The following is a 72,089-nucleotide window of genomic DNA, read 5'->3' on the forward strand; positions in this document are numbered from 1 at the left end:
GACCTATGGTAAAGCCTTCTGAGCTCATAATAGTCTGATCAGACACAGCAGGATATATTGTACCTTGACCCAACATAGTGGTGCCATTTTGGTCCTTTTCTATCATTAAAGGTTACAACCACTAAGTTTGGCTGAAGTGTTTACTCTTTTAAATTTTTGTTATAAGAGATGGCTTTTGGGGAGTAGACTGGAGGATCTGTAGAGAAAGGCAGGTGATGTAAAAACAAAAAATATCAATAAAAATCTATTTGAAAAATACCGTGGTTCTAAAGCTCTTTCCACATTTTATGTACACAGGTGAAAACTGCCCTGTGCTTCCTACTGTTGGCATGGCTGCTGGATCTAACGCTGCCCCTTTCCTCTGGTGGACCACAGCGTGCTTTTGCAGAGAGAGAGAGAGACGCAACACTTTTGTCAGCTAAATGCCAGGTGAGTCTTCCTGCTGCTCATGGTTTTCAGCATTCCACAACTGTTGCTGCTTGACTTGAGCTTGGCTTCACTGTGTGTTTATGATATTTATTCTACTTCATCTCCTTGGAGTTACTCCTCCTGAGCTCACCATATAGCAGCTGCAAGGGCATCCTGCTGTTTTGTATTGTACGCACCTGCCCAGCACATGGGAGAAGGTGCCACACACCAGAAACAGAGCTTGAAACTATCGAAAACAATGAAATGGGATGAGCTGCATGCTATTTCAGATGAAGAAATAATAGCATAGGGCAGTTAATCGACAGGACATCTATTTTATTAGAATCTTTTAGAAAGAATTAGGGAAGCTTTCCTAATACAGATTCAGAATGATATTATGAATATTCCAAAAATCGATGAGTAAGTTGTGACTATAAGTTGCTTAAGGAGAGGCCCTCTCCTTAAGGGCCTAACTTGTCTTTTGTCTTTGTAGAGGAGTGTCTGGTACAGAGTAGGCACTTGATAAATGTTTGTTAAATTGGATTGAAAGGCATGTTGGAATGAATACTCTGCCACAGAATTTCACTATGCATAAGAATAAAGGAGGTATAAAACATTTTCTTTTCTTTTTTTTCTCCCCCTCTCTTCCTCCTTCCTTCCTTCTCTTCCCCCTCCATCATTTACTTCCTCCCTCTTTCCTTCTTTCCTTCCTTTCTCCTTCTTTCCTTCCTTCCTTCCTTCCTTCCTTCCTTCTTTCCTTCCTTCCTTCCTTCCTTCCTTCCTTCCTCCTTCCTTCTTTCTCTTCCCCCTCCATCATTCACTTCCTCCCTCTTTCCTTCTTCCTTCCTTCCTTCCTTCCTTCCTTCCTTCCTTCCTTCCTTCCTTCCTTTTTTCTTTCCTTCCTTCCTCCTTTCTCCCCTCCTTCCCTCCTTCCCTTCCTCCCTTCCTTCCATTCCTTCCTTCCTTCCTTCCTTCCTTCCTTCCTTCCTTCCTTCCTTCCTTCCTTCCTTCCTTCCTTCCTTCCTTCCTTCCTTCTTTCCTTCCTTCTTATCTGCGTATAGCTATATCTACTTATTTTACTGTGGGACTGTGCCAAACACAATATAAATGTTATTTCATTTGATCCTGACAACAACCCTGCAAGGTATTATTATTACCTCCATTTTATAGTTGAGGAAATTGAGACAAACAGAATTTGTGTGACTTAAAACACAAGTATCTGAGATTATTAAACTGGTAAGTATCTAAGATTAAATTTGAACTCAGGTCTGACTCCAGGCTTAATATTATAGCCAACATACAATCTAGATGCCTTTACAATTTTGAAAACATTACCATAAGGAAATGAAGGAACACATTTTTTCCCTTACTCTGAACATTTGATTGCATTTGGTATAGGGCAGGGGTTCTTAACCTGGAATCTATGATATATTTTTCAATATGTAGGTAAGTGTATTTCAGTGAAATTGGTTTACTCTGTAATCCTATATATTTTATTTTTACATCCTTTAAAAATTGAATTTTGAAAAAGGGGTCCATAAGCTTCATCAGATTTCCTAGGGAGTTCAGAACATTCAAGAAGGTTAAGGATCCCTCATGAAGGGAAATTCCTGGCATGTAAATTCCCTCTACCAATAGAGATCAACACCTATTTAGCCTGGGGAATAGGAGTCTTAAGTCTTATTTGCTTAGGGTTACACAGTCCAAAGATCAATAAAAGTTATAAATTGAACAGAATCTAAATTTTGCACCTGGAATCCTCTGCATGAAATCTGACAAAAGCTGCTGGATATCATAATTGAAGAATACTTTGATAGGTCAGGGAAAAATGAGCATTATCTGTGAATAACTGCTTATATTCTATCAGTATTATATAGGGGGTCATAGAATAATTTGTGTAGTTTTAACCTATTAAAATTTAAAACTAAACTGAGACTTTTGGGGGGAAAGGACATTGTTAATATACTTCAAATGAATTGTCAGAATTAGGCTAATGATGTTGCTGAATATTAGAAGTGGCAGGGACCTTAGAGATCATTTCATGTAACCCCTTTATTTGGCACATGAAGCAACTGAGATTTGCAGAGGTAAAGTCATATTTTAAAAGTCACAAAGTTATAAGTAGTTGCTTGGTACATAGTAGACACTTGATAAATGCTTGTTAAATTGAATTGAAAGGTATGTTGGAATGAATACTAAGACTAGAACACATGACTAAATCTCAATCATTTGTTCATTCTTAATTAGTAACCAAAGAATAAAGAATATAGAGAATTATATGTTATATAAAATAATTATAAATTATATAATTATGTGAATTATATCAAAGGATCTTGATGGTCATCATCACCTTTAATCAGAGCCTGAACAATGTATTACCAGTACAATATTCCTGAGAAATAGTCCCCCAACCTTTACTTTAAAGTTCTTTATTCAAGGCAAACAATTGATCTTCCAAGGCAGCCCATTGTAATTTGGGGTGGTTCTGACTATTAGAAAGTATTTCCTACCATCGAAGTGAAATTTGCTTCTCTATAATTCATTGTTCAGTTTGAGACTAAGATGACTAATTGTGATCTTTACAGATACTGAAAGATAACTCTTGCATCCCTCAGTCCTTTAACTGGTGTAGCTTTTTAACCACTTCCTTTCCATTTGGTTATGTCTCACAGACTTCCTTGTGTTGGCAATTCCTAAAATGTGTTGCTCTGGTTTAGACACAATATTCTAGATGTTTTCTAATCAGCATAGTCAAATTAAGACTTCATTATATTTAGACATACTATGTTTTTGTCAACGTAATATAAGATGGAATTAGCTGGGTTTGGTTGGTAGCCTTATTACACTGTTGGCTTATAATGAACTTCGAAAGAATTCTCCTGGTCTTTTTCTTTTTAATTTAAATTTTATATATCTATATATATTCTTATATATTTAATTTAACAAATTTATAATATTTTAATTATATTATGTTATTATATAATATAATGATATACTATTTTCAATAATATCATCTACATTTTCAAATGTCATCCTCTATTATATTCCCTCTTGGAAAGCTATTATAACAAAGAAAAATAAAGGGGGAAAACTACAATTCATCAAAACTGACCAATATGCTGAAAAAGTCAGACATTAGCTTGTTTCAAATCCATAGTTCTCTATCTCTACAAAGAAATGAGAGGAGATGCCTTTTCATATTTGTACTCATATCTTTCTGACTACAGACCTAGAACCTATCTATTACACTACACAGCTGCCTATTTTCTTTGTCTCATTGTTGTAATTTGCTAAAATATTTTTTAGAACCCATCTCCTGTCATTCAGACATTAGCTATTCCTTCTGGTTTTGTGTCATATGCATATTTAATAAGCATATTAAACGTACCTTTTTTTAATTCATTGATAAAATTATTCAGCAGACCAGAGCAAAGTACTGAGTGCTCTGACACATTAATGCAATGTTTTTCCAAGTTGACATAAGTCCTCTGACTACCAGTCTTTGATTTAGCCAATCTGTTAGTTAGAAACTTACCCAACCATTGCACAATTCAATCCATAATTTTATAACATATGGAATAGTTTGTCATACAGTTAGATTTAAAAATGGATATCTTTCTTTTCCTTATGAACTGCCTATTCATAACCTTAGACCACTTATCAATCAGTAAATAATTTTTATTCTCATAAATTTGAATCAGTTCTTACATACCTTGGAAACAAATCTTTTATACATTTATTTGCATGAACATACTGAGACAGTATTAATTGGCTTGCCAAAAACCATTCTGTTATGATAATGGGCATTTCTCTGATCTATCAGTCTAATAATCGTATTAAATGGGGAAATGTTGTTAATATAGCTTGACTTCATCTTTGTTGAATCCATTCAGGCTTGTGAACAACATTTCTCTTTTTCAACACTCAAAGCAATCCCTTCAATAATGTCATAGAATTTTGTGAGAAACTGACAGTTTGGATAAATTTTTGAGAGCTTGCTCATTTATTATTTAGCTATATATACATCTCAAGTAATATCTTTTTTCTACCTTTTCTGACCCTTTCATTCTTCCAATAAAAACAAACAAAAAATTGCAGTAGGCAGAAGACTTAGTCATTTCCTTGTGAATGATCAGAGCATATTTTTCCTAAAGTCTTTTGGTTTAACTTTTGCGGGCACACAGTAAGGAAAGAAGGTATTGAGGCCCCTAGATTCAAAATGTAATGCAGATGAGTCTTGCATTAGAGTGTGATAAGATTTTTCAAGTATTTAAAAGGCTATCATATGAAAGAAGGATAAAATTTGTTCTTTTTGACCTTAGAAGGCAAAGCCATATGGAAATTGTAAGGAAGAAAATTTAGACTTCAAATCAAGGAAACAATTAAACAAATTCCTAGCTACTGATAAATGGAATGGACTACACTAAAGGAACCAATGTGTTCCCCTCTTCCTATTCTCCCACCAGCATGAACAGTTTTTAAGTGACGACTAGAAGACAATTCTGGAAAAGACTTTGACAGCTCATGCAAATACATACCTTCAAAGGAAATGAAATGAAACTATGGATAAGGCTCTAGGCCTGGGTTAAAGAAATTGGAGCAAGCCTCTTAAGTCCTTTTAACCTTGATTTCTTCATCTGTAAAATAGGAAGCAGGCATTTATTAAATGCCTGCCATGTGCCAGGCACTGTGCTAAGCCTTTTATAAATATTGCTTTATAATGACATCTACCTCACAGCTCCCAGAGTTATTGTGAGGCTTAAATTACTTACATGTATATGTGTGTGTGTGTGTGTGTGTGTGTGTGTATACCCTATGTTATTATTATCATTATTACCATTTATTGTTAAGGATGTAGAGATAAATCTGAATAAGGTATTGTTAGGGCCGGTAGACATCTGGAGTTCTTGCAGATCTTACCTTCTATGAGCATTCCCCTCACCTTCTCCTCTTTCCCCACATACTACAAACAGAACAGTATCAGAACCTAAATATGGAAGATTATAATTTACATTAATGGTGAGTTTATTTCCTTGCTCTGTGATGCAAATAACATGGGAAGGAGAAAAAGACCAACCTGGAGTGAAAGTAATCAGAACACATATTCAAGCTGTGGATAATGCATTGGAGAGGTTAATTGCCCAAGGTAATTTACTGTTCTTCATAATTTCCCCAAGTTGAGTCTGAAAGTCACATGTTGCTATTTTACTAAGGTATTGCTGTTGTAGACCTCGTTAGCTGACCTGAAGGATATTTCTTCTTGACATTAGACAGTTAATATTCATCACTACCAACTCTAGTAAGCACCAGAAGCCCTTTGGAAAACATTTCTTAAGGAGAATTATGTATTTATATGTAAAATGCCAGCAAACATCCCCATAGTCATAACTTTTGGGTGTTTTCAAACTGGATTACAATAAGACAATGTATTTTATTCAGCAGATTTGTTTTAATCTAATTATGTAGGTGAATAAAAATTACTGCATGCTGGTGCATCTAATGTAAGTTATCTATTATTCACACCACATTTACTTTTAATATTCATGCAGATTCCCTTTGACATAACCTACTGTGTCACAGTTAATCCAATAAAGATAAAATATAGCTCAGCAAAACACCAGTCGATTCCAGCTTTCTGGTAATTATTAAAGACTGTTTCACACTGGTTCCTTCAATCAATGCATTTCCCCTTGGATGTGATAGTGTTCCTCTTTGAAGCTTTCAATCCTCCCAGTGGATTCAGAGGAACATTCAGGGCCTTTTTTAGTCTCTGGGCCTCAGAGGCAGTTCAAAAAGGCACAACAAGCCATCACAGGTTTATCCTCAAAGGCTGACACTGTCTGTTTGATGTATGGTGACTTAAAAAGTCATCTCTAGCAAAGCATGTGTTTGCTACCAGTCTATCGAATCAGCCATTTATCAGCTTATCTGTATGCACCCAGCACACCTGCTAACAGCTCAAAGGAGAAAACACACTGTCTCCTGCTGGACCGACTATTGATTTAATTCCCTGCTCTAATTTCATATTGTTTTGCTGCCCCTTGAATGAAGCAGCCCTTTTACTGAAAGAAATGAACACTGAGACAGTGAATTGGTGGCCTCCAGTTATGACCTCTGAGTGGCCAGGAGGCAAAAGGGACTGTTGTCAGAGGCAGATTTTGACAGAGGTGGGAGAGTGCCATGTGTGGGAGCTGCCTGCTCAGCTTCAACATCTCACAGGACAGACATTTCATTTTGAAAACTAAGTTAAAGGACTACAGGGGAGATGAGAGAGGGACTTGGTACTTAAATGATTGTCCCACAATCAGTTGCAGGGAATAGACATAATTACTGATGGATGCAAAAAGAATGCTGAGTTAGAGATGGGGAAAGTCTTCTGATTCATGAATCAAATGCTCCTCCTTGCTGAAGATGAGGATTCCTATGCTATTAAATCTCATGCTCAGAGGGCAGCTTTCTTCTTTTGTGACCTTAGTTTCTGTGTTTTATGCATTTACACCTCTGGCTATATTTGTCTATAATTAAAATAAGGCTACCTTTCCATGTCATGATATAACTAGAATTTGTGGTGAGATGATTTTACTAGCTTGTTTATTTATGAAATTATTGTAGCTGACTTCCCACCAATGATTTGTAGGTAGATTTGGCTATTTCTATTTTAGAATAGTGGGAAAGAATATAAATACTTGGATCTGAATCCTGCTATTAATATTTACTAACTATGTGACCTTAGGGGAACCATTTAACCTTTTTGATTCTTAGATTCTTAATAAAATGGAGATAGTAATTATACTGGTAACATTTACCTCATGGGGTTGTTGTGAAGATCAATCAGGTAATTTATAAAAAGTGCTTTATCAATTTGGAATTATGTCCAAAGAACTATAAAACTGCATAACCTTTAATCCAGCACTGTTTCTACTTGGTATATATGCCAGAGAATTCATAAAAGAGGGAAAAAGATCCACACATGCAAGAATATTTGTAGCAGCCCTTTTGTAGTGGCAAGTAATGAAATTGAATGGTTGCTCATCAGGGGAATGGCTGAGTCAGTTATGGTTTATGAATGTGGTGGAATATTATTGTTTTATAAGAAATGATAACGAGGCTGATTTCAGAAAAAGTTTGGACAGACTTACACAAACTGATGCTGAGTGAACTGAGAAGAACTGAGAACATTACACACAGTACCAGCAAGATTATGTGATGTTTAACTCTGATGGACTTGGTTCTTTTTGACAATTAGATAATTTAAGGCAATTCCAATAGATTCTGATGGAAAATATCATCCATATCCAGAGAACTATGTAGACTGAAAGTGGATCATAGTATAGTATTTTTACTTTTTTGTTATTGTTTGCTTGTTTTTTCTTTTGATATGATTTTTCTCGTGCAGCATGACGAATATGAAATTATGGTTAGAAAAAACAATTTTATAACTTAAAAAGTGCTTTACTTTTATAATTTATATAAATTTATAAAATGCTATGTAAAAGATCAGTGATCGTCATAATTGTTGGTTCTCCTATCTGTCTGGGCCCACTCCTCAGTTCTCCTTTGCTTGTTTTTATGTTTTATTCCTTACTCTTGTATATTGTCCAAGGCTTGGTCCTTTTTGAAGTGATGGGCTTAGAGTCTGGAAGACCTAAGACCTATCTAAGATACTTATTAGCTGTTTCAGCAAACATTTGGCCACTTGACACAGGGCAAATCACTTAACTGCTCTCTGCCTCAGTTTACTCTACTCTTAAATGGAGGTGAAAATAGCACTTACCTCCCAACATTTTTGTGTTTTGCATAATATAATATTTCTATAGTGCTTATCACAGTGCCTGGACATAGGTGCTTAATAAATGCTTATTCCTTCCCTTCCTCTCTGTGCTCACAGTGATCATATCTATGCAGATAAATCTCTGATCTATTTATTCATATCTAGTCTCTCTCTTCAGTCCGAATCTTGAATCACCAATTACCTTTTGGATGTCTTCAGCTAGATATCCCATAGTTATCTCAATCTTTATATATCCAAACATATCCAGACATTCTCCTTCCTTTCCCCAACTCTCCTTCTAAGCTTCTCTATTATTATCAAGGACACCAACAGTATTCCAGTCACCCAAGCTTGCAACCTCTCTATCTTTCTTGATTTTTTCCTCTTATTTACTCTACATATCAAATTCATTGCCAAATCTTGTCATTTCTACTTTTATAACATTCCTTCAATCTTCACTGACATAGTTACTACTATATTTCAGCCATTCATTATTCTATTATTGCAATAGTGTCTTTCTTTACTTTAATCCATCTATTCTCACTCCAATTAACCCTCCAATCAGCATCCAAAGTGATTTTTCTAAAGCAACATTTTGATCATATCATTCCATGCTCAATGAATAATAGTAGTTTCCTTTTACCTTAGATTATATATAAAATCCCTTTAGCTATTTAAAACTCTTTATAACCTGCTCTCTTTCTACCTTTCAAGTCTTATTACACTTTACATATTTCCATAAATACCATGATTCAGCTACTTTGTCTCATTCTAGCTTCTTGAATATGACACTCTATCTACTTCTACATACACTTGTATTGGCTATCTGTTCTATCATCATCTCATTTGCCAAAATCTTTCATTTTTAAATGATCTCTATCATTTTATATCATTTTTAACCTGATTAGTTATATTTTGTCTTCTTCATTAGATTGCAAATTTCTTGGAGAAAGGAGTATGCTTTTGCCTTTTATTGAATGACCTCTGTTTTTTACCTTGATTGATTTCAAGTTCATCTATGGTGCCCCTGAGAGAGTATGAAGACATTATACATAAATTTACAATTGTGGGCTTAAAAATAAGTTATCCAGGGGAAAAATAAGTTAGTCAATAATTCCCTGATCAAAATTTGTAACCAAAAATATAATCCATAGTGGTTTGGTGCATTTATCTGTCTGTCTGCCTGTCTATTTCTTTTTGAGATTGGATCTCCCTATCTTGCCCAGGCAGGAAACATATAGAATCTTTTATTTATTCTGGGTATGATTTGGTTCTCCCCTCATCAGAACATGACTGTTCTTCTCTTCTGGGTGATCTTCACATTGGTGCTTACAGCATGATAATCCAATGAACTTAAACTGTCCAGAACTCAAAATTCCTGAGTCTTCCCCGGGAACAGGGATTATAGGTTGGACCACTATACTTAGTTATAGAATGTTTTCATTCAGGTCTTATTTTCTTCAGTCTTCCATTGTAAATTAGACTGGTCTTCAGAGAAGATTTCCAAGTGCTTAATAACGAGTTTGAGGGCATTTATCTAATTTGGTTATTTAGAAAATAAACATGTGTTTGCTAGGACAAAGTAAAATAAAAAGATATTTTATTGAACCAAGAACACTTTTGTATGATCAATTAATGAATAAATGTTTATTGTTTAGTAAGTGTAGTAAGTGGCTACTGTGTGCCAAATATTCTACTAAGCATGAACTCCACCATATGAAAGTAGAAAATATCATGATTCTCTATGGATTATTTGAAATCATATGTTAAGCCAATGTAGAAATTGTTTTTAAAAGTATTTAAAAGGCTGGCTTTTATTTCTTCCTATTCCTTTTTGTTTTGTGAAGTTGTCTTGGTCTATTTGGTAGGTTTTTTTTTAATTGTATTTTTCTTAGCTTAGGGAATTGACCAGAATTCACCTTTTCTCTTTTTCTTTCCAAGGGCTAAGATCCTTGGAAAGTCTTGTTATTTCCTGTCTAGGAAAAGAATGCCATATACCCCAGAGATACTATTCATTCACTAACCTAGGAAAGTAATATTTATTGCCATCCTATCTTCCCAGAGGTACTTTCACTGATAGTCGCTCCTTCTATTTCTGTCCAGTAATCTCTCTGGGATTGTGTGTCTTTTCTCCCTTGTTATGAACCTATTCATCTCCCTTCTGTATGTGTTTTTTTTAATGCCCAACTGGGGAGTGTGGGTTTTACTCTTAGGAATTGTTAAAGCTAAGTTCTTAATATAAAGTTGTTCTTTGATGGAGCTAATTCCTATTTGATGAACAATTGTATATTTGCCTGCCAGCTAAATTTCCATATATGACTAATGTCTACTTTAGTTCTTTTTTTTTTCTTAACTTTGTCTGTGATTTCTTCACTGTAGGGGGTTTCAAGTGAGAAATTTCCTCTACCACTATAGATAGATACTTGCCCTGCATTTCACAGTCTTACAGGATTTCCTGGAGAGCTAAGAATTTAAGTGACTTATTTAGTGACTTAATAGAGCCAGATAGAACACACAAACCCAAGTCTTTCTCACTTTTAAGATTAGTACTCAGGGTACTATATCATGTTGTTTTGCATAGGGTAAGTGCACTACCTTCAGTGGACCTGGTCTTGTATACTTATTATTCCTCTGGCATGAGCCAAATTGGCTCAGCTCTCTGGGCCTTAATTCTCTCAGCATAAAAATTAACAGTTTGAACTAGTTGGCCTTCCAATTCTATAGCTGTGTCCATTGATCTTTCCTGGATATTCATGTTTCTTAAATCAATGAATAATCAAGGCCTGAGTTCACATGTTGTTGGAATATTGTGATTTTAATTCTATATACTTAATAAATATAATCTCTTCCCCAATTGATAAGTGGTCAAAAGATATGAACAGACAATTTTTAGATAATGAAATTAAAGCCATTTATAGTCATATAAAAATGCTCCAAATCACTATTGATTACATGTAAATTAAAATAACTTTCAGGCACCATCTCACATTTGTCAGATTGGCTAAGATGACATGAAAAGGTAATGATAAATATTGGAGGGGATGTGGGAAAACTGGACCACTAATGCATTGTTGGTGGAATTGGGAACTATACTCTGGAGAGCAATTTGGAACTATGCCTAGAGGGCCATACAACTGTGCATACTTTGAAATCCAGCAGTGCCATTACTGGGTCTGTATCCCAAGGAAATTATAAAGGAGAGAAAAAGACCCACAGGTGCAAAAATGTTTGTAGCAGCTCTTTTTGTGGTGGCAAAAAAATGGAAAATGAGTAAATGCTCAGCAGCTGGGAAATAACTGAATAAGATATGGTATATGAAGATAGTGGAATATTATTTTTATATAAAAATGATGAACAAGTTGATTGTAGAAAAGCCTGGGAAGATTTACATGAACTGATGCTGAGTGAAAAAAGCAGAGCCAAGAATATATCATATACAATAACAGCAAGATTGTGTGATGATGATCAGCTGTGAAAGACTTCTCAGTGGTTCAGTGATTCAAAGCAAACCCAATAGACTGATGCCATCTGCATCCAGAAAAAGAACTATAAGGAGATTGAATGTAAATCAACACATGCTATGTTCACTTCTTTTTCTTTGTTTTTTTCCCTCTCTTATGTTTTTTCTCTTTGTTCTGATTTTTCTCTCCCAACATGATTCATAAAGAAATATGTATTTAAAAACTTAATATACATATGTAACCAGAAAAATAAAATATTTAATAAAGAAAAAATAAATATAACTTCACAATTTAAAAGTCCCATGAGAAATGAACAGTTATATATGGTATATATATTCAGCCTTGGTAAGGCTGAATCTGAAGTTCATAAGATTCTTGGAATATGTAAAAAAAAAAGAGTAAATATAAGAAAATTCACAATAATGATTCTTTCAGAGAAAGGATTTTGTTACTGAGAGTTCTATTGGATCTCATTATATTATTGTCTCATCTATAACATAATTACCTGTGATAGCCTGAGGGTAGTATTATAAGGAGGCTCTAGTTTCTAAGTGCAACAAATAGCTGGCAATAACATTGTCTAGGCATGTAAAATGAGGGGGTAATGTATAATGGGGACAGTGTGCTTCTCTGCCTTCAGCTTGGGGAAAGCCAAGGGGCAGAAATTCTTCTTTGAACATCCTCTCCTATGCAGACAAAAAACAAAAGATAATTGATTTGTATGAATGAGCAAAATGTTAAATTCAGCCTGAGGGTCACCTGTGGCCTACAAAATCTCTTGAATATGGCCTAAACCAGAGTAAAATGTAATTGAGAAATAAACAAATACACACACACACACACACACACACACACACACATACAATATAACACAGATAACATTAATTTGTAATTTTCTGTGTCAATATAGGTGGCCCACAGGGATCTGTTTCTATTTGATTTTTATATCACTGCATTAAAGAATAGAGGGAGTTTGCAAAAAGGGCTCAATGGCATCATTTTATTTTTCTAACTTCATGGAAAGATAGCTTTCAACATTCATTTTTGTAAGATTTTGAGCTCCAATTTTTTTCATTCTCTTTCTCTCTTCCTTCCCTCTTCCCCAAGACAAGCAATCTGATAGAGATTATGCATGTATAATCATTTAAAACCTATTTCCATATTAGTCTTGTTGTGAAAGAAAAATCAGAACAAAAAGGGAAATCCATGAGATAGAAAAAGCAAGCAAACAAAAAGGCTCATTGACCTACTTCATGGCTGCACGTAGCTCAATATTTGAAAAATACAAATAAACTGGAAAACATAAAATATCTGAGATCAAACTCTTTATTTGATAAAAATTGCCGGGAAAACTGGGACACAGTCTGTTAGAAGTTATGGTTAAACCAATACCTTATATAATTTTCTATAATACATTCTAAATGGATATAAAATTTTAATATTAAAGACCATATTATTAAAAAATACAGCATGTATCCCTCATAATTATAGAAAAGACATATCTTAACCAAACAAAGAGATAAAAGCAATTATAAAAGAAGAAAACAGGTACCTTTGATTACTTGTAACTTCAAAGTTTATTAAGCAAAATTAATGTACCTAGGGTAAGGAAGAAAAAGAATGAATGAGAAAAATACCTTTGTATCAAACATCTCTGATAAGATTTTGGTACTAAAAATAAATAAACAATTAATAAATAGATATCTGACTAATAGTCATTCCTCAAGATGTAAGCATTTATAGAAGATGAAGAAATCCAAGAAGAATTCTCAGAATTGCAAAATATTCACAATTCACAATGAAAGAAGGCTCCAAATCACCAATCATAAGAGAAATAAAAATCAACATAACTCTAAGGTTTATCTCACATTCTAGAATTTGGCAATATAGATTTTTTAAAAATTTTGCTTTACTATGTATATTTGCTATGAAGATTAGCTTTTATTTCATTTTTTTCCTGAAGATGGATTGTGAAAGTAAGAAGGAACTGAAATAGACTTTAATTGAAAAAGAATGTATTTTTAAAAAGAAAAAAACAAAAATAAGTCCAAAATACAAAAAATGGAATGTTAATTTACCAAAACAAGTTCAATACTTTAATAGATTCAACCATAATATGATATTTAAAGAAATCATGAAAAACATAAATAGAGGAATATTTAGGGGTCATGGTTGGTCTGTGTCAATATAATAAAACAGAAAATACTACAAAAGTTACTTTGTAGATTTAATGCTACTCCTATCAAATTACAAGGAGAAACTTTACAGAGTTAGGTAAAGTAATAAAATTATTTTGGAGGGAAAAGAGAGAGAATATTAAGGAAAATAATTTTTAAGAGGCAGAAATAAATGAGAAATAACATTTTCAGATCTTAAGTCATAATAAAACAGCAATAATCCAAACCATTTGGTACTCATTAGAAATAGAAAAATTAACCTATAGCACAAACTAGAAAATGGAGAATAATAAATAAGAAAATGAAATAGTACAGTATTTAATAAATCTGAAAACATAAATTAATTTAAAAAGAACTACCTATCTTACAAGAAATATTGGAGAAAGTGGAAAACTCTGCCAGAAATTAGGCTTAGATCAACATCCCATAGCACATTCCATAGTTAAGTATTGCAGCATGGATAGAGGTTTGGCCTGAAATCAGGAATAAATGGGTTCAAATTTGACCTTACATACTAGCTGCATCATCTTAGGCAGTCACATATTTGTCTCAGTTTTTTCACCTAGAAAATGAGAATAATAATAGGTTGTTATGATGATCAAATAATATATTTGTAAAGTGTTTAACAGTGCCTGGCCCATAGTAACTGCTAAATAAATATTTCCTTCCTTTCTTTCTTCATTCTTCCTTCCGTCTTCTCTCTCCCTCTATCCTTTCCTTCTTCCTTCCTTTCATCCATTCTTTCTTTCCACAATAAAATCAAAATGGATATGTAACCTACACATTAAAACAATTAGAAGAGAAACAGACCATATATATATATATATATATATATATATTTTTTTTTTACCTTTGAGTAGGAGCTTAATTCTTAGCTAAGTAAGCAATAGAGGCAACAATAACAACAAAAAAGATAAAATACATACTTTTGATTCTGAGATTGAAAATCATTCATACAAAATAATCCATTTCAAAAATGAAGAGGTCATCAATTTGCCTGTGGAAGAATCTTCACATAAAACTCTCCTAAGTATTTGATATGCACTAACAAAAATATATAAGATCAAAAGCCATTGTTCTATAGAGAAGTAGTCAAAGGATATGAACAAAAAGTTTTCAAAATAGAATTGCCAACTCTGAATCATATGAAATAACACTGCAAATAACTTTTAAGAAAAATGCACATATTAAGTTGGCAAAGAAGACAAAATAAGAGAATAATTTATGCTGGAAGAGTTGTAGAAAGGCAGGCACATTAATCAGTTATTGGTGAAACTTTGAATTACTATAATTTTTGTGGAAAGCTATTTGAAATTATACAAATAAAGTGGGAAGGATATTGGTGGGTATCTAGGTGAGAAAAAGAGAATAAAATCTATTTAAAACAATCATATGAAAGACATCATGAAATGTTCATCTAAAGTTTAATTAAATTATGCCTATATATTTTTCCTGGCCTAACAGTTAAATGTTCATCTAAAGTATAGTTAAATTATGCCTATATATTTCTCCTGGTCTAACATTTTAGTATCCTTTTCAAAAAAGGAATTGAAGTTAGTCTGGTATAATTTGTACTTGAAGCTAAACTGGTACACTTAGAACATTGTTTCCTTTTATTCCTTAGGTGATTACATCTTTTTATCAATATAGTGCAGAATTTTAACAGGGATTGAATTCAATATCACCCATATGGTCTGTCATTTCTCAATTCAACCAGTTTTTTAGTTAATTCTCTAGTATTCTCCAAGTATGCCATCATATTGTCTGCAAAGAGTGATAATTTTGTTTCTTCATTGACTATTCTCATTCTTTCAATTTTCCTCCTATTTTTTTCTTTTACTGCTATAACTTGTTTTTACAATACTGAATAATAGTGCTGACAGGAGACATCCTTGTTTCACCCCTGATTTCATTGGGAAGACTGTAATGGGCTGAGACTTGAGTTGATGCACTGAGGTCCCAAGCACGTGAGGCTAAATAGTAATTGGACCATACTCTATTAATATATAAGCTTGGAGAAAGAATGGCCCCCGCCCACTCTTTGTGCAAGTCCTGATGTGTTGTATAGGAAATGACGATTTTGGTGGGTGGAGGCAGGGGAGTGGAAAAGGAAGGGGAAGGAGAGACTGCTTGCATTTGCCATTGCGACGGCCCTTTTAGCTCAGATCTCCCTCTGTTAGCTGGCTTCCTGTCGCAGCTGCCCATATTGCTATTGTAATCTTTCTTGCCCATATTGCTATCGCAATCCTTATTCACCTCTTCACTTCAATAAAGATTGAAGATTTTTCCCTTAACCTGAATTCCTGACTCTGGCTGATTTTAAATATGCGGTCATTACAGAAGACAACACATTTATTTCTATGACATAATTTTTGCTCTTGCTTTTGGTTGGATACTATTATTTTAAGGAAAATTTCACTTATTCCTATGCTCTCTAGTGGTTTTTACTAGGAATGAATGTTGTGTTTTGTCTAAAACTTTGTTATTATATGACCAATTATGCTGATAGTTTTCCTAATATAGAACCTAGTCCCCAACCTAGTGATTGTAGATGATTTTTATGATATATTGCTGTAATCTCCTGGTAGTGATTTATTTAAAAATGTTGTACCATTAAACATTAGGGAAATTAAAGTTTTCTTTTTCTATTTTTATTTTCCAAGATTTAGGTATTAAAACCATATTTGATTCATAAATGGAACTTTGTTGTATTCCTCTTTACCTATTTACCCCCCCCCCAATAATTTATATAGTATTGGAATGATTTTTTAAAAATAATTTGTAGAATTCACTTACAAATTCATCTAGTCCTAGAGTATTTTTCTTAGTGAGCTCATATATATTCCTCAATATATTTTTTCTAAGATAAGTTTATTTAAATATTTTATTTTCTCTTCTATTAATTTGGGCAATTTATATGTCTTAGAATATTCATCAATTTCACTTATTGTCAAATTTATCTTCATTTGAGTTGTCAGATTACCATTCATTGATTTATTCAGCAAATGATTATCAACAATTACTATATATTAAGAGCTGAATAAAGAAAAAATTCAAAGTTTAGACAAAATGTAGAAACCATCTTCTTTAATTTTATTGTTTAATGAGTAGTATGACACAGAGATAACTTTAACAGACAATATTTTATGTATATTAGAAAGGTGAAAAGAGCTCCAATTGAGGTCTAAATTTGATAACCATTAGGAGGATCTGAGGTGTGTGTGTGTGTGTGTGTGTGTGTGTGTGTGTGTGTGTGTGTTCTTTAAGTTGTACTTAAAAGTACAACTAGATAGTTCAGTGTCAGACCTGGAATCAGGAAGACCTAAGTTTAAATCCAACTTCAGACACTTATTATCTGAATGATCCTGAGCGACTCATTTAACCATGTTTGCCTCAGTTTCTTCATCTATAAAATTATCTGGAGAAGGAAATGGTAAACTACTCACTTATCTCTGCCAAGAAAACCCCAAATGGGATCATAAAAAGTTGGATACATTTGAAAAATGATGAACAACTTATGTCTTATTGTTGTGTGCGTTTGTATTTAAAGGACAGAAAGGTGTTACAGTGGATAGAGTGCTGGGCCTGCAACCAGGAAGACTCATCAGACTTCACCTAGTTTGAATCAGTTTATATTCTGATCTACATCTTTTACCTACTAGGCAACTCAAATAGGATATTCTCTAGGCATATCAAGCTAGTCATTTTCATAACTATGCTAATTGTTTTTCTTCTTAAACTGGTCTTCTATCCTGATTTCCATATTTCCATGAACATTACCTTCATTTTTCTTGTCACTAGCTTTAAGTCTTGGAGTGATTTTTTTTTTTCACTTATCCTAGTCTTTGATATCTCACAGCCAATCACCTGCTGGGTCTTCTATCAGGTCTCTTTCATTTATCTTTTTCTTTTCATTCTATTAATATCAGCTTAGTTCATAACCTTAGGCCAGCACTAATACTAGGGAGCCCTCGCTATTCTTTTCCCTACAGTATTTTTTTTCTCCAATTTATTACATACAGCCAATAATAACAGATTTGAAATTTTAAGTCACTGCATTCATTATATCACAATTCAGAAATTATGATGATTCTTTATTTTTGCTCATAAGTTATGGCCCTTGCCCAGTCTGAATTCATGGCCTTCCATAATCTGGTCCTAAATAAACTTCTATTTCCAACATATTTCCACTGTTTAAACCAAGTAGTTAAACCCATTGTTTTTTTCTTCTACAAATATGATTATATTGTTTTTCTTAGCACTAATATATGCTCCTGAAACTTTTCTGTCCATTTAAAATCTATTTATTCAAGGACCTACTCAACCCTCAATATTTCAATGAAATATTCCCTGTCTACATTGATCTGACCTCCTTCCTCTAAATTCATATAAAGGATTCATCTGCTATTGCCTTATGACTATTAATTCATTTCTCATGTGCATATATGTGGAGATATCCTCAATTAAGTGAAAATCTTTTTGAGGGTAAAGACTGTCTTATATTTGATTAATTGATTCATCATTCCACATAAATGACTAGGTTTTAGATGCTTCATCTTCTTTCCACAAATTCTACAGAGAAGAATGACATTTTCAATCAAAGCTATATAAATAAGCCTCATTTCGATCTTATCTAGGATTAATATTGTGACAGTAAGGAGGAATGCCTATAATAAATTTAGTCAAACATTTCAGACATTCAGAGAAATTTTCTAGTCAACTATCAACTATGTTTATAAGTGATACATACATATACGGTACATATATACATATATTATGAGGGGTATAGTTCTGTGATCTTGTTAGTTTGGGAAGATTTCCTTCTCTCAGGGAGTAAAATCTTTCTAATAATGTATATCAATAAATTGCAACTTCTGATTCTAATAATATATTACAAATCATAATTTCTAATTCTAAGAATGTATATCAACAAATTACAACTAATAGTCTTAGACAGTTGCCAAGGACACTTAGAGTTTAAGGGACTTGTTCTGCATTACAAAGCTAGTATATATAGAAACTGGATTGGATCCCAAGTCTTCTTTATTTTATATCCCAAGCTTCTTCTTTCTCTGTAGTAGAGAATACATACAAACATACAATAAACGTATACAAATATAAACACACATATACTTAAACATACATATATGCATATATATAAGATACCTATATATACACATGCTACATACATACATACACACATATAAGCTGATCTCTGGCACATAACAATTTTGTCAATATGGTTAAAGCATTTTTTCTCTCAGGCATTCCTTTAAGAATAATAATTTATAAGAGCTTCCTATCTGCATTAGTGAAGAGTTTCCTTGGTGGGAATTCCCTATACTTAAGAAAACATAGTCTTGGACCAAAACAAAAATGTATCCCCTACTCCTCATGTATCTCACTTTCCATATAATAATCACTCAAACCCACAAATGCAAGCTCTTTTTGGTTGTGTTCTTTCCTATTTTTGTATTTCTTTTTGCTAAAATCAAGTTTTTTGTAACAAAGAGGCAGTGCCAGTGATAGGCACACTTATATAAATAAAGAAAATGGAAATGACAGGTATATACAAGTAGAATTGTGGGGGTAAATTTCAAAAGGGAAGACAGAGTAGAACAAAAGATTTGGGAGTAATCTTCCTATAAGTGTCTAGAGTCCTAAAAAACAAAATGTATACATATCAGATCAGTAAAGAAAGCAAAATATAATTCCTCATCACCATTCTCAATATATTTTGAGATGTGAGAAGAAGTATGACAGCAATCAAACATTTTGTAATTTGGGATGCCTTGTGGATAATTAATCTACCATCATATTCTTTGTATTTTTGTATTTATGCATATAAAATACTCTTTATCCACATATATCTTTCCTATCCCTCTCCCATTCCATCTTTGTTCTCTTTTCCTTCTATGTGTATAATTTATATTATATAAAGTTGTATATGCACATGTACTCATGTAATATTCACACATATGCGGGCACATATATACACGTATATACATATACCTACATAGGTATACAGACCTACTTATGTGTATGTACATATTTATATATACACATACATATATAATATATATACACACAGAAGAAAAGGGGGGAGAAAGGGAGGGAGGGAAAAGATTGGCAGTGTTGCCTAGTGGATAGAGAACTGGTCCCATTGTCAGGAAAAAACTAATTTCAAGGCTTACTTTTGAAATACATTGTATGACTCTGAGTAAGTCATTAACCTTGTAGTACCTTAAGCAACTCTCAAAGACTATAAATTTCTAAGAAGGTATTAACCTGTTTTCATATGGAAAATTTTTTTCTTATGTAAGATTCAACTGTTCCCTTCTGTATTCTCTTTCCCCCCTCTTTCCTTTTTCTTTCCAGCTTCCCTTCTGTCTTCCTCTTCCCTCTTTTTCTATTACTCTTTTTCTTCCTCTATCCTTCTCTCAAACCTTTTTATTATATATATGTATATACATAGGTATCTCATCTATTAGTATATAAGTAGTTAATAAATTAATTTAAAGATGACATATGCATTCTATACGATATATAATTTTATAGATAAGATATGTTTGCTCATTTTTTATTCATTGACAATAGCAGGAGTCAAGAGCACCCATGCAGGAACTATTTTTATATTCTTTTGTTTAGACCTGTTTACTATCGGGAGGTATTCACTATTTCCATACTATATATATTTAGTCAATTACATAACACTTGGCACTTGCTAGCATATATTCACCTTTTCTCTCATGCTGTTAGAAGGAATTGCTTTGAAAGTCTAGAAACTTTGATCCTACACTTAGGTGGGAACTCTGTGGGTTTTGAAATAGAAACAGATAGAGCACTGCATACATTTCATCCAAAGGTATGTGAAGTCACATATCCTCAAGCACATTTGCATTTGTATATACAAAATGTGTCTTAGGAGAAAACAAAAAAATGACAAGGGAGTATATAAGAAACTCTATGTCAACTCCTTTCTTTGTGAGTCATCTCACAATTCAAACCTATGTGCAAACATAAAATATCCATGAATTATTTTTAATCTCAAAGGGTCAGTTTCTCATGCTATATAATCCCCAAAAGATTTGTATAGATTGAGAGAAGTTGTCCTCTAGAGAATAAGATTCATGCTTATATAGAAAATGAGAACTGTGTGTTCTTTTCTGGAAAGCTGTAGGACACATATATTATGCACATTGACAAAAGATATAGTAATAAGAATACTGTTATATTAGAGAAATAGAATGAAAAATTGTCCCTTCCTGTGCAGTCTTTCCAACTAGGTAGTCTCTCCAACTGTGAAGTCACCCCAACTTTACAAAATGATAAAAGGAGTGTTTGTGTTTTCTTATACCATTTTTTCAAGTGGCATAGATGCTATTTCTTGCTCCTTCTTTGCTATATGCTGTACTTGGCAATGCAGACATGTTCCTTCAGGTTCTTAGGTAGAAATCTGCTGCATGGATGACAAATTAGTAATATAATTATATTAGTCCACATATGTTTGGTTTTTTGGGGTACTTAAATATACTAAGTAGTGACATAAATAAATTTGAATATTGATGCATAAAATTTAATTTTCAAAGCCAACAAAGATTAAGACTTTAAAACAATGAATTTAACAGCCATTTCCCTCTCCCACTTTCCCTTCCCACTGGTTAAAAAAAGAAAAACAAAACTGTTGTAACATGTATTTTAGTCAAGTAAAGCAAATTCTGATTGTGGCCATGACCTACAAAGTATGTCTCATTCTATATCACTTGTTGTTCAGGAGGAGGAGGTATCTACATCATCAGTCCTTTGGAATCATGGTTGATCAATGAATTGAATTTTCCACCTCTTTAAAAATTATTCATTTTTAAAAATGTCATATGTTATATTAAATATACTTTACTAAATTCACATATTATTTTATTTATATTATACTATTATATATCATATACAATATATGTTATTAATATTTTAACATACTGACTTATTACATATTTACAATGTTATATAAATTGTTACCCTTGTTCTACTTTCTTCACTTTGTTTCAGTTCATTTAAGTCTTCCCAAGTTCCTGTAAAACTGTTCCATTCATCATTTCATAGTGTTGAACAATATTCTATTTCATTCACATATTCTAATTGTTTTTCAAATGCTACCCAATTGGCAGCCCTCCTTTTACTTCCCAGTTCTTTGATTCTAAAATGACAATGACGACAATGATGACAAAAACAACAATAACATCCATGTACAAATAATTTTGTACCTTTAGAATTGTTTCCTCTATTATTACTTAGTTCACAATTTGCAGGGGAACTGACTACATATGGATTGAATTAGGTTTGTATCTGTATCAAGTTTAACAACTAACATGAGTTCATCTAGTTATCATGACTTTTCTTAGCTTTTTTCTCCAGAGTACCATTAAATATGAAAATATATTTTATATAACAGTGTTCCAAAATGAATGAATCATCAGAATTTGGCAAAATGAGAGAGGATATAGGATAGCGTGTGATTTGAGGAAAGGCTTAGTGATTTCAGTGATTCCACAACCACTTTCCACTAGAGCCAATCTTTTAAAAGCCAAAATCTCCTGATGTTGCTGGAAGTTTTGAATCATGGATCACAACTTCTTCTTCTCTAGTTCCTCCTCCTCATTATCTTTGTAGCTTGCAATTAAAAGAAAAAACTTTTAAGATTTACAAAGTGATTTTCATATGGTTTCTCAATTGATTGTCATAAAACCTGATGAGGTCGGTTTCATTCCCTATTTTCTTGAGAAATTGGAGAGTTAGGAAAGTTAAGTGATTTGTTTAATGTGAAATAATGAATAAGGATTTAAATTCATGTCTTCATCACTCCAGCTCCAGTGGTCTGTTGATTGCACCATCTAGTTCCCAGTCATCTCAGAAGAATCATTATTACAGGTGTTAGAAAGATAAATCCTATGTGAAGTAGATCAAATGATATTATTAAAAACATATATGATTAGACAAAGAAGTTGACCAGTCAAGAATTGCAAATCTTGATGCCACACTGGTATTCAGGACATACTAAAAGAACTAGATGAAGACCTCTGGTATATCATATAAATCATTTCTGGAAGATATATGGAAAAATATGGACCAGAATTATATAGGATGAAAAGTTATGAATCTATGTTAGTCTGTTTTGGAGAAAGAGATTTCCCTCACTGGTGAAAGCATGAATTCAACTGAATATATAAATAAGAGGAAAGTGGCATTGTGTGTGTATATCTATATATTTATATCCGTATTGCTACTTTTGCCAAGGCTTCAGGTGTGAGGGTGTAAGGTATGAGTTAATGGAATAGGTGAGTATGTGAAATGTATATCTCTCTTGAAGTGTGGTAAATCCACATCATATATTAAGAAATGGGAGACACTGGTATGAGTTGGTTCCTTTTTTAGAGACATACTTAGATCTTGTTTTCCTCTTTTCATTTTTAATGATGGTATATGCAATGTTGCTGCCTAACTTTTTTTTAGGATAAGAGTTAGTATATATCCTTCTCTTTCTCATTTTCTGATTCCTCTCTTTCTTCTTGTTCCTTAAATGTAGACTTTTTATTCCAGTTCCAATTTTTTTTCTATGTTCTGGTTTCACCTTTCTAACCCACTCTACTTTGATACCCTTCCATTGCTCTTTATTCAGCACATGCAAATCAACCTTCATTTCCTTGCCCACAAATCACTTTTTCCATATGGCTTCCTCTTTCTTTTAGAAGCATAATCATTCTTTTAAACACCTATTGTGGCTGAGTCAATTCAGTCTTGTCTACCTCTTAATGACCTTATTTGGAGTTTTCTTTTTTTTTAAATCAAAGATATTGAGGCTGATTTGCCATTTCTTTCCCCCTTCATTTTACAGATGAGGAAATTAGGATAAACAGTAAAATGATTAGCCCAGAATCACATACCTAGTAAGTGTCTGAGATCTTCTTGATTCCAGGTCCAGCACTATATCCACTGTGCTAGCTAGCTGATCTTCACATACTTAAAACCTCATTTATCTCTGAATTGTCCCACTCCTTTGCTTCTTAGAAGCCGTCCAAGTTCTAAGTCTTATTGGTTTCATTTCTATAATATTTCTTTTATCTTCCTCTTCTTTTCATTCCTGCTACCATACCAATCCAGGTTTTTATTGTCTTTCACCTTTATTATCATAATAACTTTCCTATGCCCATTCTTTCTCATCTTCAATCTATCATATATATGAATAGGCAGATTATTTTTATTAGATATGATTATATTGCTCTACCAATATTAAAAAAAAACCTCTTCCATGACCTGCCAAAAAACAACACAGTCTTTATATTGCTGTTAACTTTACCTGTTATTCTACAAATACTTCATGAATTTACTAGGAAGCTTTTTGCCTTTTTCCAGATAATGCTTGCTCTAATTTGCTTATAGTATTCTTTCTGCTTGAAATGTTTTTACTTCCACTTTTCCATTGTTAGAAATTCTACTCCTTTGTCTAGGCCCAAATCTAAACCTCTCCAGAGCTTGAATTTCAATCTAATTCTTCCAGTCAGAAGAAATTTCACCCTCTTTTGAACTTACTTGTTCACCTTGTTTATGGTTCTCTTATGAATGATCCCATTCTGCTCTAAATCATTATTATTTTATTTTAAATAATAATTACATTATCCTATCATTTATATAAACATCCTATCTCTCCTTGTAAGTTTTAATTCCTTGAGGATGGGGGCACTCTATTTTTTCTATAATCAGAAGATCTTTTAGGATCTAAATATGAAAAAGTTGTTTTCTAGTTTATCCCTCTCATTTTATAGATGAGGTAACTAAGCCCATAAAGATAAAGTTTCTTGTCCAAAACCTCAAAGGTAGCACATGTTGAGGCTGATATATGAAACTTAACTTATTGACTCCAGCCTTCTTTCCACAGTGCCTCCCATTAATTTTCTCATTGCCTCATGTAAAATGCACATATTTGTCACTCAGTAAGAATTTATTGAATCAAAAGATTTACATACTTGGTGCTGAATTGCTTCAGCTGAAAAGAGACAGTGAGATGATTGCTAGACAATATTACTTCTTTAAAAAACACAAAACATTACACATAATATAGTAGTTCATCATTATGTGTATTATAGATGTTCATATAACATTCTTAGCTTATGATATTAATACATTTATTAAAAAGTCTTTTCTGACAGTGACATTAGGTATGTGAATAAACCCTCTATCTAAAGAGTTCTTGGTAATTTTCTATTGAGAACAGATTTTTTCTTTGTGATGTGGCTTCTTGGTAGAATTTTATCTATTTAATTTCATGTCACTGTTTTCATGGAAGGCACCTATGGTATTATGGAGATATAGATTTTTATGCAAGGGATTTAAATCGGAGATAGATTGTTTTTAGGAGAGAATTCATAAATTAAAATCAGTGTTATTCAGCACCCATTGGATATTTGGCATTGTCCATTGAAGAGTTATTGAAAATTCACATGGTATGTTCGTTGATCATATTTCAGGATAAGAAGGTTTCCTGCTTGCATATTTATTTTAATTAACTAATTATATTTTGATATATGACAATGATAATTGGAGTTAAAGATGAAATAATACTGATCCTTAGGATGGGTCTTCCATTCTTGAAGTCAACACTACCAAGGAGCTTCTTTACTTCCCATTTTTGTTCCTTCAGAAAACATTCTATCTGAGCATACTTTAATACATGTGACATTTCCCTGGATCTGTCTTCCTCCTCTTCTGGAGGTTTTTCCTGCAGGATAAGGGGAAAATATCTTCTTAGAGAATTAGATAATCTCATCTCCCAAGGATAAGCTCTCTAGTGGCCCCGGGGCCTTTTATATACTAAAGGTATCCCATAGCTTAAATGAGTAATACTGGTATTGTTCAGTCATTTCAGTTGTTTGACTTTAAAAGTAAAGATACTGCAGTAATTTGCCATTTCCTTCTCCAACTCATTTTACAAGTGAGGAAACTGAGGCAGACAGGATTAAATGATTTACTCAGGGTAATATAACTAGTAAGTATCTGAGGCCAGATTTGAATTCAGGAAAATTAGTCTTCTTGATACCTGGCTTGGCAGTCTATTCATAGTACCACCTTGTTGCCCAAAAGATTAATAATATTACTTTTAACCCCTTTCTCTTCTCCCTTATCACTTAACTGCAATTAGAAACAGTGCAGGAATGAAGTACCAAAAGAAATAAAAGACCTTTCCCTTTGCAAAAGGACTTCTGCAAAATTTTGAGTGACAATTACCTGTTTGGGAGCATTTGGAAAACTTTTGAAAGAAGAATGGCTAACCAAGGCTAACTGTATACCAGGTACTCTGCTAAATGCTATGTTTGCAAAGAATGACAAAGATATTGTCTCTATCCTTAAGGAGTTCTCAATTCTAATGGAGTGGTCAAACTACACATGCACACAAATGCATCTAAAATATACAGTGGAAATAGAAGGGAATCTTAGAGAAGAGTGCTCTCATTTGCTTCTAGACCTCTATTCCAACCCAAGTGTATCTTTCATTATCTATTCCTTGTTTACTAATCCCCTTAAGCTAACAGAATAGCCTCTTTTTGAAATATTGCTTCAATGTCTTCAAATACCTACCCACTAAACTCCATTGAAATTTCCTTTTTTGCTCAAAAATTTAATAATGTAGAATTTGAAAATTTGAAGAAACCTCAGAGGCCATCTAGCATAACCTGTATCTGAATCATAATCCTTTCTGTTACATACTATACAAGTAATGACCTATCCTTTGTTTGAAAAATTCCAGTGAGGGGAAACCCAGAACCCTTAAGTACACTATTCCACTTTTGGATAAGTTTGTTGTTAGAGGTTCTTTCTGAAACCAAGCCAAAATTTGCTTCTTTCCAACCTCTACCCTTCCTTCTTTGGGGCTAAATTGAGTTTTGCATTCTGAGGCCAAAAGAAATAAATTAAACATCTCTTCATCTTGAAAATCTTTCAAATATTTGAAGATCAGTCTTCCCTTATTTGGGCTAAGCATCTTCATTTCCTTCAATCATAATTCAAGATCCTTTATCATCTTAATTTCCTTCCTTTGGACATTTTAGCTTTTCAGTATTTCTAAAGCATAGTTCCCAGAAATAATCACATTATTTTAGGTGACATCTGTCCAGTACATGATACAGGTCTATTCTCTCCTTTTTCCTGGAACGTATGCATGCCTTTCAATTCAGCACAAGATTGAGAGACATAATTTCCTGTTCTTTCTTTTGAATTCAGGGCTTTCCCTTTCCCTACCTGGCATAGTTACTTACCTTCTCTGGGAAAATTCCTCATGTCTGTCTGAGGGTGGGGATCAGCTCATCCCATCCATAAAGAACCTTTATCTTTGAAATGTCTTGTGTCTTGTACCAGAAGTCATGGCTTAAATGCTTGCTGCTTTACTCCCTATTTGGTCTTTCTTTATTCTGAAGTGCTTTCTCTGTTAAAGATATGCCTCATAAAGCAGAGTTCATGAGGAAAAATCCCTGGATATCAGAGCCTGCCAGCACCCAGACTTATGATAGCATCTGGTCCCAGAGACAGGCTGTTTTAAATGGGAGGGCATCTGGGTTGGAAAAGAGTCTTTCAAACATTCTGCCAATGGATAGATGAGGCTGCATAGAAGGAATGAGTTTGGAAAAGGCTAAGTCTTGTTTTGCTGTTGTTGCTCTTGTTCTCATCCAAGACAAGTTGCCAAGCAGCTTTATTTTAGACTCACTTTCTGCATCTCTCAAAAGAATAGTTTTACACAAAAGCTTTTGTAGTTGTAACTCCTCAGCAACTCTCTTTTATAGGTTTTGATCAAAGAAAATGCCCTTACCAAGTGGGAGCCGTGGATTCATGCTTGCTGTTCATATGTTCTGGAGATGAATCTTAAGTCACCCATACTAGCATATTCTCAATAATTCTGTCATTTTCCCTTGATTAGAATTAACAAATCAATAAAAATCAAGCAGGTGGACAAAGCACTTATTTTGTACCAGGCACTGTCCTAAGCACTATGATACAGACACAAGCAAGTAAAAGATTCTACTTTATTAAGCTTATATTCTAAAAAGAGAAGAAAGGATATAAATATGTACTGGAAAATGGGGGGAGAAACATAATAAATAGGCATCAACAAAATGAGATGGTTGCCTGGGACTTAGCAGGATAAGGTGAAATTTTATCTATCAGTCTATCATTGTATGGTGTTTCTGATTAAACTTCTATTAACATTTGGGATAGTCCTGGGCAAATCAATTAACTCTGTTTGCCTCAGTTTCTTCATCTGTCAAATGAGAAAAATATTGGCAAATCCCTCCAGTGTATTTTCTGAGAAAACCCCAAATGATATCACAGAGAGTTGGATGTAGATGAAAAAATGATAACAACAATAAAAAATGACCCAGAGGTCATTAATATTTTCAAATATAAAAATAGTATATATCCATCTATCAAAGATATATTTTCTTGTTACTCCTAGGAACCTACTAGAATACTTAACTTGTTTAAAGGGCTTTTCAAAATTCTTAATATTTTATTGTTTTTCAATTACAAGACAATTATAACATTTGTTTTTAAAATGTTTGAATTCTAAATTGTGTAGGCAAGTACTATGATACAGATCATACTTGTGTGATTATGCAAAACCTAAGTCCATTTTTGCTCACTTTACTTTGTATCATCCCAACCCTGCTCCTCTCTCACCCCAATTTTTTTTAATAATTGGGGCACCTTAAAGACAATTGTATCTCAATGTATAGTTTAAAGTATTCAATATTGCATCATGTTTATAACACTCCCTTATTTAAAGCTTGCTGAATTAATATGAGGTGATCTTCAAGACACAGTGAATAGGGGAGAAATAAGGAGAGAGAGAGTAAAAGAATAGAATATGGAGAGAAGTGAAAAAAGGGAGAAGAAATGAGGAAAAGAGGGATTGAGAGGCTGAGAGAGATAGAAGCAGACAGAGACATACAGAAGCAGAAACAAAGAGAGACAGAGGCAGAGAGAGACAGACTGTGGAAGGTGATAGAAACATAGATGAGGTGAAGATGCAGATAAAGAGGAAGAAGGAAGAGGGAAAAGGAGAAAGAGAGAAGAAAGGAAAGAAAGTAGATAATTATGAAAGCTGATAATTATTTGAAAAGCCCTTCTAATGATTAACAGAGAGTGCCCAGACACTTACTGTAAAGTTGAGCATACACTGGCTTTCGGAGAAAACCTAATATATCCCAGGAAACCATGAAGGAATGATGCTTTAACTGAGATCCCATTTGCAGGAAAAATATTTTCCCCTTCAATATCATTAAAACATACACTGTTGCACTTTCTACTAGTTTTATATTGCATATCAGAATTCTGAATTAAATATTGTTTAGATGCTTAGGTAGCAAGAATATCTTCAAGGAGACTAAAGATTGAGGAATAGAACATCTTTCTCTATAAGGACAGTAAATCTCTGTGATCAACATGAATTTAAGAGCATAGTTTTATTATGTTATCAAAATATTATGATAGACCAAAATATTAATAGATATCGAACATTCTGCTCTGGAAAATCTAATGAAAGCTTGTTGGCCATGTTAGACAGTGGTTTTATTGAGGTTTCCTCCCCCTCTTCCTTTCTAGTTTTATTCTTTGTTGTGAGCTCACTGACCTCACTGAGCTAAATCTAAGGTACTCTGAAACCATTTCATATGTTTCCCTCCTTATAGTCGAGGATAAAAGTACACATGCTAACTTTGCTGAGCTTTTTCATCAGCTCCTGAAGTTTCTACAAAAGCTTGTTGCTGACCAGGAAACTGGGTCATGCAATTGTTCTGCAATAAAGATGATCTTTTGAAGTACCTCAGCAGCAGCCAGCCTTTAACAGGAGTCATGCAGTTCATGCTCTTCACAAATTGAGCTTCAGGCCTCAGATATTATTTCTCTTGCTTTAATAAAAAAGTCTTGCCTTCCTTACCCTCTGGGCCCCTACCCCCGATTTGTCTTAGGATTTTTTGATTGATGAGCCTTTTCACTTAAATGGAAAGCTTTAAAATTGCTTTAAAAATTGAACCACTCCCCCAAATCCATTTGCAAGTAGAGAATATTCTTCCTAAACTGTGCTAAACTGGTAGATATCCTGCCATATTGCCATAGATTGCATGTCATTGCCACGACCAGGCAATGAATGATGCCCTATGACTCAAGTTGGTTAAGCTCTGATCTTTTGTAGTCATTGTAGACAAGAAACCATTTTAAAAAATTCCCTAGTACTGAGAAGAAAGTAGCTGTGGTTTTATTTTGGCCCAAACGGAAAACATGGGCAAATGCAGAATGATAGAATGATATCTGTATAACTCATTACATCAGAAACACCTTCACAGTTTTTTCTTAGGCATATGAATTATGAATCAATGAAGAGCATTGTCACCAGTTGTGTTGCCTTGTTATTAACAGGCTACATAAGCAATGTAGGAAGAATCCACAGCACATTTTCTGATAAACCCATTTTTTCTTTCAAGACTAATTTAGAGAACAAAGAATATGAGGAAAGAATAGTGGAGAAACTATTGATGAGCACTTTTGGTTCTCAGGGAAAAATAGTTAATAATAGGTGATATAGTAGAGTCTAGAAAGCTGGATTTGGAATCAGAAAAGCCTGAATTCTTGCCATGTAATAATCTTGGCTCTCCAAGTCTCAGTTGTATCATTTATAAAATGGGAATAATAATAACATCTACTGCACAGAATTGTTGTAATGAACAAATGACATAGCATATATAAAATGTTTTGTAAACCTTAGAATGCTAAATATAATTTTTATTTAGGTGTTTTGGACATGTCTGACTCTTTATGACCCCATTAAAAGTTTCTTGGGGTAGATATTGGAGTGATTTGCCATCTTCTTCTCCAGCTCATTTTTCAGATGAGGAAACTGAGACAGAGTCAACTGACTTGCCTGTGATCATGTAGCTAGTAAGTGTCTGAAGCCAAATTTAAACTCATAAATATGAATTGTTAGAAAAGAACCCAACTAATTTGGAGTAGGCTGAATTCTGTGAATCTGGGCAAAAATTTGTTGATGCTTGATTAATCTGATCTGAAAATTACTATTTTCATATTATGTGTGTATATAGTGCACACACAAGCATATATAATATACATATATGCATATATGTATATATACGCATATATATATATGAATATATATATATATATAAAAGCTATTAAAGGAAAACATGCTCTTCTTCCCAAAACAACCCTTTTTCTTTTCTACTTGTTTGTGTTTTTTTTTTGTCTTTTTTAAAAAATTGAGCAATATAAGCATTGAATCTCCATAACCATGTATCTCTTTATCCCTTTCCCTGCAGATGGAAACAGCACTGGGCAACCACACAAAGAAATGTTTTATTTGAAGATGTATATACCTTGATAAAACTCAAAGTGCTAGATATTTGCTCTGGCTGACATGGTAGTATATCCACTTTGGAGCCTAGGCCATAAAGTGATCAAGGATACTTCCAATAGCAACTTCAGAGGTGACATAAAAATGTTAGTGGTAAATATGCTCAGGTGTTAAATTTCTATTCAGGTAGGCAAAATTCATGTCCTTTCACTAATAGCTAAAAGGGGATTTAAATTATGGATCTCCACTTGGGGTTATTTAAACTCTATTTCAAATTAGGATTCAAGGAGGGGTTTTTAATAACCTGTTGGGAACTTTTTGATTCTAAAATAGTCACATTAAAAAAATAGGATAACTATCCACATGAATGATTACCAGGTCTTCAGTTTCTCAGTGTTTCAAGTAAGGTCTTTGAAATTGAAGCCACAGTATTGTGGGATAATTTCCTTTCTATGAAAAAATAAATGGTCTATAAGAAATGCAAGCAAAAGAGAATGCTTTATTCTTTCTTTGTTTTAAAGGTTAAAAGGTATCAAGACCCATGAAAGGTAAATTATCTAAATTTGTGGGTGTCTCTTGGGAAAAGATTGTGATTGTGTGTGTGTGTGTGTGTGTGTGTGCGCCTGTATATACATAAATATAGGAGGGACCTATGATAATTTTATCAATGTGAAATATTCCTAATTTGGAAACTCCCATCCCACCAAAGTAGCTAACAACCTTCTATGATTTTAGTAAGTAAGTCCTTTAGAGTTGCTTGAAGCTTATTAAAGTTAATTGATTTTCTTGGGGTCACATAACAAATAAACATCACAGTTATCATTCAGGCCTAGTTCTTTCTGAGTTCTGAGTCCTAGTCCAGCACTCATCCTTGAGGTCATATTGTCTCTATAGATGCTGCATATAATAAATTATATTCCATGTTTAGAACAGCATAACATTCCTCCAATGTGATTACTGTCTTCACAGATATTTGGAATTGTCACATGGAAAAAGGATTATATTTATTTTGCTTGTCTCCTAAGGGACCAAGAACTAGGACACATGGGGGTAAGTTACAGGAAGACAGTTTTCAGAGGAATTTGTTTTTTTGTGAGAGATAGTAATCTATCTCAAAATATTAAAAAATGACTTTTATTTTATATTTTGGACATATTTCATGTTTAAAATCCATGTTTAAAACTGGATTCTGAAGTAATAAAGAGATCTGTTATACTATTCTTAATTCTAATTTACCAGTTATATCAATCATTGGAGGTACTAATGCAAAGACTGAGATGGGGTAGGTGATATTCTTGTTCTAGGTCAGAGATAACTCAATCATTTTTGAAGCCTCATTGAAGTTTAAGATTTGCAGTGTGTCAATCACTGTCATAAACTACTGTTTCATAATCAAAATTAGAAAAAATAGTGAAAATTTTAAAAAATCAATTCAAGTATATTCATACATTGCTGGTTGAATTGCAGAAGTATAGGATCTTTGGAAAGCAATCTGGCAGAATATTTTTTAAATGATTGAAAATAATCAAACATTTGACTTAATAAATCCATTGGTAGAAATGTACCCCAAAAGGTTTTCCAAAAAAGAAATTGAAATATCTGTATAACAAAATTACCAAGTTCTAGAAATGAGAATTCATCAGAATGCCTAAAAAAGATAATAGCTGAGTATATGGTGATAAAATAAAACAATTATTATTTATAATTGTTAGGAATATAAAAAAATATACAGACACATATAGAATAATGTCCAGAAAAATAAATATATTGTGTTCTTATAAAAAGAAAAATGTGTGAATGATTGAACAAAAATAAGAAGTTAATAGGGATACCAAATTTTTGACTGCCAAATGTGTATGGGCATCTCATTGTAAAAATTAATTTCTTCAAATGGTAAGTAAATTTTAATCAACCTGGTGTTTTAAGTTATAATAAAATATTTTAAAATAAAACATCTACCTATTTATTTGAGAGAAGCAAAAAGAGGAAGAGAAGTTGGATTCCTATCCCATTCTTACATCCCAAACACTAAAACATTTTAAAATGTACTTTGTTAGATGCAGGAGAAAGAAAGAATTCTATCATTTTTTGGGTAGGTATCCAAGGTAATATGGTATACATTCAAAAAATTCAACTCAATTAATATTTATTAAACACCAATTATATGCATAGTACTATTCTAGGCACTGGGGATGTAAAAGAAAAATAGAAACAGTCTATGTCCTCAAGAATATTACAGGGGGGTTACACAAGTAGACAAATAGATATACCAAACCAGCAGGTAAATAAGACAATAAGGTACACACCCATCCCTAAGCTTAAGGGTATCTGTAGTTGAGGAGAAGATGACAAGACTTTAGATGGTATAGACAGAACCAGCCTTGAGGAAATTTTTTTTTAATGAAAATGAATTTTCTCCAAAGTGTATTTCTTTCCCCCTTTTGTAGCCATTATCTTTGTGTCCTAAATTTCATATACATCATATTGTCAAAGGGGCACCTAGGCTTTAACGGGATGAATAAACTCTTTATGGTATTTAATGGTCATTTCCCTCTTCCCTGGAATTTATTATACCCCTGCTGTTCTGGTACCCATGGCAGCACCCCATAAAATAATGGTTCATATTTCTATAGTCTTTTGTAGTTAACAAAATACGTTCATGTATATTTTCCTCATTTTATGCTTACAATTTGGTGGGATAGCCTCATTAGGCATTATTACATTCATTTAATAGCTATATTAAATCTCATTTAAAATTGAGGTTAAATGATTTACCCAAGGTCAGACTATGTGATACAATATACCTGTAGTTTAAAGGCTGTCATAGATATTGAAGCACTCCTTTGGGTTGTTACTGAAAGTAGGAACTATGAGCTAGTGAAAACTTTTGGGGATATAAATATGTGCCACACTTACTCTGATTAAGCATGTAAATACAAATTCAGGAGGGTCAATGGGGAAGGTAGCCTTGATAATTTTGTACTCAGTGTAGTGAGGATGAGACAAAAGTACTCTCCACTTTCTGTCAGCATATCTATTTGGTTTGGATTCTAAGGAGCATCATGTCCTCATGCTTGGTACTCCATGGTAGCCTCTTCAACCCTTTTCAACTTCCTTCTGTGAGTTGTCTCATTGCATTGAATTTTATGCTTCTTGAGGAATCCTTTCCCTTCCCTCCTTTTTTTTTCCTCCCCTTCATTGTTCACCTCTTCTAGCCCTTTCCTTTCTTTCCCTTTCCTCTCTTTTCCTTCCCTCCCCTTCTGAGAACAGGGACTGTATATTTCATATTTGTATCCCTTGTGCTTAGCACAGTACAGGCATGTGATAGGCATTTAAATGTTTATTAAAATGAATTAATCAATTATTGAAGAAAATCATCAGTTCTACCCTGACCAATCTGGAAAGACTTCATTGAGATAGCAAGATTTGGCTAGCTACAGACATTACTTCCTCTTAGCTAAACTGTGAATTGCTGAATGCTTCAGGAATGAATTGTGAATAGGGGAAGTGGTACTTGGGTGGTACAGTCATTACAAATTAAGGTTCTTATATATGTAATGAAAATCACTTTTAGCAACACCATTTTCTAGATTTTAGCATTGTTACTGAATATACTCAAGCAAGAACTGTTTTTTTCTTTGTGGGAAATAAAATCACCCAAATAAAGGTAAGACACTTAATGAAAAAGGCAGTAGTGTATTTCAGATTGAGCAGCCAATCACTTTAACAAGCAATAAATGTCATTGCTCAAGAATTCATTTTTGCATTAGATAATTTCAGATGCTAATTTGAGTCACTGAATTAAGTAGTTTAAGTTAGAGACTAAACTTTCTCTGAAACAAAAATATGTTTACTGTTTAGCAGATTATATTGCAAGGAGTCTAAAAGGAAGATATCACAAGAGAAGTGATAAATGGTCATTTTTTTTTTCAGAGACAGTCAACTTGCATTTATTAAGCAGTCAGAGCAGTGCCAGAATAAATGCTGTTCTGGACTCTAAAACAGGAGTACATGGTTTAAGCCCATATCTGATGCTTTACTAGATGTGTAATGATGGGCAATCATTCAGTTTATTTGAGCCTCAATTTACCCATCTGTACAGTAAGTTTATAATTTCATTATTACTTATTTCATGAGCCTGTTGGATGGAAAGTGCTTTGGAAATTATGGGGTACAAGATAAACATGAGCCTCAAATATCTTTAACAATAATTTATTGTCTTTTCACCTTATAGATCAGGAAACTAAGGCCTAGTGTCATGGAATCATGGATTCAGAGTTGGAAAGGACCTTAGAAATAATTGAGTTCAATAATCTTAGTATAAAGTTGAGGAAACTGCTGTAGTGGCTTGTCCAAGATCATATAGGTATTTAGGTATTTAATTTCAAATTCAGTAATGATTTTACTATTCAATGCTGCTTTGTGGCATTTTAAAAAATGTGACTTGTGTGATCTTTCATGGAGAGGGAAAGTTGGGGAAATTAATGTCTAAGCGTTTCTCAATAATGTTTAAGCAGAAGTTATTTTGAAGATGAAAAAAAAAATAAGGGAAGAATCCATTGGCTATATATAATATAGTTACTGATATGACCATATGGTTATCCTATATCAAATGTCATAGTGGTACCTGCTAATTAAGATGTTACCTCCCAATATAAAGAGTCCTTTAAAAGTATCATCTGAATACAGTTTAATCTTGGAGACTATAGTCGATGCTACTGTTTCCTTATATACAAAAAGTTTCTTGTTCTCAACTTTTGTTTTTTCTCTTGTGCTTGGGAACCATACTAGGCATAGAAATTCTTTTCAATTCAATTCAACAGGATAGTTTAGATAATAGTAGTTAGTATTTATATATTGTTGTAAGTTTGAAAACCACTTTACAAATATCTTATTTGATCTTAGTGACCCTTGAGGTCAGTTTTCTTATTATCCTCATTTTACAGATGAGAAAATTGAGGTGGGATAAGGTTAAATGTTCCAGTTCTCTATTCATTATGCCATTCAGCTTCCACTAATGTAGAAAATGTAAAAGATAATATGTATAGGACATTTTTTTTCTGATTTTCAGAGTTCCAAAGATAAAAATGAAATAATTCATTGAATGAAATTGTAGATACAATTGAATGAACGAAAAAAAATTAAATACTTATTATGTGAAAAGTACTGAGTAAATTGCAATTTTTTTGAGAGGCAATTAGGATTAAGTGACTTTCTTAGGGTCATATAGCTATTAAGTGTTAAGCGTCTGAGGCTGGATTTGAACTCAAGTTCTCCTGACGCTAGGGCCATTGCACTATCCAATATGCCATCTAGCTGTCCCTGCTAACAGAAATTGAAATGGAAACTAGTGCCTATCTTCAAGCAGCTCTTGTTTCAAAAAGGAGAGACAACTCAGATCGGAAATAGCATCTTCAATTCAGATAAAATATTTCAGCAGTCTATAGGGTGTAGTGGCAAGCAGATGACAATACACATTCTAAATTGTGTTTGCCTCTGAAGTTATAAGCATAAGGAATAAAACAATTCCTTTTCATACGGAGGTTATATTTTAACAGGAGAGACAAGTACAAATGTAAATATGTACTTTAATGTTTAATATCTATAAATACATACTTTAATATATTTTAATATTAAGATAGCAAATATCACTATATGCCAAGGAATTTGGTGGCAGCAATTTTACCAGGTCTTAAGTAACTTTGAGGAGACAGGTCCCTCCTTTATACAGCTATAGAAATAGTTACCAGTTTGCTTCTTCATGTGAATGATAGTTGTTGGGACTGGACTGGATTTCAAATGGTCTATTATGGTGAAGATCATTTTTCCCAATGCCCTTTAGTTCAGGATCCTAGGCTCTTTTCAAGAGCATCATAGTGGAGGTAGAGGTTAAGGTGGCTGAATTCATCTGTACATGCTACCCCCTGGGGGAGTCCAAAAGACTATGGTAATTCAGCTAGACTTGAATTCCAGCACACTGTTTGGGATGGAACCCTAAAATGCATTTACAATTAGATAGATATAAAGTGTGTGGAAAGAAATTCAGCAGTCTGTAGCAGATTAACAACTGGATGAATCAGGAAAGGTGTAGGGAGTAGGTGGCATCTAAATTGACCCTTAAAGGGAGTCAGGGATGTCAACAGGAAAAGGCAATGCTATATCCTAATAGGAATTAGAACATTAAAGTACACGAAGGGAGATAATAGCAAATAAGTTTGGAAGAGTAGCAAGAAAGAGGCCAGATTATGAAAGTTTTAAATGGTTTCACTTTGGTGAAAGTAGGGAACCACTGAAGCTTCTTTCAAGACATGGTCAGACTTGTTTTAAGAATATTAATCTGGAATCTGTGTGGGGGATGGAAAGTTTTACTGAAGAGGGAAAAATTCAAATTATATATCTATTGCGATAGCATAGGATAAAGGTAATGAGATCCTGAACTGTGGTGATGGCAATCAAAAGCCTTCCAAGAGCAAAGAGGCATTAATTCTTCTGTATTTTAACCTGGTCAGAGCATATCTAGAATATGCTGTTCATTTCTGACCACCATGATTTGGTGGATGAGCTGGAGAGCACCTGAAGGAAGGTGGCTCAGGTGGTAAAAGTCTTTGAGTGCCTTCCATACAGGGATTAGCAGAAAGAACTGGGAATATTTAGCCTGAAAAAGAAAAGATGCGGTGGGAGAGTGAGGGAGAAACATGGTACCTGTCTTCAAGTATTTTGAATAATCTCTTATGGAAGAGGAATTTTATTTCCACTGTTTGATCTCAATGAGCCAAATCAAAGACAATGGTCAGTAGCTGCAAAGAAAGAAATTTAGGATAGATATCAGGAAGATTTCCTGAATATTAAAACTTATTAAAAGTGGAATGGCTCATCTCAGAGGCTCTCACTCACTGGAGCTCTTCTAACAGAAGGTAGATAACATTAAGTTGGGTATGTTCTGCTTTAGATTCATTTTGGAATTTGTGATTCTACGGTAGTAAGTAACGAGAAGGGAATTAACAATCTTGTGGAGACCAATCAATAAGACTTAGAAGTTGATTAGGTATAGGAATGGAGTGAAACATGAAGGATGATCTCACCCAAATTATTGCCGACAGACAGCCTCCTAACTTTTCTCCTGCCTCATCTCTTTCTTTCCCAGTCCATCCAACACAGTGCCACTAAAGTAATGTTCCTTACACAAAGATCTGACCACGTGGCTCCTCAATTACAGTGCCTTCCTATTGCCTCTCAGATAAAATATAAGCTTCTGTGTTGATTTTAAAGAACCACATGATCTGGCCTCAACCTATATTTCCATTCTCCCTGCACATTAATCTCCATCTCCCATAGTCTTTGATTTATCCAAACTGTCCTTTTCCATGTCTTATACACAAAGCAGGAAATTTTCTATTTCTGTGTCTTTATACTGCCTAACATGCATTCCCTTCTTACCTCTACCTTGTTGAATCCTTCTTTTAAAATGAAGCTCATATACAATCTTCTATAAATTGTTTCTGCAATGTTTAAAACTTGACATATTTAATATTTTCTTTTCCCCCAATTGTATGCAAAAACAATTTTGAAGATTCATATAAAAATTTTTCAATTCCATAATTCTCTTCCTCTCTCTGTGTTCTCCTCTCTCACTGAGAAGGCAATCAACTGAATTTAGATTATAGAGATACTGTCATGCAAAACACATTTCCATGTTAGTCATATTGTGAAAGAAAACACAGACAACCCCCCCCCCCAAGACAAATAAAGAAAGAAAAGAAAAAGTATGCTCTGATTTGTATTCAGACTCTATCAGTTCTTTCTTTGGCTATGGATAGCATTTTTCATCCTAAGTTATTTGAAATTGTCTTGGGTCATTGTATCTGAAAGTGCTTTAGCCACAATTGCTAAAGTCCTAGAAAGGAAAGTTCTTGCCATTAAAGTCCCTGACAACGTCAAATGGTTCAATATCAGAAATTGTCATGATTTCATTTGTAGAAATGATATTAAAGAAGAAGTATGAACATGTCCTTTACTTTTGCAATCTAATATCATGAGACGTTTCTGTCTGGCTTGTACCTTTGATCTTCCTTATGCATTGTCTCATTGAATAAAATGTGAACTCTTTCAGTACTGAGACTGGCTTCCATGATTTTTAAAAAATCTATTTTGTATTTCCACTACCTAGCACAGGATTTTGTACAACATAAGTGCTTAATAAGTGCTTTGGTTCATTCTGTATGAAGTCTTTCTGATGTTCCCAAGTAGTAGTGTTTTCTTTTAAAACTATTTTGTATCTATTTGTATTTAATTTATATTTATTATAAAAACACATATTATACATATATATGCATGTATATATGTGTATATTGTTGATTGTCTTTTGTTTTTGAAGAAAACCAATGACATCAGTGGGGTGATGTCTTGAATTATTTATGAATTGAATTTAAGTGAGGTGAATGTGGACAAAGTACTTAGCCTTACTACCCTTTCTGAGTCATTGAAGTCTAGTAGTGAGACAAAAGTCAATATGATTAGTGATAGTCTGGTATGCTATGGATGACTTTAAGCTCTCTACTTGCCTGGCCCTTGGAATAAATCATTCTCATCTGCCCATTCTGTGAGGGGAAGTCTTCACATGCTTGGGATAGACATTCCCCTACCTCAACAAAAGGTCTGAGGCCTGTTGGTTACCTTCCGATGTGTGTGTGTGTTTTGTGTGTGTGAAATTGTTTTATCTCACATTTGAATGTAAGGTCTTGGTGAGCATTTTTTATTTTATTCTATGTGCTTTTAACACTAGTACTTAGTATAGAGGTTAGCACATAGTAGATGATTCATAAATACATATTTATTGAATTAATAATGTCAATTAATGATTAGGATGGTACCCTGCATGACTCAAATAATAGTAGTACTATTTGGTTTAGGAAGAAAGAAAATGTGTACTATTTGGACTTGTTGAATTTAATACAATAATGAAACATTCAATTAGAGTTGTTTGGAAAGTAGTTGCTTATTCCGGAATGGACCTCTGTAGACAGTGGCTTGAATTTGGAAGTTATCTGCATAGAAATGACAATTCAAATGATGGGAACTTAGAAGATCATCAAGAGAAAGGATTTATCTTTGATCCAGCAGTGATGTTACTGGATCTATATCCCAAATTGATCATAAAAAGGGGAGAAGGACCCATACATGCAAAAATATTTGTAGCAGCCCTTTTTGTAGTGGCAAGGAACTGGAAACTAATTGGATGTCCATTAGTTGGGGAATGGCTGAATAAGTTGTGTATGAATGTTATGGAATATTATTGTTCTGTAAGAAACAACCAGCAGGATGATTTTAGAGAGACCTGGAGAAACTTACATGAACTGATGCTAGATGATTTGAGTAGAAACAACAGAACATTGTATACAGTAAGGATAAGATTATATGATGATCAACTGTGATATACTTGGCTCTTTTCAACTTTGAGGTGAGAATACCTATAATGTTTAACCTATAATGAATTACTTGCTGTCTTGGGGAGGAAGGGAGGCAAATTTAAAACATAAGGGTTTTCTAAAGGTGTTCCTAAAATGTTGAAGAGTGAATGTTGAAAATTACCTTTCATGTATTTTGAAAAAATAAAAAGCTATTAATATAAAAAAGAGAAAGGATATAGCAAAAATAAAAAAGAGAAATAGAAATAGAAGTAGTACCTACACTAAGGAGATGGAGCATGGATGATGATATATCAAAAGAGATGAAAGAGTGATGAAAGAAGAACCAAGAGACATCAATGACATGAAAATCTAGAAAGAAGAAAGCTACAGAGAAATCAGGAAAGATTGGATCTGAGAATACATTGCAAACACTCCCAGGCTAGCAGTTTACAACTCTGTCCTGACCCAGGAGTTAATCCAAATTCAACTATGAGAAATTATTTAGAAAAGTATCCTTATTAAAATTGACTACGGAAAAATGTAAATAAATGTGATGGGCAGAAATAAATTGAGTTAAATTTAAATGGGCTATACCCTTTGGTTGCTTCTTTGCTTTTGATCCAATTTCATAAACACACCTGCATTTTTATATGACTAAGTTAATAAACTTTAGGCATTTTACTTTTGAAGGACTGCCAAGGTACTTCTAGTAAAGTAAAACAAAAAACAAAACAAAAACAAAGATTGACTTTGGCAGCTGTTTTGAGTCAGATCTTATATGCCACCATAAACTTTAGTCAATTTTTCCAGGGGTTCACAGATCCTGAATTTGAATTATCTGGGTTAAGAACATCTCTTTAGTAGGATATTAGCTCTGGAAGATGGAACTCCTGAGGACCTAGAAATAAAAGAAAATAATAACAACACATTTCACACTGATTAATTACAATTGGGCAAAGTTTATTAATATATGCTTGTTAAAAGTTTTAGTCACCTGGTACTCTTTTCTTAAACTTTCTCCCCTACTATCATTCTTCTGACAATGAAAAGAATATTTCATAAGATGCTATCTGGTATGTAGTAAGTAAGCAAAACATCCCTGGGTGATTGTGCCAGGTAATTTTTACTGTGATTTATTTGACTATGGCCATCTTTCTAGCTTCTTAATCTTTCTATTTAAATATTTGAAGAGGAAAGAGGGAGAAAACTTCATAATGGATTTATCCTGAATTGAGGGAGATAGTGAATATCCTGTGGCTGAGGATCTTTTGGTCAACTACAAGCATTTATTAAGTGCTTACTATGTGCTAGGTTTTGAGTGAAAAACTGGAAAAACTTTGTTCTCATTTGTCAAGTGTGTTGTAAAAGGGACTCTTGTTTAAAAACAGGTTGACAAAATGGGCTCTGAGGACTTTATAAATCAGTCTTTGATTTTGTGGATCTTTGATTTTGTGACCCCAAGGACCTTTATAGATCATTAAACTTTACTTCTCCCTGTGCCATTCCCCCCCTCCCAAATTGTCATTACCCTGAACTATTTGTAGATAGGACTTAATCTCTTTAGGTTATTCTTATAGCAGTAAACCAAAATGAACCACAAAAAGCTCACACAAGAAGTGAAAAAAGGAAGATAACTCTGGTTACCAATGACACAAGAAATCATTAACCCTAGTCTTCTAGTCTCTCTCAACCTATCAACCAATAATAAACCTTTATGGATTTACTTAGCCAAAAATTAAAACTACTGGTTTCAACAATCACAAATTTTGGTAGAATTTGGTCATTCCTTAGAAATAACTCCTGGAGGTGCCATTGTCATCTGCCATCTCGAAATTATTAGTCTATGTACATGTCTGTATATTGATGTGTTCACCACTAATAAGAACAACTTCTCCATTGATTTAGAGGGCAACAGCTCCACATGGCCGTGTGTTTAGCTATGCTTACTGAGAGGAACAGGATTTCATCATACACTTTGTCTAAAACACTTTTTAAAAATAGCAGTTGATTTAATTAATGTGAGAGTGCCCTTTGCATTCAATGAATACAAGAGTGTTTTAATGAAACTAAGGGACGTTTATGTTAATGAAATAATGCAGAATCAAGGGAAAGCCTGTCGTGTTTCATTTACAAAAACATCAATCAAGAAAAGTAACATTACTGACAGGGTCATAGTTGTCTAAGACCTTGGGAATATAAACTTATGTTCAACAACTCTACACTCCAGAATCAGAATGAATAATTTTGAGTGATTCCTAAATCAACATATTGGAATAGTAATAATAATAAATGAGAACAGAGTCTCCTTCTCTTTCTTAATACTTTATTTCCAATTCCTTATCTCAGGCATCTGACCAACTGTTTATATAATACTAGTTTGAGAGGTTCCTTTCCTCCCTAATTCATACAGTTGCAAGTCAGAAGAGGGCTGACCTTTCCCTAGACTCTTTCCAATTCTGTGTCCCTGAAATTCAGCACCCCACATGTGACCTTATTTCCAGGCATAATGCAAAGTTTATACTAAATGTCAAAGAGTAGTTCAGATAATAATGGATGTGGAATTTCTGAACAGAAAATGAAACATCTCTTTAACCTGGGGTGAAGAGAAAGAGAATAGACTTAGACTGGAAAAGGGCTTTAGAAGTTACCCTTTTATCCATCTACCCAAGGAGATGGCTCAGTTTGAATGCAGCCTCAGACATTTTTGAGATTTGTGACCAGAACAAAAAGACATTTAAGCTTTGTAAAACTTGGTCTCATCCTCTATACAATGAGGATAAAAATATTTCGATACCTATCTTTTTTGTAAACCATTAAGTCCTAACCAAATATCAATCTATCAGATATCAAGTATGTATAAAATGTCTACTATGCCATAGTCATAGGTACTGTAGTTATAAAGGCAAAAACAAATGTTCCTGTCCTCAAGGTTCTTATAGTGGGGGAGGAAGAATTGGAGAAACAACATGCACATGTAAATGTGTAAATGTATGCATGTGTATGTATGTATATGTATACCTATGTGTTTATATGTGTGTGTATATCTATATGTATCTGTGATGATCACGTTAGCACCCTGGATACCTTAGAATCAGCTGGAGTCAGGATAAGCAAAAGTCCTCAGTCTTTATTCTTGGTCTTTAAAGGCAGGATTGAATTGGATGGAAGCAGAATCTCCGTGACCTTCTTTCTCCCTAGTCTATTGCCAAGGTGACTCTGGTTCCTCTTACTCCACCCCCTAGTCCCTCCTACAATTCTCTGTATACACCAATTATCAAGGCAGCACAGCTTAGTGGGAAGGGCCATTCCCCAAGCACATGCCCATAGAGTGTTGTCCAATCAATAATTAGTCTTAAGTGCTTAAACAGACCTCAGTGCATTGAATCAAGTCCTCTACGTATATATATATATATATATGATGATGATGATGATGGGAGAGGAGAGTTCTAGCAAGAAAGATTTCACATTAAAGATGTCAATTAAAATTATTTGGGAAAAGGACAAAAAAACACCCAACCCCAAAAACTTCTAGGAAGTGAAGTTAAAGAAGAAATACATTCCAGGCAAAGGCATAGCCCCTAAAAAGGCAAAGTGAATGGAGATAAAGTGTTGTGGATGAAATACAGTAAAAAGGCCAGATTAGTTCTATAATAGAACATGGGAATAGAAAAAGTGATTGGCAAGTTTGGAAAGTCAAATTGAGGCAAGATTATAATGGAATTTAAAAACTGGAAAGAAGTTTGTATTTGATTTTTAAAAAAAAATATTTTCTTTTTAATTTTTGGAATAGCATAAGCATTTCCACAATTTGGCTCAATACTAAAGATGATTTCACTCAAAACTTCAAATCCACCATGTACAAGTTGCTGTTCCTTTCAAATATACAACAAACTTATCATGTAAATTTCTTTTTTTGTATGTATGATGTATGTAAAATTATTCTATATATACTTCTATTTATCAATTTTTTTTGGATACATGCAGTATCATTTTCATATGCTTTATAATTAATTTTGATATTTATAAGCCAAAATAACTTATTCCTTCAGTCATTCTTTTTTATTTTTTTATTATAGCTTTTTATTTACAAGATATATTCATGGGTGATTTTTCAGTATTGACAGTTGCAAAACCTTTTCTTCCAACTTTTCCCCTCCTTCCCCCCACTCCCTCCCCCAGATGGCAGGTTGGCCAATACATGTTAAAGTATAAGTTAAATAAAATATATGTATACATGTCCATACATTTATTTTGCTGTACAAAAAGAATCGAACTTTGAAATAGAGTACTATTAGCCTGTGAAGGAAATAAAAAATGCAGGTGAACAAAAATAGAGGGATTGGGAATTCTATGTAGTTGTTCATAGTCATCTCCCAGAGTTCTTTCACTGGTTGTAGCTGGTTCAATTCATTGCTGCTCTATTGGAACTGATTCGATTCATCTCATTGTTGAAGAGGGTCACGTCCATCAAAATTGATCATCATGTAGTACTGATGTTGAAGTATATAGTCATCTCCTGGTCCCTGCTCATTTCACTCAGAAGCAGTTCATGTAAGTCACTCCAGGCCTTTCTGAAATCATCCTGCTGGTCATTTCTTACAGAACAATAATATTCCATAATATTCATATACAACAATTTATTCAGCCATTCTCCAATTGATGGGCATCCCCTCAGTTTCCAGATTCTGGCCACTACAAAGAGGACTGCCACAAACAAACATTCTTGCAATACAGGTCTGTTTCCCTTCTTTAAGAACACTTTGGAATATAAGTCCAGTAGTAACACTACTGGATCAAAGGGTATGCACAGTTTAATAACTTTTTAAGCATAGTTCCAAATTGCTCTCCAGAATGACTGGATATATTCACAATTCCACCAACAATGTATCAGTGTCCCAGTTTTCCCACATCCCCTCTAACGTTACATATTATCTTTCCCTGTCATTCTAGTCAATCTGACAGGTGTGTAGTGTGTCTCAGAGTTGTCTTAATTTGCATTTCTCTGATTAATAATGACTTGGAGCATCTTTACATATGGTTAGAATAGTTTCAATTTCTTCATCTGAGAATTTATCTGGGAATTTGACCATTTGTCAACTGGAGAATGGCTTGATTTCTTATAAATTAGAATTTATAATTCTCTATATATTTTAGAAATGAGGCCTTTATCAGAACCTTTGACTGTGAAAATGTTTTCTCAGTTTATTGCTTCCCTTTTAATCTTGTCTGCATTGGTTTTGTTTGTACAAAAACTTTTCTATTTGATATAATCAAAATTTTCTATTTTGTGATCAATAATGATCTCTAGTTCTTCTTTGGTCACAAATTCCTTCCTCTTCCACAGGTCTGAGAGGTAAACTATCCTATGTTCTTCTAATTTATTTACAATCTCATTCTTTATGCCAAAGTCATGAACCCATTTTGACCTTATCTTGGTATACGGTGTTAAGTGTGGGTCAATGCCTAGTTTCTGCCATACTAATTTCCAATTTTCCCAGCAATTTTTGTCAAACAGTGAGGTCCTATCCCAAAAGCTGGGGTCTTTGGGTTTGCCAAATACTAGAACATCAAGTTAAAGATCAATAAAGTGTCTTGTCCTTTGAACCTAACCTTTTCCACTGATCAATTAGTCTATTTCTTAGCCAAATGGTTTTGGTAACAGCTGCTTTATAATATAATTTTAGATCTGGTACAGCTAGGTCACCTTCATTTGATTTTTTTTTCATTAATTCCTTTGAAATTCTTGACCTTTTGTTTTTCCATATGAATTTTATTATTTTTTTCTAGGTCATTAAAAGTTTTTTGGGAGTCTGATTGGTATAGCACTAAATAAATAGATTAGTTTAAGTAGTATTTTCATCTTTATGATATTTGCTTACCCTATTCAAAAGCATTTAACATTTTTCCAATTGGTTAGATATGACTTTATTTGTGTGGAAAGTGTTTTGTAGTTTTGCTCATGTAGTTTCTGATTTTCCATTGGCAGATAGATTCCTAAATATTTTATACTTACTTTAAATGGAATTTCTCTTTGTAACTCTGTTGGATTTTGTTAGTGATATATAAGAATGTTGATGACTTATATGGGTTTATTTTATATCCTGAAACTTTGCTAAAGCTGTGGATTATTTCTAATAGCTTTTTAGTAGAATCTCTGGGCTTCTCTAACTATACCATCATATCATCAGCAAAGAGTGATAGTTTGGTTTCCTCATTACCTACTCTAATTCCTTTAATCTCTTTCTCAACTCTTTTTGCCAAAGCTAGCATTTCTAATACAATATTGAATAGTAATGGTGATAGTGGGCATCCTTGTTTCATGCCTGATCTTATTGGGAATGGTTGCAGTTTTTCCCCATTACATATGATGCTTCCTGATGGTTTTGAATAGATGCTACTAACTATTTTAAGGAAAAGTACATTTATTCCTATACTCTCAAGTGTTTTTCATAAAAATAGATGTGGGATTTTATCAAATGCTTTTTCTGCATATATTGAGATGATCATATGGTTTTTATTAATTTGGTTATTAATATGGTCAATTATACTAATAATTTTTCTTAATATTGAACCAGCTCTGCATTCCTGGTATAAATCCTACTTGATCATGGTGTATTATCCTGAAGATGATTTTCTGTAGTCCTTTTGCTAATATTTTATTTAAGGTTTTTGTGTCAATATTCATTAAGGAGATTGGTCTATAATTTTCTTTTTCTTGTTTTCAACCTACTTGGTTTAGGTATCAGTACCCGGTCTGTGTCATAAAAGGAATTTACTAGGACTCCTTCATTCCCTATTTTTTCAAATAATTTATATAGCATTGGGACTAATTGTTCTTTAAATGTTTGGTAGAATTCACATGTAAATCCATCTGGTCCTGGGGATTTTTTCTTAGGGAATTGAACAATAGCTTGTTCTATTTCTTTTTCTGAAATGGGACTATTTAAGCAATTTACTTTCTCCTCTGTTAATCTGGGAAGCCAATATTTTTATAGGTAGTCATCCATTTCACTTAGGTTATCAAATTTATTGGCCTAAAGTAGGGCAAAGTAACTCCTCATTATTGCTCTAATTTCATCTTCATTGATGGCAAGTTCTCCCTTTTCATTTTTAAATTTAACAATTTGATTTTCTTCTTTCCTTTTTCTAATCAGATTTACCAAGGCTTTATCTATTTTATTGTTTTTTTTTCATAAAACCAACTCTTAGTTTTATTTATTAATTCAATAGTTTTTTTTATTTTCAATATTATTAATTTCTCCTTTTAATTTTAGAATTTCAAGTTTAGTATTTGATTGGGGGGGTTTAATTTGGTCTTTTTCTAGCTTTTTTAGTTGCAAGCCCAATTCATTGATCTTCTCTTTCTCTATTTTATTCAAGTAAGGCTCTAATGATATAAAATTTCCCCTTATTACCACTTTGGCTATATCCCACAAGCATTGGTATGATGTCTCATCGTTGTCATTATCTTGAGTGAAATTATTGTGTCTATAATTTGCTGTTTCATCCAATCATTCTTTAAGATGAGATTATTTAGTTTCCAATTACTTTTTGGTATATTTATCCCTAACTTTTTGTTGAATGTAGTTTTTATTGCATCATGATCTGAAAAGAAAGCATTTACTATTTCTGCCTTCCTGCATTTAATTTTGAAGTCTTTATGTCCTAATATGTGATCAATTTTTATATAGGTTCCATGAACTGCTGAGAAGAAAGTATACTCCTTTCTGTCACCATTCAGTTTTCTCTAAAGATCTATCATACCTAATTTTTCTAATATTCTATTTACCTCTTTAATTTCTTTCTTATTTGTTTTGTGGTTTGATTTATCTAATTCTGAGAGTGCAAGGTTGAGATCTCCCACTAATATAGTTTTGCTGTCTATTTCTTCTCATAACTCTTTTAACTTCTACTTTAGGAAGATAGATACTATACCACTTGGTGCATATATGTTTAGTATTGATATTGTTTCATTGTCTATGCTACCCTTTAGCAAGATATAGTTTCCTTCCTTATCTCCTTTAATTAGATCAATTTTTGCTTTTGCTTGATCTGAGCTATGGATGGCTACCCCTGCTTTTTTGATTTCACCTGAAGCATAATAGATTCTGCTCCAGCCTTTTACTTTTACTCTGTATGTTTCTCACTGCTTTAAATGTGTTTCCTGTAAACAGAATATTGTAGGTTTCTGACTTTTGATCCAGTCTGCTATCCACCTCTGCTTTATGGGAGAGTTCATCCCATTCACATTTATGGTTATAATTACTAATTCTGTATTTCCTGCCATCTTATTATCCTTAGATTATGCTTTTCTTTTTCTTGCCCCCCCCCCTTTTCTAGTATTAAACTTATGGGCCCTACTTGTGTCACGCAGCTCTCCCTCTTTAGGATCCCTCCCTCCCCGCTTTGAATCCCTTCCCCTTTCTGGTACTCTTCCCTTATTACTCTCTTCCTTTTCCCTTTTCCTTTTCCACTTTTTAATGAGGTGAGAGAAGATTCTCTGTAAAACAAATATGTCAATTATTTTCTCTTTGAGCCAACTCTGATGAGAGTAAGATTCACACAATGTTCCTCCCCCTCTCTAAATTACCTCAGATATGATAGGTTTCTTTTGCCTCTTTGTGGGATGTAGTTTCCCTCTTTTCATCTTCCTTTTTCCTTTTTTCCAGGAAAGGGGATACTTTTTTTTTTTTTTTTTTTTGTTTTAGATGTGCTTTTTTGCCTTAGAAACAAATGGAATTTATCTGTTTCATTAAATGTCCTTCTTTCATGGGAAAAAATGCACAGCTTGGCTGGATAGTTTATTCTTGGCTGCATTCCAAGTTCTTTTGCCTTTCAGAATATCAGTTTCCAGGCCCTTGGATCCTTTAATGTGGAGGCAGCCAGCTCTTGAATGATCTTTATTGTGGCACCTTGGGATTTGAATTTTTTTTTCTGGCTACTTGTAATATTTTTTCCTTAGTCTGATAGTTCTGAAATTTGGCCACAACATTCTTTGGACTTTAGTTTAGGGTCTTTTTCAGAAAGTGTTCAATGAATTCTTTCAATGCCTATTTTCCTTCTAATTCTATTATATCTGGGCAGTTCTCTTTGATGATTTCCTGTAGAATAGTATCTAGGCTCTTTTTTTCATCATAATTTTTGGGAAGTCCAATTATCCTCAGATTATCTCTCCTAGATCTATTTTCCAGGTCTGTTGTTTTTCAAGTAGATATTTACTGTTTTTTCTAATTTTTAATTTTTTTGGTTTTACTTGGCTGATTCTTGATGTCTCAATGAATCATTCATTTCTATTTGTTCAGTTCTGATTTTTAATGAGTTATTTTCTTCATTAGCTCTTTTTTACTTCTTTTTGTATATGTATAATTGAGTTTTTTAAAATAATTATAACTTTTTATTGACTGAACCCATACCTGGGTAATTTTTTACAACATTATTCCTTGCACTCACTTCTGTTCCAACTTTTCCCCTCCCTCCATCCACCCCCTTCCCAAGATGGTAAGCAGTCCTATATATGGTAAATATGTCACAGTATATCCTAGATACAATATATATGTGCAGAACCAAACAGGTCTCTTGTTGCACAGGAAGGATTGGATTCAGAAGGTAAAAATAACCCGGGAAGAAGAACCAAAATACAAACAGTTTACAGTCATTTCCCAGTGTTCTTCTTTTGGGTGTAGTTGCTTCTGTCCTTTGTTGATCAATTAAAAGTGAGTTAGATCTTCTCTTTTTCAAAGAAATCTACTTCCATCAGAATATATCCTCAAACAGTATTGTTGTTGAAGTATGTAATGAACTCCTGGTTCTGCTCATTTCACTTACCATCAGTTCGTGTAAGTCTCTCCAAGCCTCTCTGTATTCATCCTGTTGGTCATTTCTTACAAAACAATAATATCCCATAACATTCATATACCACAATTTACCCAACCATTCTCCAATTGATGGGCATCCATTCATTTTTCAGTTTCTAGCCACTACAAACAGGGCTGCCACAAACATTTTGGCACACACAGGTCCCTTTCCCTTTTTTAGGGTATAAGCCTTTGGGGTATAAGCCCAGTAGTAGCACTGCTGAATCAAAGGGTATGCACAGTTTGATAACTTTTTGGACATAATTTCAGATTATTCTCCAGAATGGTTGGATTTGTTCACAACTCCACCAATAATGCATCAGTGTCCAAGTTTTTCCACATCCCCTCCAACATTCATCATTATTCTTTCATGTCATTTTAGCCAATCTAACTAGTATGTAATGGCATCTCAGAGTTGTCTTAATTTGCATTTCTCTGATTAATAATGACTTGGAGCATCTTTTCATATGGCTAGAAATAGTTTCAATCATCATCTGAAAATTGTCTGTTCATATCCTTTGACCATTTATCAATTGGAGAATGGCTTGATTTCTTATAAATTAGAGTCAGTTCTCTATATATTTTGGAAATGAGGCCTTTATCAGAACCTTTAACTGTGAAAATGTTTTCCCAGTTTGTTGCTTCCCTTCTAATCTTGTTTGCATTAGTTTTGTTTGTACAAAGACTTTTTAATTTGATGTAATCAAAATTTTCTATTTTGTGATCAATAATGATCTCTAGTTCATCTTTGGTCACAAATTTCTTCCTCCTCCACAAGTCTGAGAGATAAACTATCCTAAATTCCTCTAATTTATTTATAATCTTGTTCTTTATGCCTAAATTATGGATCCATTTTGATCTTAGCTTGGTATATGGTCTTAAGTGTGGGTCCATGCCTATTTTCTGTCTTCCAGTTTTCCCAGCAGTTTTTGTCAAATAATGAATTCTTATCCCAAAAGTTAGGATCTTTGGGTTTGTCAAACACTAGATTGCTATAGTTGACTATTTTGTCTTATGAACCTAATCTATTCCAATGATCAACTAATCTATTTTTTAGCCAATACCAAATCGTTTTGGTGACTGCTGCTTTATAATATAGTTACAACTAGGCCACCTTCATTTGATTTTTTTTTCATTCATTCCCTTGAGATTCTCGATCTTTTGTTCTTCCATATGAATTTTGTTATTATTTTTTCTAGAATATTAAAATATTTTCTTGGGAGTCTGATTGGTATAGCACTAAATAAATAGATTAGTTTAGGGAGTACTGTCATCTTTATTATATTCACTTGGTATATCCAAGAGCACTTAATATTTTTCCAATTATTTAAATCTGACTTTATTTGTGTGGAAAGTTTTTTTCTAATTTTGCTCATATAATTCCTGACTTTCCTTTGGTAGATAGATTCCCAAATATTTTATGCTATCAACAATTATTTTGAATGGAATTTCTCTTTGTATCTCTTGCTGTTGGATTTTGTTTGTGATGTATAAAAATGCTGAGGATTTATGGAGACTTATTTTGTATCCTGCAACTTTGCTAAAGTTATGAGTTATTTCTAATAGCTTTTTAGTAGAATCTCTGGGGTTCTCTAAGTATACCATCATATCATCTGATAGTTTGGTTTCCTCATTACCTACTCTAATTCCTTTAATCTCTTTCTTGACTTTTATTGCTGCGGCTAGCATTTCTAATACAATATTGAATAATAATGGTGATAATGGGTGATAATACCATATTGAATAATAATGAAGATAATGCTTCACTCCAGATCTTACTGGGAAAGGTTCCAGTTTTTCCCCATTGCATATGATGCTTACTGATGATTTTAAATATATGCTCCTGACTAATTTAAAGAAAAGTCCATTTATTCCTGTCCACTCAAGTGTTTTTATTAGGAATGGATGTTGGATTTTATCAAATATTTTTTCTGCATCTATTGAGATGATCATATGGTTTTTGTTGGTTTGGTTATTGATATAGTCAATTATGCTAATAGTTCTCCTAATATTGAACCAGCCCTGCATTCCTGGTATAAATCCTACTTGGTCATAGTGTATTATCATGGGGATGATTTTCTGTAATCTTTTTGCTAATATTTTATTTAAGATTTTAGCATCAATATTCATTAGGAAGATTGGTCTATAATTTTCTTTCTCTGTTTTCAATCTATCTGGTTTAGGTCATAAAAGGAATTTAGTAGAACTCCTTCAATCCCTATTTTTTCAAATAGTTTATATAGCATTGGAGTTCATTGTTCTTTAAATGTTTGATAGAATTGACATGTAAATCCATCTGGTCCTGGGGATTTTTTCTTAGGGAGCTGGTTAGTAGTTTGTTCTATTTCTTTTTCTAAAATGGGACTCTTTAGTCTATTTACTTCTTCCTCTGTTAATCTGGGCAAGCTATATTTTTGAAGGTATTCTTCCATTTCATTTAAGTTGTTGAATTTATTGGCCTAAAGTTGGACAAAGTAATTCCTAATTATTGCTCTAATTTCCTCTTTGTTAGTGGCGAGTTCTCCCTTTTCATTTTTAAGGCTAACAATTTGATTTTCCTCTTTCCTTTTTAAAATCAGATTTACTAAGGGTTTTTCTATTTTGTTGGTTTTTTCATAGAACCAACTCTTCATTTTATTAATTCAATAGCTTTTTTACTTTCAATTTTATTGATCTCTCCTTTTATTTTTAGAATTTCAAGTTTAGTGTTTGACTGGGGTCTTCCAATTGAGTTTTTAAATAAATTGTTTTGTTCTATGGAAGTTTTTTTCCATTTCGCTAATTTTTTTTTTTTTTAGTGAGTTATTTTCTTTTTCCAACTTACAAATCCTACTTTCTTGGGAGGTCTTTATCTTTTCCAATTCACAAATTTTAATTTCCTGGGAATTCTTTACCTTTTCCAATTCACAAGTTCTGTTTCTCTGCACTTCCTGGGAGTTCTTTACCTTTTCCAATTCACATTTCAGGAAGTTGTTACTCTCTTTCATAGCTTCTCTTTCTTTTCCCCATTTTTTTCTATCTTTCTTTTAAGATTTTTAATAGTCTCTTCTAGGAGAGATTTGTGTGATGGGGGTCAGATTACATTCCCCTTTGGGGTATTGTCTGGAGACTGTTTGCTATTAGTCTCCTGGGGGTTGAAAACCTGCTCTCTTTTTGTATAGAAGCTATCAATCATCATTTTGATTTTTTTACTCATTTATTTTTAAAGACTGTAGGTTCTGCCTTCAGGGCAAGGAGGTTACCAGCTTCCTCTGCAGAGCAGGGATAGATATATGGACAGTAGCTGTCCTGCAAACAGGCTGCAAAGAGCAGCAAGGTATGGGAGTGCTCTGGGAAAGAGTTCCCCACTGGAAGTGTTTCAGGCCTGTCTCTTCTCCTCCCCTCACCCCCAGCTGTGGAAGTACTCAGTGAAGAACCCTGCTGTGTGGATTAGAGACTGCCCTGAGGTTAGAGGCTGAACAGTGAAAGTGTCACTACCCCAAGTCAAAGCCCACTGTGGAGCTGTGAGTATCAGCAGTTGACCGGCAAATAGCTCTGCCCTTCCTGGAAGTGTCTCTGCCCAGGGAAGCACAGTCTTTCTGTGGAAGTTCGATTGCCCCAGACTGAACTCCTCAATATGCAGATTAGAGGCTGCCCCAAGCTGCACCTTCCTGCCATGTAGATTTGACACTGCCCTGGCCCGTGCTGCAGAATACACTGCACAGCTGTGCTGTGGCCTGTGCTGAGTCACTTCAGGTTTTGGGTGGGTTAAATTCTGGCGTTTTTTAGAGTACTCTCTACCTTTGGCTTTAATTTCTCTGCTGGTCTACTGCTTTTCAACCAAGGCAGAGCAGTCAGCCTATGGCAGAGTCATCTCTGTAAATTTTTTAACCACAGAGGCCACCCTCACCAGGTCTGCTCAATATGCTAGTCTCTACTTGTATCCTTGCCCATGCTGGTCTATTCCTGCTGCTCAGGACAAATCTTTTCTGGCGATCGTCCAGATTATCTTTGACTGGTAAATTGTTGTAATTCTTTGTGAATTTTACCAATCAAGTGCTATTTTTGAGGCTGAATTTAATAATTGGTTGTGAGGGTATGAGAGGAGCTTAGAAAGTCGCATGTGCCTTCTCTGCCATCTTGGCTCTGCCTCCCTTCTTTAAATTTTATTAACCTCTTTTGTAACTTTCAGGATTTTCATTTTGCTGTTTCATTGGGAATTTTAAATTTGTCCTTTTTTCTATTTTTTAGTTGCATGCAACAGATTTGATCTTTCTTTCTTTTTTGATATGTGCATTTAGATTGCTTTGGCTAAACATTACTTTGGCTACATCCTCCAAATTTTGATATATTATCTCTTTTTTACTATTATCTTTAATGAATTTAATTTCTGTTCATGTTCCCCTTTGTCCCCTTTTTAATTGTATGTTTTTATGTTTCATATATGATTTATTCTTTGACCCACTCATTCTTTACGATTAGGTGAGTTGCTTTCATTTAATTTTTAATCTATGATTTCCAGGACTTTTGTTGGAAGTAATTTTTATTACATTGTAGCCTGAAAAAAAGGGCAGCTAACATTTTTGCTTTTCTGCATTTGTTTGTGAGTTTTTCATGTCCTAATACAATAGTAAGTTTTTTGAAATTTTGTTATATAGTTGAGAAATTCTTTATGACCCCATTTGGGGTTTTCTTGGCAAAGATATTGGCTTGCCACTTCTTCCTCCAGCTTATTTTACAGATGAGGAACTGAGGCAAACAGGGTTAAATAAGTTGCCCAGGGTCACAGAGATAATAAGTAACTGAAGTCAGACGTGAATACATATTGGAAAAAAGAGTTTTTTCTGACTTCAGGCCTGGTACTTTCTCTATTCACTGAGTCACCTAGCTGCCCAGGAAAAAAGAGCATAATCTTTCTATTTCTACAATATTTCTGAGGGATTTGTCTTTGCCTAACTTTTAAAAATTCTATTCATCTCCTTAACTTTTTACATATTTATTTTATGATAGATATATCTGTTTCTGAGAAAGGAAAGTTGAGATTCCTGACTAGAAAAATTTAATTGTTTATTTGCACCTATAACTCACTTAACTTTTCCTTTTAGAATTTTGATGCTATATTATTTGGTACATATATACATATATATATATGTATATATTTACATATACATATGTACACACATATATATATATTTAGTATTGATATTACTTCATTCTTTATGGTTCCTTTTAACAAAATATAGTCTCCCAGATTATCTCTTTTAAAGAGGTCTATTTTTATTTTTGCTTTATCTGAGATCATGATTGTTATTCCTTTTTTTTTTTTTTTAACTTCGACTCAAAGTATCATAATAGATTCCACTCAAGTTCCCCTCTGTTCTCCTTTTAATTCGGTGTCTTTTTTTTTTTTTTTTTTTTTTGTTTCAAACATGACTTTTGTAAACAACATATTGTTGGTTGCTGGTTTCTAATCCAATTCTGCTATCTACTTCTGTTTTATAGATCAATTCATCTCATTCACATATAATGTTATGATTATTAAATGCATTTCTCTCCATTTTATTTCATCTGTGTATTGTCTTTAGCTTTTTACCCTGCTTCTCCTCAGAAATCTGCTACTTCTGACCAATGACTCCTTTAATCTTCCCCCTTTTTTTGTAATTACCCCTTTCTCTAATATTTTCCCCCTACTCTGTTAGATAAGATATTCTATATCCAATTAAATGTGTGTGTATTCTTTGAACCAATTCTGATGAGAGTGATATTCAATCATTGCTTGTCCCTTCCCCCACTTTTTTCTCCACTGTAAAAACTTTTTCTTATGTGAGATCATTTTTTAAAATGTGTTTCTCAAATTTCCTCTCTCCTACTCCTTTTCCCAGTGCATTTCTCTCTCTTATCTGTTCATTTTTCTATATCATCCCAAAATAAATAACTTGTTTTTGTGTACTCTGCCTATATAAAGGTTTTATGACAGCTCTGACAATGATAAAAATTTTAAATGATAAAGATTTTAGAAGTTGCATGTATTATCTTCTCAACTAGGAATATAAACAGCTTAGCTTTATTGAGTCTTTTGTGATTTGTTTCATTTTCACCTTTTTATGCTTCTCTTGAATCTTATATTTAAAATCAAATTTCCTATTCCACTCTGGTCCTTTACCAGGAATGTTTGAAAATCCATTTCTCACTTGAAGGATAATACTCAATTTTGCTGGGTAGATTATTCTTTCTTTTAATTCTAGCTGCTGGTCTCGCTTCCGGTTAAGATGGCGGAGAGGAGGCTCACAGTTGCATAAGCTCCGCGCTTTCTCTCACTATCCACTTCATTACAAGCCTCTGAATCAATGCTTGACTGAAAAAAACCCACAAATACTTACCAAGAGAAGCCATCCTTGAGATCCACCAAGAAAGGTCTGTCTTTACTGGAGGGCTGGGGCGGTTTTAGATCGGGCGCAGGCGGCGGGCAGCGGCAGTGAGAGCACGGGAGCAGACTGGAGAGGGGGTGGGGAGTGATCGCAGCTGTCTCTGCGGGGAGAGCTTCGCTACAGGTTTGGAACCTGCAGCAAGTCAACAGCCCAGCAGAGAAGCTAAAAACACCGGGGCTGAAGAACACAACCGCAAACAGCTGGAGTCTCTCAGGACCTGGCCGCCCCCCCCTTCCCCCCTCAGTGACTCAGCACGCTTTGGGATCCCAGAGCGCAGGCGCAGCACAGTCCTGCTAGTGCCTCACTGCTACCACCTGCAGTCTGTAGAGGAAGCTCGATAACACACCCAGCCCCCCCCCAAAGAAAGACTCCAGTTTTTTCTGTTTTTCTTTGGTAGTTTGTCTCTGATTAATAGACAGAATGAGCAAGAAGCTGAAGAGGACTTTAACCCTAGACAGCTTCTACACAGATAGAGAGCAGACTCTAAATCCTGAGGAGACTAAAAACAGGCAGTCCCCAGGTGATTCCCCAAAGGAGGAAATCATCTGTTCCTCAGCACAGATGAACCTCATAGAAGTGATTAAAAAGGCTCTCACAAGGGAGCTAGAAGAAAAATGGGAAAAGGAGAGGGAGGCTTGGCAAAAGAGCCTGGAGAAGTCAGTTAAAGAGAGAGTGGATAAAGAAGTAAAATCCTTGAAAAATAGGATTAGTGAACTGGAAAACAAAATTGGCGAAATGGAAAAAAATTCCACAGAACAAAAGAACTCAATTGGACAATTAGAGAAAGATTTTAAAAAAGTGAGTGAAGAGAATACTTCACTGAAAATCAGAATTGAACAAGTGGAATTGAATGACTCGAGGAGACAAGAAGAATCAGTCAAGCAAATCCAAAAAAATCAAACAATGGAGAAAAATGTGAAATACCTTCTGGGGAAGACAACAGACCTGGAAAACAGATCCAGGAGAGACAATCTGAGAATCATTGGACTCCCAGAAAAACATGATGAAAAAAAGAGCCTGGACACTGTCTTCCAGGAAATTATCAAAGAGAACTGCCCAGAAGTCATAGGAACAGAGGAAAAAATAAACATTGAAAGGATTCATCGATCACCCACTGAAAGGGATCCTAAAATCAAAACACCAAGGAATATAGTGGCCAAATGCCAGAACCCTCAGATGAAAGAAAAAATATTGCAAGCGGCTAAAAAAACCCAATTCAAGTATCAAGGAGCCACAATAAGGATCACCCAGGATCTGGCAGCATCCACATTAAAAGATCGAAGGGCCTGGAATATGATATTCCGAAAGGCTAAGGAACTTGGTATGCAACCAAAAATAACTTACCCAGCGAGAATGAGCATCTTTTTCCAGGGAAGAAGATGGACATTCAACAAAGTAAGCGAATTTCATCTATTTCTGATGAAAAAACCAGAACTTAACAAAAAGTTTGATCTACAAATATAGAACTCAAGAGAAATCTAAAAAGGTAAAGATTAATCTTGGGAACTATATTTTGACTATATAGATGCATAAAGAATACATGTATACCTTGTTCTAGAAATTGATGTGGAAAGGACACTGTACCAGAAAAAGGGTAAAGTGGGGGTAGTACATCTCATGAAGAGGCATAGGAAACCTATTATATCTGAGAGAAAGAATGGAGGGGGATGAATATAGTGGGTATCTTACTGCCTTCAGAATTGGCTTTAAGTAAAAAATCTTAAGACATATTCAATCTATGGTGAAACTTCTCCCATCTCATTGAAAAGTGAGAAGGGAAAAGTGGAAAGGGAAGGAATAAGCTAAGCGGAAGGGAATACGGGAACTGGGAGGGAAAGGGGTAAGATAGGGGGAGGAACTCTAAGGCGGGGGGAGGGACACTAAAAAGGGAGGGCTGTGAGAAACAAGGGGTGCTCACAAGCTTAATACTTGGAAGGGGGGGAAAGGGGAAAGAAGGGAGGAAAGCATAAACCGGGGTTAACAAGATGGCAAGTAATACAGAATTGGTCATTCTAACCATAAATGTGAACGGGGTAAACTCCCCCATAAAGAGGAAGCGGTTAGCAGAATGGATTAAAAGCCAGAATCCTACAATATGTTGTTTACAGGAAACACACCTGAAGCGGGGAGATACATGCAGGTTAAAGGTAAAAGGTTGGAGCAAAATCTACTATGCTTCAGGTGAAGTCAAAAAAGCAGGGGTAGCCATCCTGATCTCAGATCAAGCTAAAGCAAAAATTGACCTAATTAAAAGAGATAAGGAAGGACACTATATCTTGCTAAAGGGTAGCATGGATAATGAAGCACTATCTATATTAAACATATATGCACCAAGTGGGGTAGCATCTAAATTCTTAAAAGAGAAACTAAGAGAGCTGCAAGAAGAAATAGACAGTAAAACTATAATAGTGGGAGATCTTAACCTTGCACTCTCAGAATTAGATAAATCAAACCAGAAAATAAATAAGAAAGAAGTTAAAGAGGTAAACAGAATACTAGAAAAGCTAGATATGATAGATCTCTGGAGAAAATGTAATGGAGACAGAAAGGAATACACTTTCTTTTCAGCAGTTCATGGAACCTATACAAAAATTGACCATATATTAGGACATAAAAACCTCAAACTCAAATGTAGTAAGGCAGAAATAGTAAATGCATCCTTTTCAGACCACGATGCAATGAAAATTACATTCAACAAAAAAGCAGGGGGAAGTAGACCAAAAAATAATTGGAAACTAAATAATCTCATACTAAAGAATGATTGGGTAAAACAGCAAATCATAGACATAATTAATAACTTCACCCAAGAAAACGATAATAATGAGACATCATACCAAAATGTATGGGATGCAGCCAAAGCGGTAATAAGGGGAAATTTCATATCTCTAGAGGCCTATTTGTATAAAATAGAGAAAGAGAAGGTCAATGAATTGGGTTTGCAATTAAAAATGCTAGAAAAGGAACAAATTAAAAACCCCCAGTCAAACACTAAACTTGAAATTCTAAAACTAAAAGGTGAGATCAATAAAATTGAAAGTAAAAAAACTATTGAATTGATTAATAAAACTAAGAGTTGGTTCTATGAAAAAACCAACAAAATAGACAAACCCTTAGTAAATCTGATTAAAAAAAGGAAAGAGGAAAATCAAATTGTTAGTCTTAAAAATGAAAAGGGAGAACTCACCACTAACGAAGAGGAAATTAGAGCAATAATTAGGAGTTACTTTGCCCAACTTTATGCCAATAAATTCGACAACTTAAATGAAATAGAAAAATACCTCCAAAAATACAGCTTGCCCAAACTAACAGAGGAAGAAGTAAATATCCTAAACAGTCCCATCTCAGAAAAAGAAATAGAACAAACTATCAATCAACTCCCTAAGAAAAAATCCCCAGGACCAGATGGATTTACATGTGAATTCTACCAAACATTTAAAGAACAACTAACTCCAATGTTATATAAACTATTTGAAAAAATAGGGATTGAAGGAGTCCTACCAAACTCCTTTTATGACACAGATATGGTACTGATACCTAAACCAGGTAGGCTGAAAACAGAGAAAGAAAATTATAGACCAATCTCCCTAATGAATATTGATGCTAAAATCTTAAATAAAATATTAGCAAAAAGATTACAGAAAATTGTCACCAGGATAATACACTATGACCAAGTAGGATTTATACCAGGAATGCAGGGCTGGTTCAATATTAGGAAAACTATTAGCATAATTGACTATATCAATAACCAAACAAACAAAAACCACATGATCATCTCAATAGATGCAGAAAAAGCATTTGATAAAATCCAACATCCATTCCTAATAAAAACACTTGAGAGCATAGGAATAAATGGACTTTTCCTTAAAATAGTCAGGAGCATATATTTAAAACCATCAGTAAGCATCATATGCAATGGGGAAAAACTGGAACCTTTCCCAGTAAGATCTGGAGTGAAGCAAGGTTGCCCACTATCACCATTATTATTTAATATCGTATTAGAAACACTAGCCTCGGCAATAAGAGTCGAGAAAGATATAAAAGGAATTAGAGTAGGCAATGAGGAAACCAAACTATCACTCTTTGCAGATGATATGATGGTATACCTAGAGAACCCCAGAGATTCTACCAAAAAGCTATTGGAAATAATTCATAATTTTAGCAAAGTAGCTGGCTACAAAATAAATCCCCATAAATCCTCAGCATTTTTATACATCACCAACAAAACCCAACAGCAAGAGATACAAAGAGAAATTCCATTCAGAATAACTGTTGATACCATAAAATATTTGGGAATCTATCTACCAAAGGAAAGTCAGGAATTATATGAGCAAAATTATAAAAAAGTCTCCACACAAATAAAGTCAGACTTAAATAATTGGAAAAATATTAAGTGCTCTTGGATTGGCCGAGCGAACATAATAAAGATGACAATACTCCCTAAACTAATCTATTTATTTAGTGCTATACCAGTCAGACTTCCAAGAAAATATTTTATTGATCTAGAAAAAATAACAACAAAATTCATATGGAACAATAAAAAGTCGAGAATCTCAAGGGAACTAATGAAAAAAAAATCAAATGAAGGTGGCCTAGCTGTACCTGATCTAAAATTATATTATAAAGCAGCAGTCACCAAAACCATTTGGTATTGGCTAAGAAATAGATTAGTGGATCAGTGGAAAAGGCTAGGCTCACAAGACAGAATAGTCAATTATAGCAATCTAGTGTTTGACAAACCCAAAGCCCCTAACTTCTGGGAAAAGAATTCAATATTTGATAAAAACTGCTGGGATAATTGGAAATTAGTATGGCAGAAATTAGGCATGGACCCACACTTAACACCATATACCAAGATAAGATCAAAATGGGTCTATGACCTAGGCATAAAGAACGAGACTATAAATAAATTAGAGGAACATAGAATAGTTTATCTCTCAGACTTGTGGAGGAGAAAGAAATTTGTGACCAAAGATGAACTAGAGACCATTACTGATCACAGAATAGAAAATTTCGATTACATCAAATTAAAAAGCCTTTGTACAAATAAAACTAATGCAAACAAGATTAGAAGGGAAGCAACAAACTGGGAAAACATTTTCACAGTTAAAGGTTCTGATAAAGGCCTCATTTCCAAAATATATAGAGAATTGACTCAAATTTATAAGAAATCAAGCCATTCTCCAATTGATAAATGGTCAAAGGATATGAACAGACAATTTTCAGAGGATGAGATTGAAACTATTACCACTCATATGAAAGAGTGTTCCAAATCATTATTGATCAGAGAAATGCAAATTAAGACAACTCTGAGATACCACTACACACCTGTCAGATTGGCTAAGATGACAGGAAAAAATAATGATGAATGTTGGAGGGGATGCGGGAAAACTGGGACACTAATGCATTGTTGGTGGAGTTGTGAACGAATCCAACCATTCTGGAGAGCAATCTGGAATTATGCCCAAAAAATTATCAAAATGTGCATATCCTTTGATCCAGCAGTGTTTCTATTGGGCTTATATCCCAAAGAAATACTAAAGAAGGGAAAGGGACCTGTATGTGCCAAAATGTTTGTAGCAGCCCTGTTTGTAGTGGCTAGAAACTGGAAAATGAATGGATGCCCATCAATTGGAGAATGGCTGGGTAAATTGTGGTATATGAATGTTATGGAATATTATTGTTCTGTAAGAAATGACCAGCAGGATGAATACAGAGAGGCTTGGAGAGACCTTCATGAACTGATGCTAAGTGAAATGAGCAGAACCAGGAGATCATTATACACTTCGACAACGATATTGTATGAGGACATATTTTGATGGAAGTGGATTTCTTTGACAAAGAGACCTGAGTTTCAATTGATAAATGACGGACAAAAGCAGCTACACCCAAAGAAAGAACACTGGGAAACGAATGTGAACTATCTGCATTTTTGTTTTTCTTCCCGGATTATTTATACCTTCTGAATCCAATTCTCCCTACGCAACAAGAGAACTGTTCGGTTCTGCAAACATATATTGTATCTAGGATATACTGCAACATATCCAACATATAAAGGACTGCTTGCCATCTAGGGGAGGGGATGGAGGGAGGGAGGGGAAAAAAATCGGAACAGAAATGAGTGTCAATATAATGTAATTATTAAATAAAAAAACTTAATTAAAAAAAAAAAAAAAATTCTAGCTGCTTTGCCTTCTGGAATATCATATTCCAAGCCCATCTTTTATTTATCATAGTAGCTTCTAAGTCTTGTGTAACCCTAAGAGTGGCTCCACAGTATTTCTTTCTCTTTCCCATCCTACTTTTTTTCTAGTTGTTTCAAGTATTTTCTCTTTAAGATGGGAGCTTTGGAATTTTGCTATAATATTCCTGTATTTCTTCATTTTGGAATATCTTTCAGGAAGTATTTGTGGGATTCTTTTTTTTTTTACCCTCTGGATCTAAGATACCAGAAAATTATTCTTTATAATTTATTGAAATATAATATCTAGACTTCTTTTTATCATGGTCTTCAGACAGTGCAACAACTTTTAAATGACCTCTCCTTATTCTCTTTTATAGGTCAGCTTTTATTTCCAATAAGTTATTTCACATTTTCTTTTATTTTTTCATTCTTTTTAATTATCCACTCTTTCACTTGTAAATGTAATATGACACTGCTGGCCTTTTCTGCTAGGGCAACAGGGATTAAAGGGAAATGCATTAAGTGGATACAGTGCTGGACCAGTAGTTAGGAAGACCACAGTTCAAATACTACCTCAGATACTAGCTGTGTCATTCCAAAAAAGATAATTAACTTTTCTGGATCTCAGGTATTAAATGTACCAAGGTATTAAAATACAATAGATTTGTATTCAACAATCTCTCAAGTATTTTTGAGCTTTAAAATTATGGTTTTATGAACTCCCAGATTATCCTTCCCTTTATTTCTTTGGAGATACTTGAAGGCTTGAATTTTTTTTGTGTGGATGCCAAAAATTTTTAAAAACTTGATTTCACTACCTTATTGTGCTTGTTGTTTTGTTTTAATTTTTTTTTTCTATTGGAAAAAATAGTACAACTATCTTTCCATAAATCCTTGGACATAAGCATGAAAACATGATTCTATTAACCAGCAATATTTCTGATTGTAGGTAGATAAAATTATAATTAGTGCCTCTTTCTCAGAAAAGAATAGAATGACTAGCCTCAGGACCCATTCTTCTACTCTCCTCCATGTGGGAATCAAAGATAAATAGGCAAGATTCCAAAGATGTATATCAGGGTGTTCCGACAGATACATTTAGACAACTCTTGTGGGCAGGTATACTTATATGGGCAACACTTAGCCTACATATATATTATCATGGCCTAGCCTTCAGCTTTGAATATTTTTCTACTTCTTCCAGTTTATATTTTAAAGAAGCATTTTATAAATAAATCCTTATCTTTTTGCATGTGCTTTGAGAAATTAAAGTCTCACATATTTTATGCATTTTGTAGTTTTGTTTTGTCTTGTTTTTTTTGGAAGGGGATTTACTTCTCTGTTGGTGCTTCTTGGATTTATTATATCATGTTGAACACGATATGGATTGGATTTTTGTAGATCTATTTTTTAGCCTACAAGTTTGACAAAACTGTTAATTATGGGTATTAGTTTATTATTGATTCCCTAAGATTTTCTAAATAATCCTTCATGTTATTCCTAAGCATATATAGATTTGTCTTTTCCCTGATTATTTTTAAACTTAAATTTCTTTCTCTTTTCTTATTGCTATTTTTTTTATCAATTGGAGAATAACCTGTATTCTTATAAATTTGACACAGTTCTTTATATATTTTAGAAATGAGACCTTTATCAGAAATATTGCCTATAAAGGTTTTCCCCAAGCTTTGTACTTCTCTTTTAATCTTGTTTCTTTTGGTTTTGTTTGTGCAAAACCTTTTTAATTTAATGTAATAAAAGTTGTCCATTTTGCCTTTCATAATGTTCTCTAATTCTTTTTGATCATAAATTACTCCCTTGTCCAAAGGGTAAATTATCCTTATTCTCCTAATTTGTTTGTGGTATTATCCTTAATGCCCAATTCATGTATTCATTTTGACTTTATTTTCATATGGGATGTGAGATGTAGGTCTATGCTGATTTTCTGACATATTATTTTCCAGTTTTCCCAGAAATTTTTGTCAAATAGTGAGTTCTTATTCTAGAAACTGGAGTTTGGGTGTAATGACCACATATTTAAAATCAGCTGGAGTCAGGAATTCAGGTTAAGGGAAAAAATCTTCAATATTTATTGAAGTGAAGAGATGAATAAGGATTGCGATAGCAAATATAGGCAAGAAAGATTGCGATAGCAATATGGGCAGTTGCGACAGGAAGCCAGCTAACAGAGAGAGATCAGAGCTGAGCAAACCGTCGCAATGGCAATGCCAAAAGTCTCTCCTTCCTCTTCCTTTTCCACTCCCCTGCCTCCACCCACCAAAATCGTCATTTCCTATACAACACATCAGGACTTGCACAAAGAGTGGGTGGGGCCATTCTTTCTCCAAGCTTATATATTAATAGAGTATGGTCCAATTACTATTTAGCTTCATGTGCGGGACCTCAATGCATCAACTCAAGCCTCAGCCTTTCCCAGAAATTTTTGTCAAATAGTGAGTTCTTATTCTAGAGACTGGAGTTTGGAGGTTTATCAAACACTAGATTGCTATAGATCTTGATTATTGTATCATGTGTATCTAATCTATTCCACTGATTTACCACTCTATTTCTTAGTAACTACAAAATGGTTTTGATTACTGCTGCTTTATAATGCAGTTTTAGGTTTGGTACTGCTAAGCTACCATCCTTTGTAATTTTTTTTTCATTAATTCCCTTGATATTCTTGACCTTTTGTTCTTCTACATGAATATTGTTATTATTTTTTTAGTTCTATAAAATAATGTTTTGGCAATTTGATTGGTATGGTGTTGAACAAGTAGACCAATTTAGAAAGAATTGTCATTTGTATCATATTACCTCAGCCTTGACATGACCAATTGATCTTTATCCAATTATATAAATGTGGTTTTATGTGTGAGAAGTGTTTTGTAATTGTGTTCATACAATTGGGTTTGTCATCTTATTGATATTCTGATCCCTTTAAGCAGTTTATCTTTTCTTATCAAAACTGAAATTCCATTATCATTTTATTTCCCATATGTCATTCAAGATCCTCCCTTTCCCCGTGCTTCTTCATCATTTTGGATTCCAGTTCTGAATAAAATTTTGATTTCCTTTCTTCTAAAACAGAATTTATTCCACAAAGGTAGAACATTCTCTCATAGTGCACTAACTCTCTGAAGATTAGACATATTATAAAGTATCCATGTTTTGAGCTATTTGTATTTGGAAGTCTTTCTCCTGCTTATTTCACAGAATTTTTTGCTTGTTATTAGAATTGTTATGTTTAATCACCATGAGTTGTAGCACGATGTAATTGTTTTTTTTTTTTTTTTTTTGGCAGGGGGGTGGCAGTCTATGGATTTACTTGGTTTATGTTTCCCTATTTAGATGTCATGGACAAGTTTCTTGTCTTATTCCTTCCTTTATGTATTAAAGATTTATGACTTTTCCCCCCTAGGATATCTATAGTTATTAAATTATCTCTATACCTCCTGTTTTGCTTGCATAGAGATTAAGTATTCTTTAACATTATTGCATTTTGAGTCTCTTCTTCCAGATTATCCTTTAACTTCATTTCTTTGGAGAGACTTGACACCATGAATTCATGTTTCACTATTGTATATTTTTTTTCTGAGGATAGGCCGTATATTTTGTAATTTTTTTTTTTTGTTTCTTAATTTCTTCAATTGTTGGTTTCTTTCTCAAACTATCTTAAAACAATTTTGCTGCAGTTCCATGCTCTCCTGGGAATTCACTGGAACTGTTTTCTTATCCAATATTGATTTATTGTTTGGAAATATTTCTTTTGAAAGATTGATAATCTTTTGGATATTTTGCTATCATTTCCCTTCTAGTTTTAGTATAATCTTTGTCCTTTCAATATTTAGTTTGATTTTCTTCCTTATGAACTCTTTGATGATTTTAAACTTTCCCCTTATCAATCTTTTTTTTGTCTCTTCAAATTTTTATGGTAGGCCCACCCCTTCTTAATTAATGTATTTATTTTTAATACACATTGCTTTATGAATCATTCTGGCAGAGAAAAATCAGAACAAAAGGGAAAAATGTGTGAGAGAAAAAAACAGAAAAAATAAGTGAATATAGCTTATGTTGATTTACATTCAATCTCCATAGTTCTTTTTCTGGATGCAGATGGTATTTTCTATCAAAAGTCTATTGGAATTGTCTTGGATAGCAACTACTGAGAAGAACCAAGTTTTTCATAGTTGATCATTTTACATTTTTGCTGTTATTGTGCACAATGTATTCCTGGTTCTGCTTGTTTCACTCAGCATCAATTCATGTATATCTTTTCAAGCTTTTTCTAAAATCAGCTTGTTCATCATTTTTATAAAACAATAATATTCCATTATCTTCATATACCACAATTTGTTCAACTATTCCCCAATTGACAGGCATCTACTCATTTTCCAATTCTTTACTACCACAAAAAGAACTGCTACAAACATTTTTGTACATATAGGTTCTTTCTCCTCCTTTATGATTTCCTTGGGATATAAATGTAGAGGGCCGCAGATAGTGGGGGAACTCTGGGTAAGGTATAAGACTTTTTATCCCAGAAGAAATATGCTGACAATATTTGTTTTAGTTTCCCATTCCCTTGGTGTTCATACCTTTTCCTGAGAAGTTAAGGGTGACATGAACACCTATGTTCTACTTGAAGCAAGGATACTTACAGCAGGATGTTTACTCAGTGTAATTGATGAGAAAATGGTTCTCTAGTTCGCATATACTTGGTGTGATATGGTGATGTAATGGTTCTACAGTTGGCACATACTCAGTGTGTTATTGTGATGTAATCATACTAAGGTATTTAAGGGCTGAGAGAACTGGAGAGAAGAGAGAGTGTGCTGGAGCTTGATCTCAGACTCCAGGCTCCAGACTCTTGACTCCAGACTATAGATTCCATCTTTGACCATCCATGTGATAGCTTTCCTGCCTTCATCATTTCTCCACCTAAGGCCAAGGTTCCAGAGAGCCTCCAGAAAGCTAGTCTAGATGTTACATATGTACTCAGTAGCAACACTGCTGGGTCAAAGGATATACAGTTTTATAGTCCTTTGAAGATAGTTCCAAATTGCTCTTCAGAATGATTGAGTCATTTCACAACTCCAACAATGCACTAGTGTCCCAGTTTTTCCACATCCCCTCCAACATTTATCATTATCTTTTCCTGTGATTTAGTCAATCTGAAAGGTATAAGATGGTATCTCAGAGTTATTTTAAATTGTATATTTCTAGTCAATAGTAATATAGAATATTTTTTCATAAAACTATAGATATCTTTAATTTCATTTATGAAAATTGTTCATATCCTTTGACCATTTATCAGTTGGAGAATGATTTGTATTCTTATACATTTGACACAGTTCTTAATATATTTTAGAAATGAGACCTTTAACATAAACAGTACCTGTAAAGAATTTTTCCAGCTTTGTACTTCTCTTTAAATCTTGTTTCTGTTGGTTTTGTTTGTGCAAACAATTTTTAATTTAATGTGATCAAAGTTGGTCATTTTGACTTTCATAATGTTCTCCTGTTCTTTGGTCATAATATCCCCCCTTTCCCAAAGATCTGATAAGATAATTATCTATTGCTCTTCTAATTTGTTTACAGTATCACCCTTTATGCCCAAATCATGCACCCATTTTGACCTTATTGTGGTATGGGGTGTGAGATGTAGGTCTATGCTGACTTTCAGACATTTTTTTTTCCAGTTTTCCCAAAAAATTTTGTCAAATAGTGAGTTCTTATTCCAGAAGCTGAAGTTTGGGGGTTCAAGTACTAGGTTGCTATAGGTTTTGATTATTGTGTTGTATTTATCTAATCTATTCTGCTGATCCATCACTCTATTTCTTAGCTACTATCAGATGGTTTTGATGACTGATATACTATAATATAGTTTTGGGTTTGGTAGTGCTGAGCCATCATTCTTTGTATTTTTAAAATCAATTCCCTTGATATTGTTAATGTTTTGTTCTTCTGGATGAATTTTGTTATTATTTTTTCTAATTCTATAAAATAATATTTTTTTGGCAGTTTGATTGGTATCACACTGAACAAGTGGACTGATTTAAATAGTAATACCATTTTTATTATATTAGCCCAGCCTAGACATGAACAATTCATATTTTCTCAGTTGTTTAGATCTGAATTTATTTGAGTAAGACGTGTTGTAATTTTGTTCATTTAGTTCCTGTGTTTGTCTTGGCAGGTAGACACCAAAATACTTTGTTTTGTCTATAATTATTTTAAATAGAATTTCTTTTTCTATCTCTTGCGGCTGGACTTTGTCAATGATATATGGAACTGCTGATAATTTGTGTGGGTCTATTTTATATCCTACAACTTTGCTAAAGCTGTTAATTTTTTTTGAGTAGTTTTTTAGATAATCTTCTAAGATTCTCATATCATCTGTTTTATTTCCTCTCTACCTATTATAATTCCTTTAATTTCTTTTTCTTTTCTTATTGCTAAAGCCAACTTTTCTAGTACAATGTTGAATAATAGCGGTGATAATAGGCATCCTTGTTTCACTCCTGTGAAAGTGAATGCATCCAGCTTCTCTCCATTACAAATAATGTTTGCTATTGGTTTTAGATAGATATTGCTTACTATTTTAAGGAAAGCTCCTTTTATTTCTATGCTCTCTAGTGTTTTTCATAGGAATGGGTGCTGTACTCAAAATTTTTTTCTACTTCTATTCAGATTATCATATAACTTCTGTTGGTTTTATTATTTATATGGCTAATTATAGTTATAGTTTTCCTGATACTGAACCAACCCTGCATTCCTGGCATAAATCCCACTTAGATGTAATGTATTATACTGCAGATAAGTTGCTGTAATCTCTTTGCAAATATTTTATTTAAAATTTTTGCATCAATATTCATTACAGAGATTAGTCTGTAATTTTCTTTCTCTGTTTTGGCTTTTTCTGGTTTAGATATTATTACCATATTTGTATCATAGGACAAAATTGGCAGTACTCCCTCTTGACCTATTTTTCCAAATAGTTTACATAGTATTGAAATTGCTTTTTCTTTAAATATTTGGTAGAATTCACTTGTAAATTCTTCTGGTCTTGGAGATTTTTTGTCAGAGAGCTCATTGATGGCTTATTAAATTTCTTTTTTAAAATGGGACTACATAAATAATTTATTTCCTCTTCTGTCAATCTGGGTAATTTACATTTTTGTAAATATTTATACATTTCAGTTAGATTGTCAGACTTACTACCATAGAGTTGTTCAAAATAGTTCCTAATTATGACTTTAATTTCTTTTTCATTGGTGATAAGTTCACCCTTTCCATTTTTGATGTTGGTAATTTTGTTTTATTTTCCTTTCCTTTTTCTAAGCCAATTTTCTAATCTAATCATCTAATCAAAGTTTTAGCTATTTTGTTGTTGTTTTTTTATAAAACCAACTCAGTTTATTAATTAGTTCAATAGTTTTCTTATTTTTAATTTTATTAATCTCTATTGAGTTTCAGAATTTCTAATTTGGTATTTAATTGGGGTTTTAAATTTGTTCTTTTTTTAAAACTTTTTTAGTTGCATGCCCAATTCATTGATTTCTTCTTTTTTATTTTGTTCATGTAGCTATTTAGGGGTATTAAATTTCATCTAAGAACTGTTTTAGCTGTGTTCTATGAGGTTTTGTATGTTGTCTCATTATTGCTATTCTCTTAGATAAAATTATGGATTGTTTCTGTGATTTGTTGTTTGACCTACTCATTCTTTAGAATTAGATTATTTAATTTCCAATGGTTTTTAGTTGATCTTTCCCTGGACACTTATTGAATATAATTTTTATTGCATTGTGGGCTGAAAAGGAAACATTAACTATTTCTGCCTCTTTTTTTTGCATTAGATTGTGAGGTTTTATGCCCTAATACATGGTCAATTTTTGTGTAGATACCATGTATTGCTGAGGAAAGGTATATTCCTTACTGTCTCTATTTAATTTTCTCCAGAGGTCTATCATATCTAGGTTTGCTAACATCTTATTAACCTCTCTAGTTTCTTTCTTGTTAATTTTGTGGTTAGATTTATCTGATTCTGAGATGGGAAAATTAAGAGCCCCCACTAGAATAGTTTGCTGTTTATTTCCTCCTGTAACTAGCTTAATATGTTTTCTAGGAATTTGTGTATTCGATCACTTGACACATATACATTTAATATCATTACTACTTCATTGTTTATGATACCCTTTATCAAGATGTACTTTCCTCTTACTTGTCTCTTTTAATTAGATCTATTTTTTCTTTTGCTTTATCTGAGATCAGAATTGCTACCCTTGCTTTTTTTTTTTATTTCAGCTGAAGCTTAATAAATTCTATTCCAGTCTTTTACCTTTATTCTGTATGTGTCTTTTTGTATCAAATGTGTTTCTTGTAAACAACATATTGTAGGATTCTGTTTTTTAATCCACTCTGCTATTCACTTCCATTTTATGGGAGAGTTCATCCTATTCACATTAACAGTTATAAGTATCAACTCATTTCTCTTCATCCTGTTTTGTCCCCTATTTATATATCTTTGTTCTCTCTTTCCCCCTTGTCCTTCAGTAGTGTTTTGCTTCTAACTCACTCCATCTATTTTTCCTATCTTTTATCACCATTCCCCTATTCCCTTACCCCTTTTTCTTGTTGTTTTTGCCTTCCTTCTATCCAGCCCTTCCCTTTTATTCCTCTTTTTCCTACTTCTTTAAAGGATGAGATAAATTTCTATACTCAACTGAATGATTAAGTTATTCCCTGTTTGAGCCAAAACTGATGAGATTAAGCTTCAGACAATGCTCACTTCCCTCCCTTGATTCCTTTTATTGTAATAGATCTTTTGTGCCTCTTCAAGTGACATAATTTGTCCTATTAAACCCACTCTTTCTTCTCCCTGTATAATCTTTTTTCTATCTTTTAATGTCTTTTTCTTTGATATCATCACATGATAGTCCATTCACAACCACATCCTTTGTCCATGTATATTTCCCTCTGCAACTGTAACAGATAAAGTTCTCAAGAGTTACGGATT

This window comes from Antechinus flavipes, chromosome 1 (genome assembly GCF_016432865.1).
Source record: "Antechinus flavipes isolate AdamAnt ecotype Samford, QLD, Australia chromosome 1, AdamAnt_v2, whole genome shotgun sequence".
NCBI lineage: Eukaryota > Metazoa > Chordata > Mammalia > Dasyuromorphia > Dasyuridae > Antechinus > Antechinus flavipes.